The sequence below is a fragment of the Hyaena hyaena genome, unplaced genomic scaffold, assembly GCF_003009895.1.
Source record: "Hyaena hyaena isolate Hyena2069 unplaced genomic scaffold, ASM300989v1 scaffold_1138, whole genome shotgun sequence".
Classification (NCBI taxonomy): Eukaryota; Metazoa; Chordata; class Mammalia; order Carnivora; family Hyaenidae; genus Hyaena; species Hyaena hyaena.
In genome coordinates, this window is record NW_024081772.1 from 88,078 (window position 1) to 160,166 (window position 72,089).

The window sequence follows — 72,089 nt, forward strand, 5'->3', positions numbered from 1 at the left end:
GTCCTTCAAAATCCTTAATTCCTTAAATGAGAAAATAGATTACTTCCTTTAAATAACAATTATTTTTTCTTATCCTTGACAGAGAAATTGAAGTTCAAGGAGATCAGTAAATTGCATAGAACTTTCCAGCCTAAATTGTTATTTGGCCCTAAGAAGCCATGTTTTATTTTACTCTATTACCAGATGCCTCCTAAAATGTTACCTGACCCTTCTCTTCCCAAGTAGAAGGACTCAGCCTCCTCTAATTGTCCACATGGAACCTATGTACCTTCTTTAACTGACTGAACTTCTTCTTTGTTAGAGTTTTTCCAATTCCTTTACAGAATTAGTAAAACATATAGTTAACACCTATATACACATAGTCTACTGAGGTCAGTGGCATCTGTTTACAAAGAGCAAAACCCACATTACTAACCTTGCACAGCATCGACAACAAAGAGATTGGCGTTTATCAAGCCCTTTGTGATGTGACTGACGATTCTAGGACCTCCTAGAAGATTTAAGAAAGACTCAGCGTTTGGTGCTTCCACAAATTCTGACATGTGAGGGGATTCACAGGCTCCAAACCAATTCTGAAACTCCATGATACCAATTCAATTTCTTAAAATGTGAATATTCTCAAGTTTTCTTCTTTTTTCTTTACAGTGAAAGTTTTAGGAAGTTTATATGAATTAATAAAAATCCCGGGCTCTATGAAGCCAATCTAGCTTTGAACATGCTTTTATTGATCTTTCAGGTAAATCTACTGTGAATGTTATGAGCCAAGCCCAGATCACCAACTTCAAACAGAATTGGAGTTACCTGTAGAGAGTTATGCTGGCAGACAGGCTTTTACTAAAGCCAGCAGAGCAGAGGTGAGGATAAGGGGGGGAAGAAAAGTTGCTTAATTAACATTTTAGATGTGTTGTAGGTTGAGTGATTTAAGGCACCTTATTAAATTCTCCCTGATGCATCCTGGAGGATATCATTTTTCTTCTTTTTCTATTTTACAGATATAATCAATTTGTTTCTAATATCTAAACACATTAGCAAAGGGAAGATTTTTAATAAGCCGGGCTTCTTTTTAGAGTCGTTCTAATCATTTATCTTGCTTGAAGATACAAATTTTACTATAGCCAATGCAATGGAAAAATATTTTCTCCCTTCTCACTTCTTGGAAACAGCATTTCTCAACCACGAAAGGAAGTATTTTCATTTCCTATTTTGCATATGGATAAAAGGAACAATAGCATGATTACCCATCCCTCTCATCTCCTAAATTCATACCCATACCCACATGGTACATGTTTCCATATATCAGAATGGATTCAACTCAGGAGTCTTGGGACTCTAGAGGCATAACCCTGTCATGTGGCCTTTTTCCTCTGCCTCCACCTAATTTTGAATCTGCACCCATCAAATAAGCCATGAAGTTCCTTTTAAGTTCCATGTGAAGAAAACTTGGGCAACAATGCCGGGTCACAACATCCCAGTGAATATCTCAGTCCAGAGATATATGTCAGCATGGTTAAGCACAGGGCCTTAAATCCAGAGTGTCTGGACAGGGAACCTATCTCCACCACACACTGCTGTATCACTTGGGCAATTGCCTTTATCCTCTGTGTCTCAGTTTCCTCACCCTGTAAAATGCAGATCGTAATAGTAACAATTTCATAGTTGCTTTGTTTTTCCCTTGGAAGAAAAATATCAGCCACAGCCATGTCCTTAAGAGAAAACCTGCTTATTAACTCTGCAGCTAAACATTTGTGCCTGCCAACTCATCCAAATGAATGGCCTGGAAGATTTCTGCTATCTCATTACAAGCTAAATTCTAACCGTTCAATATGAAAATAGGCAGACCATCAATAAAATTCATATTTTCCAAAGATTTAAATATTATCATAGCAAGTCTTGTTGCCTCTACTTTTACTGTCTCCATATTATTATAGATCATATCCTATACCTTGTATCACTTCTGCTGTAGTTATTTTCATGTTTCTCTAAGAGATAAAAATTCTGCTCAAAATGGAAGCTGTATTCACAAAAGCATGATAATACCTAAAAAAAAAAAATACCTTATCTTCAAATATCCTGTGAATGCTCAAAAGTTGCATCATATTATAAATGTTTTTTAATCACTTGTTGGTTTGAATCGTGATCCAAGTAAGGCCCACATATGGCAATTTCATATTAATCTATTAAGCCTCCTTTAATCTGTAACTCTCTTTTTCTATCTCATTTATATCCTATTTGTTGACAAAATTAGATACTCTTTCTGTATATTTTTCTACAATCTGGATTTTTCTGAGGGGATCCCTGTGAAGCTTTTCTTGTTTTTGTTTTTAAATACATTCCCCTGATTTCTATATTTCTTGTGAATTTTTAGTTGGACCTAAACAATTAATTAGACTTAGGAATGCTATCTTTGCCAAAGGTATTCCCTAGTAGGTGGTATGTTGCTCAGTTGGGGGTTTGTTCCAACCAGTTGTCTCTCTTCTTATGATGTTAGCAACCATTAATATGCAATGCACAGATCCATTAATTCATTAAGAGTTACAAAATGTTGATATTTTAATTTTATTTCTTCATTTATTAGGTAATAAACATCTATAAGAGAAATGTCTCCACATCTACCATTTACTTGTCAAGCAGTAGAGTTGTATGTATATAAAAAGCAAAATAAATGCTCTATTCTACCTTTTGTTTATCACCTTTCAAATTACTCCATCCTTTAGTGATGACTGTTTCTTTTTTAATATATACTAAGAACTCATAGATTTAAACATATTTGACGTATTTAAATCTATCTATGTTATTACCCTTATTGATACTCAAATTGTCTCATGTTTGGTCAGAGGAAACCTTTCAAGTTGTCTCTAGAGTCTTTTTACACAAGCCTAGTAGCCTTTGACAGTTCCCTTTGGTATCTGCTGCAATAAAACATCAAAGATCATCTTCTACATTTCTACTCCAGACCTAGAATCACCCATAACTCCAAAGAGTTCTTGTTCCTCTCAGTAGGAAAGAGTATATCTGACAGAATACTCTACCATATTTCCTCTCCCTTTCCCTATATGTGTCACATGTCTGTATGTGTATACATGTTAAAATGTGTATGTGTGTGTATATATGCATTCTTAATGCATAAATTTTTATGCTTTTATAGTATATACCCTGTGTGTGTGTGTGTATATATATATATATATATATATATACACACATATATATGTATACATATATATGTAAGTTTGAAAGTTGTATCTTTGAAAGTTGAAAAATCACGGATGGCACTTTATCTTTAAGTATTTTAGCACACATCTCCTAAAAATAAGAACCAAAAGTATAATGCCTTTATGACATAAGAAAATTAACAGTTTTTCTACAACATTTAATATTTAGTCCGTATTTTAATTTCTCTAATTCTCCAAATTTTAATGTTTATTAAACATTTCTTTTGACCAGAACCAGGATCCAGTCTAGGCTTGCACACTAAATTTTATTATATCTGTTTAGTTTCTTATAATCTACAATAGCCTCACTCTTTTTGGTTTGTTGGTTTTCATGCTATTAATTATTTCAAGAGCACATGACAGTTCTCCTATAGAATGTTCCACCTTTTGAATCTTGGAATTGCTTAATCATGGCATTCCATTTCTTTCAAATATTGACTCTTCAAAAAAATTCTCACCTTGAGCGATTTCAGTTAGCCATCTACCTAAAACCTTTCCTGGAGCATTATTGATTTTCTTCTGTGTAGAAAGTACATTTGAATTACAGGAATGTTGTACTTTACTGACATAGTATTATTTTCTCTTTTTATGAGGCGCAGGATGTTCTAAAATCTATAATTCCTGAATACAAAATGGATTATCATAAGAAACTTCATGGGAAAAAGAATATTCTACTTGACCATTTAGACAAGAGTTTACCCTTGTGAATGTCTACTCCTTATCTGACTATAATCAGTGACAAAATTCTTGGTAGATATTAAATAGAAGGAGGTACAGTAGAAGTTACAATCCCAGTGACCAGACCCTCCTCTATTATCAAACTGTCTCTCATATTTTAATGTATATAATGATTCTTTTTCATTAAATATGCTTTCCTTACTTCCATAATCTCAGGAAACTCTCCCTAGTGGGTCTCTGAGCTTCATTCCCTCCTTATATTATGAAAAAGAGAAAGGACTTGATTTTAGTTGATTCTAAGTTTAGTAAGGTCACATGTTTTTATTTTTTCAAGATCACTTAAACATGTTTTCCCAATCATTCCTAATAAGAATTACTCAAGAAGCTTCTTAAACTTACAGATTACTGGCATCCACCTCAAGGGAGGGACCCAGAAAGGAATATTTTGAACAACTTTCTTAGGGGATACCTATTGGGAAGTCTGGGAAGCATGTGCCTTGTGTGTATCTGTTAAGGGCAAACAAATCTCTGACATAAGGGATCTAATCCCAAGTTCCAAAACCACACTGCCTGAGTTCACAGTTCAACTACACTCCTTACCAGCAGAGACAATAAATGAGTTAGTCTCTGGGCCTCTGTTTCTGATTCCATATAATGACGAAATGAATAGTGTCTATATGATACATGAAAATCAAGCATGATAGTCATTTTAAGTACATAGTGTAACAATCTCAATAAACATTCATCATTAATTATTATTAATAAAATTTCATTATAGGTATATGAGAGCCAAAAGTTAAACTTCTTAATGCATGAATTTTTTGTGCTTTAATAATATATGCCCTAAAGAAACTTGGATCTGAGGAAAACTCTTTTTCTCCTAATTAAGATTTTTAAACAGTTTAGCCTCCTTTTTCTCTCTTAGATGAAGACATGGAGAGGGCCACTCAGGATCGAGTTGCCAAACTCTTCCTATGAGAAGACTCAACTATAGTTTTGCTTGGGTTTGGCATTTGTAACATTAGTTATAATTTGCCTCAAGAGCTACATCCCTTTCTAAAATGGCACACTGTTTGCCCAGGTGACTGGTCACATTTTGATGGTATTTCACCCCTTTAAAAATATATACCCCATGATAGAGAAAATCATCTCTAAAGATACCAAGATCAAGATCTGCCACAGAAACAGTGAGGATCTACTGAAGACCTTAGGGAAAAAAGAGTTGGCTCCCATGAGCCACTGCTCCAAAAGTAGGGAAACTTCAAGGACACCATAAAAGTACACAGTGATTACAGTGTTATCAACTAGGACATGGCAATAGCAAAAGGTCATTTTATTGTTCTGTCAGAACTGTTATAGTTCATCCTCCCCATTTAATTTGTGTATTTTAGATCAGAAAGAAAGGATATTGTTATCTCTTGCCTTCATCATAATGTGACTGTTACAAACTGTTTCACCTACAATCAGATGAATAGAGAAATTTTTTAAAATCTTAAATTTTTTCACAGATCTCTTGGAATTTAGCCTCAGAGGCCTCAAAGTACACATGAATTACCAGGGGGTCTTGTTAAAATGTAAATTCCTATCTTGTTGGTCTGGAGTAGAGCCTTCTTGTGCTGTTCTGGGGCTAACACTTGAAAACCAAGACCTTTAAAGAGTGGTTATCTTTCCATGATGGACAGATTGTGGATAAACAAAACCAAGTTTGACCCTTGACAATTGCTTCACTTCTGCCAAGAATATGAGCCCATCTGGGGGAAGAATGTAGCCAATTTTATTTTTCTTTGTTTTTTAGGGGTAATAGTCTACTGAGAATGCACAATCTAAAAATAAGCACCAGGAAATCTCTACTCCTGGCATAGGTCTAGAGCATCTTACTGCTTATTTCAAATCATGAATGGAAAGAAACATGAGAGATAAGCATTCAGACTTTGCCCACAGGTGGACATGGGATCCATTTGTACTCTCACACAGTGTAGAACTTGAAACCCTGAGCTGAGACACAGAAATAAAACCCATTCAGAACTGGGCAATGTCATGGGGCTTGGGCAAGCTAAAGGAACTTGAATAATTACATAAATGATTATGTATAATCAGAGCAATCTAAAAGGAACTTTAAACTGTTTGAACAGCTAAGAGAAGGAATAAAATCCAGAAAGTCTGTAATTAAGAAGAAAGACTGGGGTGCCTGGGTGGCTCAGTCAGTTAAATGTCCAACTTCAGCTCAGGTCATGATCTTGCCCTCTGTGAGTTTGAGTCCCACATCAGGTTCTGTGCTGACAGCTCAGAGCCTGGAGTCTGCTTCAGATTCTGTAACTCACTCTCTCTCTGCCCTCCTCTCACCCCCACCCTCTCTCTCTCTGTCTCCCAAAAATGAATAAACGTTTTAAAACTTTTTTAAAAAATGAAAAAAGACTGATATTTGAGAATCAAATAACAACTCAAGAAATGAAAAAGTGCAGTAGCAATGAAAAGGTAGCATTTTGTTTTTGTAAATAGAAGTCTTTCGAGTAGCTTTACATTTGATGAGAATGATCCATATATAGGAAGAGACTAGTTATGCAGCAGACAGAAAAAGCTAGCATGCAGAATCCTTGAGTGTATAAAAGCAGATGGATTGCAGAACAAAGAGGAAAAACCTATCATTGAGAGGAAAAGCTTTCCTAATGTAATAGGAGAGAGGAATGAGGAAATGTGAGGACACACGAAGTTTGTGGATTCTGTGGTAGAAAATAAAGGGGTTCCCATTGAATGGCTTCCTTTTTCCCAGGAAGTGTTGCATGCAGTTTGTGATAAGAATGAACAGAAGAGATGTGTGGTGACCAAGGAGACCAAGGAAGGAATAAAATTGTATGCGCAGCAAGTATAAAATACAATGTTATAGGTAAATAGCATGAAAAACAACAGGAAATTGTTGAATGCTCCTGTGAGGTTTTTGAAAATAAATTAATATAAAATGAATGTTATCAGCCCAAATGTATGAGTCTCTCTACAAGTTTTCTGTTTTCTTGAGGCCCAAAGAAGGTGAATGTTTGGTTCAATTCAGGTTGGAATTCACTGGTAAGCACCAATGAAGGGCAAATTAAAATTACAGGTGAAAAAAACGTTCAAGATACTGAATATCATGAGGAAACAACGTTGCAGCTAGACAAAGAAACAAGTAAAGAGAAGAAGGTGTGAAAAGAAGAGTGGTGGGACTGGTGGATCCATGAGGTTATAGGATATTGGCAGCAGTGGACAATAAATCAAAATGGCTGGAAAGATAAAAAGAGGTAGCAGAAAGTAGAGGGATTGAAATCCATGTTCAGAGATGGGATGCTTCTGGTGCCAACAAAGTCCAATCTCAGCAGCCCAGGCCAGTGGATAGGATTGTTCAGCCTCTTGGATGTTGAAGCCAATGAGGATGATCAGGAACTAGAAGAGATGAATGAGCCAAGAACACAAATGAAATGAATGACTAAGGAGTTATTAGATGACACCACTTAGGAAGACAAGGTCATTACCAAACTATTATTAATTATACCTCAAAATTTTAAAAAAGTATCAAAGGAGTAGAAATGGGCAAAGAAGGAAGAAGAAGCAAGTAGTAAGGATGGTGTTTTTGCAAACTCTTAGCCTTCTGATGTACTTAGGATGTGAAAGAAAAACCAATCTCTATGTGAGAGGATGGCAAGGAAACAGAATCTTCAGAAGAAAGGCAGGTTGGAGTTAAGGCAAGGAGAAGGGAATGTCCCATGCAATTCATGATGAAGTGGATTTTTTTGTTTTTAAATCACATCTCAGGAAATCCAGAAGGCAAAGTGGAAATGATTAGTAGGAAGATATAAGGAGCATTGTGTGAATAGGAGTCAGTTAAGACATTAAGAATACTTGAGAATAATGCTGTTCCAGGTGTGAAACATTAGTCAATGAATTGTAAGGTAGTGGGGCATAGGTAGAAAGAAATGAAGGGCCAGGGTGTCTAGGGCAGTATGGGACATTCAAGAACCTCTAAAAAACAGATACCTGAGTAAAAGGTAAGGATGTATTTCAATATTTTAAAAACAAGCACTATGTTACTGGGTACATATACTTTTACATATTGATTTATTTTATTGTATTGGAGTTGTTCCTTTTTTAAAAATTTCTGAATAAATGGAATGAAATCCAAACTATTTAAGAATTTCCTAAAACTCACACAACATTAAGGACCAACAGCATCAATGCCAGAGTTACTGTTATTAGCCAGAAAGACCAATTCTAATAGCAAATAACAGCCTGACTCCTCATACCTCAGTAGTTAGAAGCAGATTCCTCCTGAGCTAAAATGGTGGGAAGGGAAAAAATAGTAGGAGGGGATTGTTATACAATCTAAGTCACCATGTTGAACAAACATTGATTCCTTTTATGAGGGCTGCTTCACTTCTCATTGGCTGTCCCAAAGAAGCCATATCATGTAGGTCAGGGATTCTGATACTTTACAGACAGGAAAGTTCCAGAAATTTTTAAGGATAAATTCTTAAATACCTATGAGTAAGTAGAGCGGAACCAATTTTTTAATCTACAGTTTCACTGTCTTAGTCAAAACAGGATTATTAAGTGGTTATTTTAAATTCATTTTTATTAACAACTTTAAGTATAACAACTTTAAAACTGGAAGAAGTCCTTCTTTTCTACTAATAAAAGTAAGTTTTGACAAAAGAAAAGAGTAAGCTTGCCATATATTAACTATATTTATCACTGGGTGATATATTGTTTTGTTTTCTTTGTATCTTTTGTATGCTCAAATTTTCTATAATACACATGACTTACCACAAAAAATCAAGAAAAAGTTCATTATTAAAAGGAAGAGAAGATGATTCTCATTTTCCCTCTTTACAGACTTGTTTATTTCTATCTTTAAGCCCACATGCAGGGATTAAATCTATGTTCTCTTCAGCGCCTAGTACATGTTGGAATCTAATTAAATTTTAGCTCATTTAAAAAACAAAAACAAAAACTGTGGTCTTTAATGATCTCTTTTCTTTGCTACGAATGAAGTAATTAGTCTTCTATAGAGATGCATAGGTAAAACAAACAAATATCTATTCAAATGTCCTATGACATGAAATGATTACAACAAAAATTTGATTAAGTATCATTTTAACCCACTCTCATGTACCAAAGATATAAAATATTGATCTTTCCTTTATCGGTACTGCTCAGTAAAATCCTGTTAAGACTTCTGATTTACTTTACTACATTAAATTATGATCCTTGCTGATGGAGGGGGTTGGGTGGCATAGGTGTGTGTTGCTCACATATTTCATTCTCAGAAATGCACCAAATGATCACAATTTTTAAAACCTCTTCAGCAGATAGAGGGCATGGTTTTTGTTTTGTGATACGAGAAAGTCCCTAGGGAAAAATGTTCTTAAGAGAATGCTTTTGGCAAAATATTAACATAGAACACTTCATTTTAAGACAAATTGTGTTTTGAACATCTTTCAAAAAACTTTTAAAGTAGTATTTTAAATAAAACAAAGCCATTTTTACCTTTTGCAGGTTATTTAATAGTTTTGTAGTGCAGTTTCTTTAGCAATAAAATGGGAATAAAAAGATGGTCTTACCTACTATTCAGGTATCCATGAAGGAGAGTTATGACAATAAAAAATAGATACCAAAGCTCTTTGGAAAAAAAAAAGTTTTTATCATTATCATCATTTATAAAACTGAAAGGAAACTTTTCCAGTCCCCAATTTTAGATGAAAAAACTGAGATGCTAAGAGTTGAAATGACTTGCTTAATTTCAGATGACTCTAGGCAATTCTAGGCCAACTTTTAAAAGAGCTAATGGGGACGCCTGGGTGGCTAGTCAGTTAAGTGCCAGACTTTTGGTTTCCACTTAGGTCATGATCTCACAGTTTGTGGGTTCAAGCCCCATGTCAGGCTTTGTGCTAATGGTGTGGAGTCTGGTGAGGATTCCCTCTCCTCCTCTCTGCCCCTCTCCTGTTCATGTATTCTCTCTCTCTCAAAATAAATAAATGAACTTAAAAAAATTTTTTTAAAGAACTAGTGAAAACCAAAGCTCTTTTTAAAATAAAATCATTTTGAGTGCCTGGATGGCTCAGCCAGTTGAGTGTTCAACTCTTGATTTTGGCACAGCTCATGATCCCAGGGCCATGGGATCAAGCCCCGTGTGGGGCTCAGTGCTGAGCCTGGTGCCCGATTAAGATTCTCTTATTCTCTCATTCTCTCATTTTCTCTCTCTCTCTCTCTCTCCTCTTTCTCTCTCTTTCTGCCCCTCTCCCCTGCTTACATGCGCTCTCTCTCTCTCTCTCCCCTCTTTCTCTCTCTTTCTGCCCCTCTCCCCTGTTTACATGCTCTCTCTCTCTCTCAAAATAAAAATGAAATAAAACTTAAAAATAAGTAAATAAATAATAAAATTCAACTCATTTTTGAAATATACTAAGGGGTTGTGCTAATATACATTCATGTGCTCAGACTTTAAACATCGATTCAAAAGCTGTGGGATGATAACTTCATAATAATAATGGAAAGTTATCTTTTATTAGAATTCTATAGCAGCAAATGGATAAATCAAATATGAAAAATCAATACAGATATTTTTAATATGTAAGGACCAGAAAATGTGTTTTCCATTCAATGTTTCTTAATAAGGCATCTCTTAATGAAAGAAATGAGAGTATGATAAAAATGTAATGATACTTTGAAATATAATATTATATACTATTACATTCAAACATATATTCAGGTATAATAGGATGAGAAACTAGGCAGATAGAAAGTCTAAGGGGAAAAAGGCTGAATGAAAAAGAAAATCCATTCACGGCACAATTTTTGCTTTTGTAGTCAACATTAAGAAACAGATAGGAGTAAACATTGTTGGACTGTCAAATCAGACTCAAGGAACAGAGAGATCTTACCTAGTATGCATTAGTGTCAATTAAAAGAATATAGATAACTAGAAGATACAGAGGTGCACAGAGAAGTCTAGAGCTACCCCAAAATTTTCCCAGTTCCTTCCCTACAATGTTAGGACATATCCTGGCCCAGATTTAACATACAAGATCTCAGAGTAATGCATCACTTACATAAAGGGAGCCCTTTCCATTATAAAATGCCTCCTTCTTATATTCTCATCATGACACAGCCAACATTAACGTTTTCCAACAAGCCGTGGTTCATATATCTATAAATTCTAACTTTTCCTTTAGAATGGGTTACTTTCCCCTTTCTCTTCTCTGACCCCCTCCACTGTTTCCTTCTCCATCATTGTATCCCCAAAGTAGGAAGGATAGCATCTGAACCCAATGCTAACCTATTTCCTCTGCACTAGTCATAATAATATAAACAATATTCATTGACTTTTCAACTTTTAGAAAGAACCTATAGCAAATTATAAGATACTTAATTTTGCTTTATGAATACAACTTAACATTGTCAACCTTGACATATACGAATAAAGAGGACAAGTGTTCAGGTTAGAATGGTAGATGAAAGCTGAAAGAAATGTTTAGAAGTGCTACTATCTTCACCTTCAAAGTAGAGAACCAAGGAATACTGCCTATAATTTACCAAATAAGAAATGAAGATGTAAGCATATTACTTAAAACTACAAAGACAATGAGTAAAGGAACTAAACTTTTAATATGATTATACTGAGTGAAAGGTATGCCATTACTGTTAAGTGAGCTAAGACTCAACAGATGTCTCAAATTAATAAACTAAAGCTCATAGACACAATGGCGCTTTGCAATACAGATATACCTGTAGGGGGACATAGTTAAAAGAATTGAAATGGTGTCCACTTTTCTGAAGGCCACTGTGGAGCAGGAAACTTATGCTTTTTCCTGTAAGTCCACCCTACATGACTTTTTGTAACCATGTGTGAGAATTATTTTTGTACTACTTTGATAACTTTTTTAATTACTAAAATAAAGACACAAATGTTCCAGTCTGGTTGACATTGGGGTCTACACTGGTGCTAAAGCTTTAAAAAGGAGCTGTGCTTGACTAAGGCTAGTTCCAAAATCACAGGTGCGGTCAGGAAAATATGCCCCAAGACAAGGGGAACATCAAGGTTAGAAGCTAAGACTGTAGAGCCCCACCATCCCTTCTGACACTGACTCCTCCTGGATCAGAAATGACTGTTGTCACACAATGTTCACTTTCCAATCCATTAAGAAGAGTGCTATTCAGCTTCTTAAAGGAACATGCCTCTCAGCTACAGAGATTTCCCAACACCCCTTGCCTCTAGGTGCGGCCCTGTGATTTTGTGCTGTTAGGAAGGTATGAACAGAATTAATGTCTGTCCCTTCCAGGTTGTGTCGTCTAAGGAAATGAACTTCCTTTGACTTCTCTGTCTTCCTTTTGCATGAACTGGATCCAGGGATGAAAGCCATGTTTTGAGAATAACAAAGGCTCTACCGGGCTTAGGCTACCTAACTCTATTCTGTTAGGTGAAAGAGAAATACACTTCTAAATTGTTTAACATAAGCTACTGTATTTTTGTTCCTCCCTGATAGCTGCTTAGATTCTATACTAACTAATGCCTCTCACCTTCACTGCTGGCCTTATATTTCATTCAGTTTGTGTGGGTTTTTCTTTCCTGAATTACTCCGTCTAGTGTCAAGTTCTAGTTGCCTATTGACAGACCCACATACATTTCTATCAGTAGCCACAGATTTACTTGTTTCAAATACATATATTGTTATGTAGGTTTCCAATTCCATTTTGGTCAAATATTTCCCCTGATTTGCATTACTTATGTTAAAAGCATCATGCCTTTGATAAATCGCTTTTTTTTATTTGAAACTGAATGCACTTTAAAACTTGTTCTGATGAAAAAAGCTTCAAAATTTAATGCTTTTTCAAACAGAATTGCATGGCCAACCCATGTAATGTATAAAGTAGCCCTTGTTCTTACCTGATTTCCTTCATTTTTCCAGTTCAATCAGCTAGAAAATAAATTATTAGAATCTTAGTTTCCTAATAGAGTACATGGACCTCAATTTGGAGTTTCCATTAAGTATCTAATTTGTCACTTCCCCTTGACCTTTAATATTGGTATTCTGGCTTCTCTGACTACACCTGCGGTGAGCTACCACTTGATGTACATTCATTCTTACCTCAATTTGATTGAGACAAGCTTCTAATCCATTTTTGAACTGCAGTTGTTGTCCTTGGTTACAGAAATGTCAGCTATTAACTGAGTTTTCTTTTGTAGTTTATCTAGTTTTATTATAGATTAAATAAAACTAGAGAATTTCTAAATCTTGAGACTTCTCTTAAATATACAGATCTAACATCCTTTGTGAGACTTGTAGCATTTGCCAAGTTATCTATTACAATACTTTTCATTGAGGGGCGCCTGGGTAGCTCCGTCGGTTAAGCACCTGACTTCGGCTCAGGTCATGATCTCAACATTTGTGAGTTCAATCCCCATGTTTGGCTCTGTCCTGACAGCTCAGACCCTGGAGCCTGCTTTGGATTCTGTGTCTCCCTCTACTGCTTTCTCTCCCTCTCTCTTGGTGTCACCTCTACTGCTTGTGTGCTCTCTCTTTCTCTCTCTCAGAAATAATGAATGAATAAACTTTAAAAATATATATATCAAAAAATAAAATACTTTTAATTGAAAGTATTTCAATGAGTATGAAATACTCATACTAATATAAGAGTGGGTATTTATTACCAACTCATATAACAAAAATATTGACAGTTCCAGGGTTGATTCAGTGACTTTGTATGTCATCAAATACCCAGGATCTCCTATCCACCTGCTCTGCTACACTCAAGAAGCTGATGATCTCTCCTCTTGGTTGCAGAATGGATGCTGCTGTTCTCAGTATTACGTCTTCATACAAATTATGTACAAAATCAATAAGGAAAAACAGGGGTTCCCATTCATATATCTTACCTTTTTCCCTTCATCAAGGAGGAATATTCTTCCAGAAAACTCCAGCGCAACTTCCTTCATGTGTCATAGACCAGTTCTAGCTCATGTGGTCTTTCTTAGCTGGGAGGAAATTCAGAAAGTCAGTATCTGGTATTTTCCAGCTCTCTCCCTAGTTGTGTTTGGCCGATGGGAGAAGACAGAGAAGAGTGGTTGTGCAGTAGGTAAACATCAGTGTAAGCTACTATATACTAAAAGAATAAATGTTGCAAAAAGAAAATTCAGGACGGTTCCAAAGAACAAAAGCTTTCTTAGGAACCTCTTTCCAACTTGTCTTGGGACCCTTGCTATATGAATTAAAGAAATGGATTTTTTTCTCACTAATAAAATTGTAAAGCAGAACATATAGTTTCATTGTATTATTTTCTTTAACCAATTAGAGAAAATTAATAGATTAATCTGAATGCATGGCTTCTATTTTTGATAATATTTGATTATAAATTTCATACATATAGGTCAAGAAAATGATTATTTAGGAGATGTTAAAGATTAGAACTATATTATTTTGGGTTTGTTGTGTTTTTTTTTTTTTTTTGCTATGCACCATAACTCCTCTAGTACTCAAAATTCTATTAAAATGCAATTTGCTATATGTAGTTTTTAGAATCCCATGAGTCTTTGTTAAAGAAATTAATCACCAATTCCATGCAAATCCAAAGGCAATAAATCGCAGTGTTACAGAAGCATAGCACTTGTTTTCCTCCCTTGCTAACACATTCTAAGTTGAAACAATAGCACAAAGTTTTTTTCAGACACTAGTATAATGAGTACAAAGGAAAACAACTAGCTGAAGGAGAAAACATTTGTCAGGTCCTCTATCTGCAAATGCCAACCCAGGACAGTGTCTAATTACAAAACGTCTGTTACGTTTCCTTACGTTAGTACCTACTTTGTAGTTACAAAGGGATATAAAATAAAGGGGGAAGTGACACATAAAAAAGAATTATGAAAAGAAATTCTAGCTCATAAAGTGTTATGTCCATCATCTGGAACTTAATGCTCTAAGGAAAAGCTGCTGTCAGACTCCAGCGTTAACCAGATTACAGGGAGGGTAAAGTTTAAGAACGCAGACTGGAGAAAATGCAGCCTTCTCCCTTACTGCAGTGGCAGGAGCCGGAATGGCCGCTCCTGAGAACGACATGTCCACAAGAAAACAGCACGAGCAAACCATCCCAACAGCAGCTGGTAGGCAGCAGGACTTGAATTCCTGATAGACCACAAAAAGCTACTGATCCTTGCGGAAAATGCTCAGACGTATTCTAATTCAACTCACCGAGTGTAAATTTTAAGCATTTTTTTTTCCTCTGAGTAGCAAGAACAGATGAACTCTCAAGAAATAAAGATCTCATTTTCATGGAAATCATCTCCCAAGAACGAGAGAAAAAAATAAAGAAAATGTATGAGGTAGACTTGGGATTTCTGTAAAAGACAACAGGTGTCAGGGTTTTCCATAAGGACTTAACTATTCCTCGAGGTCTATTTTAATGACTTTCGAACCGTTGATATAGTTTATCTTCCCTTTGGAGTAAACGGCATTCCGGTAACCAAGAGCAATATAATCAGCTTAGAAAAAAACAAAGTTTAGCAACACAACTACCCAAACATGCAAGACTATGCCACACCTAAGGTTAACATGTCAACAGGACTTGTGGACACTGGGTAAGGACAAAGGTGAAACTGGCCTGTGGTTCCTAGTAACGGGCCTGACATTTTTTTCTAAATACTCTTGTGATACAACCATACTACTGATCAGATAATAAAAATGTAATAAAACTTCAGAGGGCGTCAATCTATGACTCATCAGAAGCACTGGAGAGCTCTTCAAAATGTACACACTAGGACCCCAACCCCAGGATTATTGATTCAGAAGGTCTGAGTGCAGCCCCAGGCAACTGTATTTAAAATGCTGCAAGGGGATCTGCTGGGCACCAAAGGTTGCAAATCACTGAAATACCACTAACTTAACACAGAGCTGCCAGAAGTATTTATATTCTGATCTCAAATACAGGATTGATAAGAAAGTTTGATATAAAACAGTAGACATTCATGAGGCTTTTAATTTAGAATCTTATTGTGCTGTCTCTTCCAGCCCCCAGCTCCATTAATCTGCAAGCTTCACAGAGACAGACATTACATTCACCTTTGCAATCCCAATAACAGATCTGGTTGCTGGTACATGTTAAGCATTCTGCAAATGTTTGTGGAACAAATAATGAATCTTGCATGCAATGAATTCCCATACATTCTTCTGAGCATTTCAAGGAAATGACTGAGATATGAATTTGAGGTACCAAATATTCAACCCCTCATTTTTATTGAAAAAGAGAGGCAACAAAAATAGAAGCTTTAACACTAGAACAATGACAATATTTAAACATTTTATGATCACAAATTTGGGTGCAACTTAATGAAGGGACCCCATAAAGAATGTTTCCAGGGGCTCCAGGGTGGCTCAGGCAGTTAAGTGTCTGACTTTAGCTCAGGTCATGATCTCACGGTTTGTGAGTTTGAGCCCTGCATCTGGCTCTGTGGTGACACCTAGCTCAGAGCCTGGACCCTGCTTCAGGTTCTGTATCTCCCTCTCTCTCTCTCTGCCCCTCCTCAGCACCCTCCCTTCCCTTTCTCTCTCTCTCAAAAAAATAAACATTTAAAAATTTTTTTAAATGTTTCCAGATGAGGAAGCCCTCAGTGCACTGTCCACAACGATAAATACATTACATATATATATATATATTTTTTTTAATTTACATCCAAGTTAGTTAGCATATAGTGCAACAATGATTTCAGGAGTAGATTCCTTAATGCCCTTACTCATTTAGCCCATCCTCCCTCCCATACCCCTCTAGTAACCCTCTGTTTTTTCTCTATTTAAGAGTCTCTTATGTTTTGTCCCCCTCCCTGTTTTTATATTATTTTTCCTTCCCTTCTCTTATGTTTATCTGTTTTGTATCTTAAAGAGCTCATCTGAGTAAAGTCATATGATATGTGTCTTTCCCTGACTGACTAATTTCACTTAGCATAATACCCTCTAGTTTCACCCATGTAGTTGCAAATGGCAAAATTTCATTCTTTTTGATTGCCGATGCATATATTTAGATATACTCTGTTAGGGTGAAGCATTTGTAGCTTAGAATGGTGGATGTATTCATTGTGTCTTGTTACAGTGATGAGAATCACTTTTGCCTTCTAGAACCAGGAAGATATGTAAGCACAGCTTTGGAGGCTTCCTAAAACCTTCTGGGCCTGTTTCTTCTCACACTCCCTTTAGCTATGTACCTCTATAGATTTGGTAGACTTCCTGAAGAATTTGCTAGGATATATAGTAGCTTGAATATTTTTGTGCATCTCAACAAACTAGATCTATGCACATCATCAGCTACATTCATCTCCTTGAGACTCTAGTGAATTTTACAGGCTCTGCGATGGGGGACAAAATGAACTTACAAGAAAAAGCTGTTCAATTCTAGAAGTTCACGGTCATCCTGAAGTCCGTTCACAAATCTTCTAAGGATTCTCAAAACCATGGTGAGAAATCATGCAAACACATGAGTAAAACATGGCAACCTACCTATGACAAATGCTACATTAAACACAGACACATATTTTAAATACATATACACAAGTCATTGCCACCCTTTTTTTCTAAATCATCTCTCTCCACTTGCTCAAAACAAAAGCCAATTTCCACAGTTAAAACTTCAGACTCTCTCCTCATCCATATTTTTTGACTTCCTTCCTTCCCACGTGACCTAAAATAAGGAGAAGCTTGGTGCCTCATTCACCAGGTTGCCAACCCATCTATATTAATTTACTAATGCATCCAACACAACTGCCCAAAGACTTGGTCATACGGTGTTAACTAATCACAGAGACCACTCTTAGGATTGCAGTCCACAATATGAACATTTCCCAGCATCCTAGAGAGCACTAGGCTACTCATTGCATAGACAAACTGAGAAAGAAAAAAAAAATGGTCTTCTGGGATTGCATTTTCTTTGATCTGCAATTCCATTTTCAATATTTGTGCTTGTGTGATGGATGATAATTTACTTTTTAACATCAGCACACAATTGTTAAGGTATTGAATGGCACCTCAGCTTTACAGGTATCCTTTCTCTGTCAGAGGGTAATTGTATGAGCCAAGCAGTTAGTGGAGAATCACATGGGGGCTGCACCAATCACATGGAAGGAAGGTATCCTTCCTCTGGGGGCTGGGCTTAGAGACAAATCCCCAAAGTGCACTCAGAGATGTCATGAAAATAGCCTCTTCCTTTGGACTTGATAGGGTCTGTGGAAAAAAGTCTCTTTGGAACTTTTTAACAATGTGGCAGATAAAAGGCACTGAAAAAGCGGATACCACCATTTAAGCTCAGTGTGAGCCCATTAAACTCATCCAGTTTATGAGGTTCATTCCTGCAGTGACTAAAAAATAAAATATGCATTTTTTAGGAGGATAATAAACTTTTTCAGGTTCCCAGGGCAACATTTATTGCACTGGAACAGTCATTTTACAAAATGGCACTTTAATGGCCCCAAAAGTTTCACACACAGGAAAAAACTTTTACGTATTCTCCCTATGGAAGATAAAACACCACATCAATGAAAATCTCTAGACAAATTCTAATGTCTGTAAATGTGACCAAAAGTTAGGGCTTATTACAAATTGCTTTATGAGACAGTTAAGTGAAGTTTAATTAGCCATTACTAACTTTACTATGATATACGTTAACATCATACACACACACACACACACACACAGATTCTCAAATATTTCTGAATACTACAAATGTATTAAAAAGGTATTTTTCGCTGGTGAACCATTAAGGACTGGACCTGTCGTTTGAGGACCTGCATTCTAGCTGTTGTGACAACTGACCGAACGTCTGGCACCACACTCTCACTAAGGATTTCACTGATGAGGCGGTGGTTTCTCTGGAAACGGGCGGTAGCTGTATGCTTCATTGAAAAGCCATCATCATAATCATCTGGATCTTCAGCAGGCTGAATGCTCATGTAAGGTTCTCCTTTCTCCATGCGAGACTGTCTCTGTAGACTTTCTTCCTCTAAAGCAGCTTCTGCACGACTTTTTGCATTTATGTAAGCAAGGTATGCAGGAGAATTATGATAGGCCTTCATAGATTCATTGTACTCTATCTTTTCTGCTTCGTATTCGTTTAAATATTCTTGTTTTTCTTCATCAGTGAGATCTCGCCACATGCCACCAATAATCTTGCCAATCTCCCACAACTTTAGGATGTGGAAAAAATTGCCGCCGAAATTGCACAGGCAGAGGAACAGGCTCGCAAAAGGCAGGAGGAAAGAGAGAAAGAGGCAGCGGAGCAAGCCGAACGCAGTCAGAGCAGCATGGTTCCTGAGGAAGAGCAAGCTGCCAGTAAGGCTGAGGACAAGAAGGACGACGAGAGCATCCCGATGGAGACAGAGGAGACACACCTCGAGGAAGCGACGGAGAGCCAACAGAATGGTGAGGAAGGCACATCTACTCCTGAGGATAAGGAGAGCGGGCAAGAGGGGGTGGACAGTATGGCTGAGGAAGGGACCAGTGATAGTAACACTGGCTCAGAGAGCAACAGTGCAACCGTGGAGGAAGCACCAACAGACCCCACACCAGAAGACGAGAAGAAAGAATAAATGTTGCCTTGTTTTATGTGTTCTAAATACTTTTTTAAATGAAAAAAAAAATGTTTTTTGAGTTTAAAAAAAAAAAAAGGTATTTTTAAAAATTTTATATACTTTTTTAAATTTACATCCAAGTTAATTAGCATATAGTGCAACAATGATTTCAGGAGTAGATTCCTTAATGCCCTCCCCCATTTAACCCCTCCCCCTCCCACAGCCCCTCCAGCAACCCGGCTTGTTCTCTATATTTAAGAGTCTCTTATGTTTTGTCCCCCTCTCTGTTTTCATATTATTTTTGCTTCCCTTCCCTTATGTTCATCTGTTCTGTATCTTAAAGGCCTCATAGGAGTGAAGTCGTAGGTATGTGTCTTTCTCTGACTAATTTCGCTTAGCGTAATACCCTCTAGTTCCATCCATGTAGTTGCAAATGGCAAGATTTCATTCTTAAAAAGTATATTTTTAAATACAGAGAGCTAATAAAGAATAGAAACCAGCATTTTATTTTGACCACTATTCATTCATTTTTAAATAAGCCTAGTTCATTTTAGAATATATGGAAAAGTTTCATTTTTTAATGACTTCAAACCATCCTATAATATGGGTGTTGCATAGCATATTTAACTAGTTTACTCCCACTAATAGATCAGTAGATTATTTTTAGTATCTGGCTACTACAAACAATATTACATGAAGTTTTCTTAGTTTTCTTGATTATCCTTGAATGTGCACTTATAAACATAAGTACAGGTACACCCATAAGATAAATTCTCAGATGTGGAACTGTTAGGTCAAGTGATTTTAATCTTGATTTTAAGGTCTATTTTGAAATTGCTCTTGAGATATGATACAGCAATTTATACCTCCAGCAATAATTCATGAGAGTACCTATTTCTTCACTCCTTACATTAAGTGTATTATCAAACATTTTAGGCTCTATCAGTATATCAAGTGAAAAAATAATAGTTTGACTAAGCTCTAATTACTCTTTCTCTCATTAAATATGGTCTTGAGTGCCTTTTGCTTTATATATATATATATATATATTTTAATTGACTTGGAGAGCTTTATATATTAAGGCAGAGCTTTCAAATATGTTGCCACTTTCCTCTGCTTTGCAATTGGTTTTTAACTTTTTTCATTCATTTTTTTAACAGGAAGAAGTTATTGTTTCTGCATTTTAATTTAAATTCTTTTTTATAAGGCCTCTGGGTTTTTGGTCTTGCCTAGAAAAGTATTTTCATTTAAGATGAATATTAAAACCAAAACAAAACAAAAAAAAAAGACCTCTCCTGTATTTCTGAAGGTGAGGATGTCTTTACATCTATATAAACAGTGTCTTTATAGCAAAATGTTTAATTTACTTTAATCATGACTATTCTGTGAGTACTCCTCACAGAGATGGTAGAGGGTTGGTAAAAACAAACAATAACTTTTTAACAAAATCTTCACAAGACTGAGTCCAGTTAAAATTTCACAGTGGAACAACAGATTCATTGTTCCAAGACTCAATGACAAATATGTTCATTTCCCATTATTGATGGGAAGTCTTTGGAGATGTTTTAATCAAGAAATATTGTAAGAGCTCAAGTTTTACATCTAAATCCACAGAAATGAATATTCTTTCTGGAGTTTTAGTAACAAACTCATTCTCTAATCACCAACTGAATGATAAAGGCACATTCAAGTATCTGAATTAACTCATTCAACAAAGTTTTATTGAGCAGCTACTGTGTACCAGGCTTCTTGCCAGGCACCTGGGATATAGAAATTAATAAAAAGAGTAAGATTCTTACCATCATAGAATCAGGAATAAGAGTACTAATGAAAATGTCTGTTCATTAACTGGAGCTCTGAGGGTCACTTCTATGAAGAAACATGAAGGTAAGATCATTATACTTTCAAGTAATTCAAAATATAATTTCTCTTCTCCAAGGTTCATATCCCTAAACTTCAAAATTCCTCATAGATTTCTTTATAGGCCACATCTGTGATGGACCTTAGAGCATCCATAGATTCAAAGTACATAACATATTTTGAGAAGAGCAAGTCTTTTTAGGTGTTTCCTAACTCAAGATTTTGAGAACTGTTCAGAACAGTTGGAAGCTGGTAACCAGCATTTTACTCCTGTTTTTACAATATTAAAACAATTTGCATGTGAAACAACAATAAGAAATAAATGTGCGGTAATGCTCTCAGCACAGAGCTGGACACACAGAACTACTCCGTCCATACACAGAGACTACTGAGTTGCGCACAGGAAATAAAGCCATATTTCGCATTCAATCTCCAGACAGAATTCTTTGATCAAGTGACCCACGTCTCTAGAGAACAGCTTCTTACAGCCCTACTTGCGCACTGGTGTAGATTTGCAAATTAACTGGAAAGACCATTAGAAAACATTTCTGTTTAAAGTGCTAAATGGGCTGCAACTTTCAAAACTACCCAGCCTGCCAAATTGTGATTTAAAGTGAAATTGGCATGAGCAGACATTTCCACATCAGCCTGTAGCACATCTGGTCCAGACCAAACAAACAGAAGATTTATTCTGTCAGGGAGATCATTTAGCATTCCTTTTCATGCTTCAGAAGGAGCCTGTACCTGTCACTCACCAAAGCGCTCGGCTTTTGGTGGCTAGGCTCTGTTGCTCTCCCGGACTAGCCTTGATCTAACACTTCTAAGGAGGCTCATGTGCACCGCTCCACCTGGGAGCCCAGTACCCATGCCAAGTTCATTTCCATAGTCTTATAGAAACCTCCTGGAGGATTTCAAACATCTGCTCATAAGTAAAGAAACATTGTCTTGAGCTCTAACAATAATATAAAGGGCAACTGAACCTTCTTTTGCAAATAAAGCAGAGCTGATAAATGATCTTATTTCACAGGACTGGGGGCAAGTTTCTTTGTGTCTTTCTGAATTCAAATCCTTAAAATGAATGTCGTCAATCATGGGAAAAATTTAATGTATCCAGAGTTTTAACATTAGCTTAAGAGTTATAGAGTCAGGACTATAAAATAGAACCAAAAGCAAACAAAAAACCAACATTAGTTGGCTGACCCTAAATGAACATATTTATAAAAGCTGTGTCATTATTCCTAAAATGTACTGTTATTCTCTCTCTGTCTCTCTGGCTATAGCCTCAGAGCCAAGACTAACACTCTTGCTGTGTGAGCCCCATGGCCACTTTTTTTTTCTGGAATGTTAATCTGCCTCTGTTGGGAATCAGCAGTCCCAGGAGGATCCCTTCCTGGCTTGTCTCATCAGAAATACTATTCTTTCTTTCCCACTCCTGGAGTACTTTGAATACTCAGAAGGAATAGATGTACCACCACTGAGATTCCCCTGATTTCCTTATGATTCTAGCTTATGTGAATATGAAAGATTTCGTTTCAACCTAAACAAAAACTGGAAAAGGAAGTGGCAAATATTTTGCTGGTGTACATGCTCTTTCTGATTTCTAGTTAAAATGTACCTCTGTTTCCTCTTTTGAGAAATTCATGAGTTAGGCAAAATGTCTTCCAATGTCCTTCTAGTTGTAACATAATTATTATGAATTCCTTGAGGTTCTTTTGTCCCTGAGGAATTCACTTAACTCATAAACACCATTATGTTGCTTTCATACTGACATGTGAATCCAGGTCTAGGCCAACATAGGGGAAGTTTATCATATAAGCACAGAAGAGGTGTTTGCCTTACCTAAAATATAACAGAAGTAACTATTTTTAAAACTCTGGAGGCTTCCAAAGCAATTTTAAAAGTACACATCAGAGAGAGCACTTCCTCTATACAAATATTTTCATCCTGTTGGTTTGTTACAGTAGCAAGATAGTATGAAGAGTGAATTACACCTATACTTGCTTCACGTTTGTCCCTCCTATTGAGTCATTAATAAACATGACCCCATAAGTACTGCATTGTTAATACTTAGCTTGGTCTATGGAGCTCAGAAAATGCTCTTCTCAAATTCACACAGAACATTCTTAAATAGGTTACATTCTATACACTGCATTTGCCAATGAAAAATGTATTATCAATACCAAAATCCAACTTCTTCAGAAGAAAACAACAAAATCAGTGTTCTGTAACAACAAAACTAGTTCTGACCAGTCTTGAAATATATTCTGTTATAGAAATGCTAGTAATTTCTCAGTATATCTGAACATTTTATCCACTTGGAAATTGTTAAGTGTGTGTGTGGGGGGGAGAGATATGATATTCAGTACCTATATAATTCACTTTGGTTAGATGATTTATGTTCTTATTTTTATATTCTTATTTAAAGATATGAAATTAACATTAAAGTGTTGGTACACTTTCACCACAGTAAGTTACCATAATATCACATAGGGAACAAAGGTTTTATCTTTCCATGGAAAACCTGGAAATAAGAGATAACACTTATGATTAAAAATAGCTATTATCATACAGTTATTATCATATCCATCTAAAGGGACCTGGCTTATGCATAAAAGGAATTAGAAAATTACTTCATATTTCCAGTTTATATTTTTTAAAGGTTGCATTTAGAGACAAAGAAAGGAAGCTCAAAGTAGACAAGAAGTAACTTCATTTTAATAGGACATTGGACTGGTTAAAAGGTTGAAGAGAAAAAAATAAATCTACTTATAACATGTAAAATTCCATTCATGTATAAATCACAGGTGACTAATAAACCGTGGTTCAATGAGATCATTCAAAGTCTTTTGAATGTTGGCACTGTCTAACCAGATACCACTAATCAATCACATCACTAGCTAAGAAACAAAGAGCCAAGGAAAAGTAACCATGAGCTATTTATATAGCAGAAAAGAGTAGCAGAGACAAAGTTGGTCAGAATATGTAGAAGAAACCATACTTTAATATAATTTCAATTTCATGGAATAGGAACTCTCAGAATGGGGTATTTTGGAACTTGTAAGAAAATACTTACAGGCTTATTGTATTATTTTGAGTTTAGAGTTCTAATTTTTTAACACATTCCATTTGCATCTAGTTATCAAATCATTGATCCTCATTTTTCATAAATCTCATATTTACAAATGTGCCTACTTGCTAAAATTTATTTGTAACCCCAAAATCAATCAGTTCTCAAAGCTGCTTTCATGGTCATTTGCAAACATGGCACAGTGACAACAAAATTTTGAATCTTCTTACTCACGCAGCCTGCTTTCTTGTTTTAGCACTCAGACTGCAAGCAGGTGTCCTGTTCAGAGTATATTTACTGCAACATTTTTTTTTTTTTGCATTTTTGTGCTTGTTGGGAGATTTCACTGTTTAAAATGGCCCTCAACCCAAGCACTGAAAAGTTGTCTCGTGTTCCTAAGCACAAGGAGACTGTGATACTCCCCATAGATAAAACATATGTATTAGAGGAGCTTAATTCAGACATGAGTATAGTACTGTTGGCCACACTCCGTGTTAATAAACCAATAATAGATATTACATAAAATTTCTCTAAGTGGAAACACATAAAAATACAGTTAGGTATTGATTAGTTCACCAAAATGTGAGCAGAGGCTCACAGGAACCTAATCCTGTTATTTCCCCTAGGAGCAATGGTTCAGTATTTTTGTTAATTCAGTGTTTGTGGTGACTGCATAGAACATAATTATTGCTAATAATGAGATTATGTATATAGATATACATATATGTACATATACATGCATATTTCTGTGTGTGTGTGTGTGTGTATGTGTGTGTAGGTTTTGCCTTTAAAATAAAACAAAATCCAGAAGTTATCACAATTGAAAACCTCTTCAAACGTCTACTAACTGAGAAAATATTGTAGCGGAAAAGCAAAAATAACATTGGGTTTTGATCGTGCGTAATATTTTTAGCCATTGAAATTTCCATAAGGAGTTTTAGCACATGCAGTTAATTTGCATGAGAGGCAGCTGGAGCATATTGGCTCTTTCAAAGCCACTATGATTTATCAGCTCAATAATGCATGAGCTTAGACAAAGTTATACAACCGTCTGTATTTTTAACAAGGTGATGGAGTAAGAAATTTGCTAAAACAGCCATTCCAGACCCAGGTGACCAAAAGGAGGTTAGATCATTTACACAAACTGGAACACAATTTTCAGTTCTGTTCTATTTTGGGTCTCAGAGTTGTTTTTTTTTTTTTTTTTTCAAACAAAATATTTTGTTTGGAAAAAGTGCCAGACTGACAGACAGACAGTCTGAGACACTGAAGTGAAGGATTTGTATATGCTATTAGTATAATATGGAAAGTGTCTATTAAAATCTCCACTAAAGGGAGCTCTGGAATTAGATTCATCTTGTATAGGCAGCATCTGAGGAAAAATAAACAATTTATTTGTTTGTCCAGTGAAATGTATGATGCTTATTAATTAAACCTTAAATCTCACTTGGCAAAAATACTTATTGGAAATGTCTTCTTTTTAGAGTCAGGATTATGTCTCATGTTAAGGTTTGAGGTCTGTGTTGCCAAACACCACTAAGAAGCTATTGTTATAGTAGAGGCATTCATTAGAAAACCTCCCATGGTCACTCTGAGGTCAATGGCAGCAGTGTGAAAAATCTAGAGGAAATTATTAATTCAAAATGTAAATGAAAAATTAATTGATAGGACAATATATAATGACCATTGGTATAAAAGAGAGAGACAAGGGAAGCCTGGGTGGCTCAGTCGCTTAAGTGTCTAACTTCAGCTCAGGTCATGATCTCACGGTTCATGGTTCGAACCCCGTGTCGGGTTTTATGCTGACAGCCAGCTCAGAGCCTGGAACCTGCTTCAGATTCTGTGTCTCCCTCTCTCTCTGACCCTCCCCTGCTCACTCTGTCTCTTTCTCTCTCTCAAAAATAAACAAACATTAAGAGAGAGAGATGAACTATTTGAAAATTCCAAGTTGTTACACCTACGTGACTAGAATAGCTGTATTTGTTTTAGAGCCAGTATAAAACTTTGAATTTATCCATTAGAACTCATTTTAGGCACTCATATCTGGGCTATAAACTTTAGGGGTACCTGGGTAGCTCAGGTCATGATCTTACAGTTTGTGGGTTCAAGCCCTGCGTCGGGCTCTGTGCTGACAGCTCAGAACCTAGAGCCTCCTTCAGATTCAGTGTCTCCCTCTCTCTCTGACCCTCCTCTGCTCTCTCTCTCTCTCTCTCTCAGAAATAAATAAAACATTAAATTTTTTTTTTTTACATTGCAACCATAAGACTAACTGGAGAAAACTTCAAGAAGGAGCTCCACTGTCAGAGCTTAGAGTTAGTAAGGCATATACATTACAACCTTGTAACTATAACCCTTTATTTTATGGATGGGAAACCTCAGACTCAAAGCTGTAAGCTGAATCAGTGCAGGAATGAAAATAGGAACAAGTCTTCTATGTCATACATCTCAAAACTGAATGAACTCTTTAAGTGATCAACCAGTCTCTAGACCAGCAGCTCTCAAACTTTTCTGTGCATCACAGTCACCTTGGAGTGCTTATTAAAACATGGAATGTTGGCTCCACCCCCAGACTTTCTCATTCCATAGGCCTGAGATAGAACCAGAGAATTATTTTTGACAAGTTCCCTGGTGATGCCAATGCTGCTGGCCTGGGGAACATACTCTGAGAACATACTCTGCTCTATAGAGCTTGTAGTCTAATAAATCTTCCCAGTCCAACAAATTCCCTCTGGACTCTGCCCTGAAATGCCTGGGTACAATGCTCCATAAAGAACATTTGATCTGAGATACTGGCATACTAGGGGCCTATAATCACTCTAGACCAATTCTATCTATTCAGAAACCAGAGTGTACTTCACTAGACAGGTATGATATGGCTATGCTGAAATCTTGCTAAGAGCACTAGATCATTTGCTTCGCATCCCAATGTGAAAACTTCTTGGCCTTTGAGCAAACTGGATCATTAGGATTTGTCTGAATGCAAATGAAGGTGACATCATGTAGCTGTCTTTTGTTCTCCCCAAATTGAAATATTATAACAACTATATCTAAAGTCTAGGTACAGAATTTAACGAACAGATACATATACAGAAAGCATCATCTATAGAAAATAGATAAGGGGGTGTAAAATAGGGGCAACTAAACTCTATTGGACTAGAAAACCTCAATACAAAGCAACTGTATAACCACTAGGTACGAAGCACTGCATTGGCACAGAGGTAAGATGCTGAGAAAGGCCTAGCCCTACTCTCAAAAAACTTACAGTAATTGACATCTGAAGGATATTAAATGGACGCTGGACATAATGTTATGCATATTACATATATGTATGTATATGTACACACACATTACATTGGGCAAATTTAAACAAGTCTTTCAGAACGAATATTGAAAGACCTTTTTAACAAATCAACATTTCCAGAAAGAAACAACAGTGACCAATGTAATGTGCTGTAATCATGACAAATTACAATCGTAGACATCACGCAGTACCAAATGAGGATCAGTATCTTTGCATAAAACTCAACAAAAATAGATTAGAATCTATTGTAGACTTTATTGACTGTTTTCAACATTCTAGTTATTATCTACTTGTATAACTACATCATCAGAAACTTGATTTGGCCATTAATGCTTAGAACTATACAATTGTCTGTTTGTAGATCCTAAACTTCACAGTTAATAATCAAACCGAATCAGTAACCCTTACATTTTACTTTTTTTAAATTTATTTGAGAAATTGAGAGACAGGGAGAGAAAGTGGGAGAGAGGGCAATAGAGTGGGGGAGAGGGGGAGAATGGGAGAGGGAGAGAGAGTGGGGGAGAGGGAGGGAGAGTAGGGGAGAGGGAGAGAGAGTAGGGGAGAGGAACAGAGGGAGAGAGACAAAGAGGGAGAATCCCAAGCAAGCTCCACAACACAGGCTTTGATCCCAGGACCCTGGGATCAAGGCCTGAGCTGAAATCACAAGTCCAATGCTAACCGACTGAGCCACTAAGGAGCCCCCTTTATTTTCCCTAAAAAATTTTATGGAATCATATAAAAAGCATATAGACTCTAATTTTTAATACACTCTTTAACAATTAAGTTGAAACACAATGATCCAATTGGTTAAAATGACATCAAAGAACCTGACATCGTATGCCTCCCATTTAATAGAACTGCAGTGTGAGTGCAATGGTGTCTCCTGACATACATACATGGATCTGTCGATACTATAGAAGCAGACATAATTTCTTCCTGAGGTTGGAATCTGCCAGGGCCTTCTCTGTCTGTCATGTGGAAGAACTGTGATGTTGAATATATTTGTAAGAGCAAGAAAGCAATTCAGCATATACAGCAAAAAAAAAAAAAAAAAAAAAAAATTGCAAGCCAACTGTCAAAAGGAAAAACATGCCTTACGCACCAGTCACTAAAGGACCTATCAGTGTAACAGAAACGGTATCATCTATGAATGACAACAGTTTTAAATGTAGGATAAAATGGGACTTTGTACAAATGTACTGTAAGGAATTCTCTGAGTGCCAAAAAGAAAAAGAAAAAAAAAAAGCAAATTGAAAGGAAGGAAGGGACTATCTTGAGAATGGTTGCTTGTCTCAACAGAGATCTTGATGAATACTTCAGCACTCACTTCTCCAAAAATAACTCCCTAATCTTCAGGTCTGTGCTGTCCTTTTTCCAGGGCTAGTCCTATATCTTCAACTAAATTTCACTGAAATTTTTACCCTCATATTTTTGCCTCAAACTCAAAGCAAAAGTATTCCTGTTGCCATGACTTATAAGCATAAGTAAGCCTGAGTCACCTGGTTTGAAACACAGCGGCAGATAAATGACAATGGACATCTCTTACCATGTATTGTTTCCTTTTCCAATAGTGTGCAAAGAGAATTCTTGACCGCTGTGCAATACTGTCTGAGTTCCTTGACTTGGTATTCAGAGGCTCCTCTCATGATCTAATACCAGCATACCTTCCTCCCACTTCCACATATTCTATGGAAAATTTGTGCTCTGGCCAAAATACCTTTTCACTGTCTTCTTAATTCCATGAACATTCTCTTGTTTATGGCATGACCCCTTGCCCAGAATGTCAACTTCACCCTTTTCTGAGAATTTCCTTGTTCAATAACATAAAACCCTGAAGGTAAAACAAAAGAAATCAAGATGAAAAACTCCTAGTGACTGAAGTCATGAAAAGCTCATTGGTGACTTTTGCCAGACCCATTTCAGTAGTATTTCGGAACGTAGAGCTAGAAGGTAGGTTGAGAGGTGTGTTGAAGACTGAAAAGTAAATACGGCAGGTACAGCTCAAAAACATGATGAGGGACAGGAGGGATTAAAAGGGGGTAGCAAGTAGACAAGAGCAGAGATTGCAGAAAGATATCTTTTCTTTTTGAAAATTGAAAACAATTGAGCATATTTAACTCAAAAGAGGGAATACACAAGAAACTGGAGACACAGGAAAAAGATCACAGATGGACAAAACACTTGAAAAGGTGGGAATGGATTAGAAGTAGAACATTTGTGAGGAGGTCAGTCTCAGGAATATACACTTTTTCCATTATTTCAGAAGATGGAGACTAGATAAATATAACTACCAGGGGCAGCAGGGGTGGGGGAGGGCAGACGGAGAAATGGGAGATACTGTTTAAAGGAATATGCTTGCAACCAGTAGATAAATATGTTCTAGAGACCTAATACACAGTACAGTGATTATAGATAACAAAACTATATTATAAACATCAAACTTGCTAAAAGATTAGATCTTAACTGTTCTCAACACTAGAAGAAATACTAATTACGTGATGGGATAGAAGTGCTAGCTAATGCAACAATGGCAATCAGATTGCAATATAAATCTATCACATCAATATGTTTTACACCTTAAACATATACAGTGTTGTATGTCAAATATAACTCTAAAAAAATAATTAATTACTGGAAGTGGAGGACATTAAGAAACTCCCCCACCCTGTTATTTTTACTGTTGTTGTTGCGGTTTTTGGTGGTAGTGGTGGTGGTGTGGTTTTGCTTGTTTAGCAATGTGGAGAGTGACAAGAAAGCAGAGGGATAGGTGTCCTTCGGAGAACAGAGAAGATTTCAAAATTCAGTTGTGCAAAATTAGTGAGGCAGTGCTTCAATAACCTATAGAAAACTTCTCAGTCAGTAACAAGGACCCAACAGATACTGGAGACCACAGATTTATATGTGATGGTTATTCTCCAGCAATACTCAGAAAACTTAGCACTCTATCCAGACAGGGAAGCTGGAGAAGTGGTCAGTAGGATCCATGTAGGAATCGATTTTTGGAATGATAAAAGAGAATGCAGTTGAGAAATTTGGTGAGCACTAGAAGCAATGGATCCTAAGCCAAAAATAAAATAATACCAGACTGTAGAGAGTTGATCAAACAAATGAAAGCTAAGATATTAACCACATAAAATATCAGGTATGATGAGACAAAGGAATTGAGACAGCTTGAAATAAATGGCATGTGGTCAGAGAATTGGAAGTCTATATTACTTTTTTGGAAATAAAAGAGTTCTAAGTCCAGAAAAGGTCCAGTTGTTGAGTTATTATTGCCAAATCCTATTCTGTCCTCACTCTTTAAGAAGGACTCACTATTTGATTGTTGTTTCTCTGAAAACTTCTTCCTAATACATCTGGCCCCTTATAGAATATGGAATGAGATAGGTATTTGCCACATTCTTTCCACTGTGGATGCCTCCTTGGAAATCTGGGGGTGGGGGTGGGGAATCTCCTTCCTCCACAAAGCATGGGCCTCACACATAGTCAAGAGAAGAAACTGATTATTGGTTTCCAGTCCTCACAGACCATTAATTTTTTTTAATGTCTCAAAACCTGCTCTCCTGAGGCTTTTCTTTAAGTACAGCACCTCCTTTGTCTCTTCACTGAGTCACTAATTGTCACTCTCCAATTTCACTGACAACTCTGCTTCCTAATTTATTCTACACTAAAATTGAAAATCTGGATCACATCCTAAAAGTGTTTAGTGTGCATATGATGCTTCTACCTACATACTAGATAGATCCTCAGTTACTCGTAAGAATACCAAATCCTGTGGGTCAAACAAAGGTGAATTTATTAAACTTACTGTAGCATGGGGAAACACTGCTTTGGTAGAGCCATAACTGTATCCAAAATGAAGGAAGAAATTAAATGCCTTTTGTAAAATTTGGGGATCTGGGGTCAACTGATTGAAGATGGGTCTTTCAAGAGGTCACTAGTTTGAACTGGACAAAGTTTGTGACATAATAGGCAAGAGTCTTGAAGCAAGTCATGACGAGCTGATTGTTGTCCTCATAGATGTGCTGTTAGTCCAGGTGAGAAATCTATTCTGTTTAGATAGCTACTTTCCTGATAAGCACAATGTCTGCCTAGATAAACTGGTATACAGAGAATATCCTGAAGCAAAAAGTGAAGTTATTTATTGGTATGCAGTCTGAACTTTCTGGCTAAAAATTTTTAAGCGCAAGCAGTTATGTTGACACAGAGGATCTCGGTTTTCAGAGATGACCAAGAGGGGAAAAGATCCTGCTTGAATGATTTCCTCAGGACAAAATCATTCCTTGTAAGGAGTAAGAAATTGTAGCATCAGATCTAACAAATTATTTAGATCTTGAACATGAGTTTGTAATTTGATTTCAACTAACGTCAGTTCTCTAGAAATTAAAGCGCAACAGATGTGATATAATTCTTCTAAATGACCCACGACCATCAGCTCTTAGTTATTCTTCTAGACAAACATCTCCCCTATGGAAGGAAAGCATTTCCAAGGTGAAGTTCTCTTAAGAGCTCTTCTTCCTGTCCATCACAACTCCCTGTCTACTTGGACTCTGCAGCTCTAATGCAGAAAGATTCCTCAGCAAATTGGCCTTCCTTCTTTTGATTCTTCTACTTCTTCTTCTTCTTCTTCTTTTTTTTTTTTTGAAAGTTGACATGAATCATTTCTCTAACGATCCCTTCCCTGGAGCCATTTTTCTTACTCTTTCTTTTCTCCTTCCTCAATTGGTATGAGATATTTGCCTCCTCCTTTACACTCAACAGCCACATTTTAAAAAGTATTTCATCATCTTGGCTTTCATAATGGAAATGTTAAATTTTCCACAGAGGACGTGCCCTGGAGGGGAGTTTTGCTCACACCTTAGAATGGATGTCAGTTAATATTTAGACACAATTAATTAACGGTAAACCCTAAGGCAAACTTTGCTGTTAGGAAAATCAGACCATATCCCCAATTGAATGAAGGGCTGCTTCCCTGACCAAGTCACCAGATGTTCTATTATCAGCAAAGACTGACATCACATGGTTGGTGGATGGGGACATAGATTAATTAAGAATATTTAAAATATATGGCTGAAATAGTATCAGACTTTCTTAAGTTGCCAAAGTTCCCCTAGCTCTTGAATTTTTCTTCTACCACATTTCTCCTCCTTTCTACCACATCCCAGATTTCAGTTCAAGATTTCTAAAAAGCCCTTTGACTCACAGTGAGGTCTTCTCAGACCTTTTTCACATAATTCAGCCTACACTGATTTGAAGTTTTTATTGCCACCACATCCACTGAGAATTATTTAAGATCCTCATGTTCATATTTTCACCTCAGTATGTAAACAAGACTAGATATGGTTGAATATGATTGAAAGGTTTATCCTGACATGGTAAATATCATGAAAATATACATGAGACAGAACATACTATTCACAAGGTAGTAAATACTAGAATTTACCCAATCTAAGAATGTGTAATTCTTCCTCATTTTAGAGTAAATCCATGAAATGTGCTTACCTTCTAAGAACTTCATTCAATATTTTTTGAATGCCTCTTGTGTATACTAACAACTTTGCAGGAATAACAAATAAATTCAGAAAGGATCCACTGGCAGGAAAATATCCAGTGTGTTGGGAAGGAAACACACTTCTTCCCCATCCAGATATAAATGGAGCCCACATCTAGCCTAATCCATACTTTTCTTTCATTCATGTCCAGCTTGAAAAGACAAACCGGGCATGCAGAGCTACTCCCCTTTCTAGTCACTTTACCTTTTAAGGTTTGGGATGTGCTGGAAGTTCATTCTCATATTGTACCAAACTTAGCAGTGTTGGCACATGCAGGATTTACTTTTTCTAAGATGTTTCTTACTAAGAAGTAATTGTCTAGTTTTTGAGTTCGGTATCAGGGACCCCATCTGCTACTGGCCATTTTGAGCTTTATCAAAATAAATGTATTACAGATGCCACTCACCTTATTGTTTGATCTTAATTGATTCATAATTCAGGTGGGAAGAGGGGTACAATTTAATTGATCAACATTTAGACCTCAATAAAGTGGGGAAATAACTATGATAAAGATTAAAGTTTCAAAGAATTTAAGAGAAACATAGAAAGGAAAGCAAGTAACTAACTGGAACACCAACAGTTGCAGAAAGAGAAAATCATGGAAGATTTCTTTAGATTGTAAACTCAAGGACAACAGGGGTCTTGTCTATTTGGGCTCATACTCTCTTCCCAGAATATAGCCATAGAGAATGAATTCATGAGAAAGGTCAAGCCTTCCATGATCAGGATTAGGATTATGAGATAGACAAGAGAGACACAGAATCTCTAGGCAAAGGAGGAAAAACTGATAAGTGGGCAGGGATAAGAAATATACATTGCTCTAAGATCAAATATACCAAAATGTTCACTTAATCAAAGTTGCCATCAAAATGAAAGCATAAAGTCTCTTTAATACAGAGAATGTACTTACCTTGTTATAGTATTTTTTTTTTCTCACAGCAGCCTTGGACATCTTTTTTATTTACACATTTAAGTAAAATAACTGTGATAAAGAATAAGACTATCTCTATACTGTAGAATAAGAAGTCAAAGATCTATTTATTCTGATTTTTTATGATACATTCTGAATACGGCTGAAATCCCTAAACAGACTTCCTGCCACTCAACCAATCGTTTTAATGAACTATGAACTTTCAATGTACAATATTTATATTGATAGAACCACTAAGAGGTATGATTATTAGCAGGTTTCATGCCAAATTTTACAGCTGTTTTATTAAGGATGCAGTCATACTTTATTTTATTGTACTTTACTGTACTTCACAGATACTGGGGTTTTCTTGTTGTTGTTGTTTTTACTACAAATTGAAGGTTTATGGCAATCCTGCCTCCAGCAAGTCTATCAGCACCATTTTTCTAACAGCATTTGTTCACTTTGTGTCTCTGTGTCACATTTCAGTAACTCTTGTAGTATTTCAAACTTCATTATTATATTTGTTACAGTGATCTTTGACCAATGATAACAACTCGCTGAAAGCTAAGATGATGGCTAGCATCTTTTAACAATATTTTTAAATTAAGGCATGCACTTTTTTTTTTTGAGACCTAACGCTATTGCATGCTATTTTCTTTTTAAGGAAGTAAAGGAGGATAGGGACTGTGAGGTATTGGACTGTATTGAAGTTATTTTATGTTTATTTGCTTTTGAGAGAGAGAGAGAGAGCGTGAGTGGGGGAGGGGCCAAGAGAGAGGGAAACAGAGAATCAGACGCAGTGCTTGAACACATGAACCACGGGATCATGACCTGAGCCAAAGTCAGACACTGAGCCACCCAGATGCCCCAAACATAATGCTACTGCACACTTTAACAGACAACAGTAGGGTGTAAACATAACTTTTACATGCACTCAGAAACCCAAACAATGCATGTGACTCACTTCATTGTAATATTTTCTCTCCAAGGGTGGTCTGGAACCAAACACGCAGAATTTTTAAGATATGCTTGCATTGGGTATACTAATTTACAATTCTTACCAGAGGCACTTCCTCATCTGTCTTCATTTCAAAATGTGGTGGCTATCTGTCCTGCCCTAATTCCTCTTAATTTCACAGTCAGCAAACCACTCAGCTGGGGAACTGCCCACTGAAAATCTTAACAAGTTGGGGTACAGTATGGCACCCCCTGAGATAACAGCAAGCCCTGTTTTGTTCTATAGAGTTACAGGCAACAAGGCTTTGAAATTAGGATCAACAAAAACTTTGTTTGTTGCCCTTTTTTAAAAAAAATTGTTTTTTGTTTTATCTGTGTATATGTTTTTAAAGAATAAGAAATGAACTTTCTGAAGAACAAAGGAAGCAGCAACTCCAGATGTATTTTAAGCCTAAGGAAAGTTAGAAGCCAGAAGAGAATATGAGTGGCAGGACATATACAGTCGACCTTTAAAGGTTTGATTTCTGTTTTAAGTTCTGCAAACGCCCCCGGCTTTCCCCCACATAAAATAAAAAAACCTGACTTATGTTCAAATGTGGCCTTCGCCCTTCACCCTAACACCAAACACCATGAGGAAAAAAAATTAGGGTGGGAAGGCAACACGTCTATAAAGATATGAATATCCATCCCCCGTACCAGCTGAATCAAAGATGAATCTCTGAGATTTGAGCTTGGTGGAGAATCACGATGTAGTGTGATGATTCTTAAGCATGGGGGGCACACTCAGAAAGTGCTTTGTGGCAGAGCTGGTGAAGAACGTGCCGCCCCATCTCTTCTTCTGACCATCCTTCCCGAATTACCTACCAAGAGACGTCATTTGACCCTGGACGCGAGTCCCCGCAAGGCAAAATCACGTTGATCTGTGATCTTTGTTTCATCTGAAGTTTACGTCCTCGGATCATTAACGCTATGGCTATGTCCACAGCACAATAGTAAGCAATGCAGAATGGAAGAAGTTATATGATGAATTGATACCCTCCCCCCGCAAAAAAAAAAAAAAAAAAAAAAAAAAAACCCAACCAAACAAACAAAAACAACAACAAAAAAACCCTCCATGAGACAAGTCTACTTTAGCCTAAAATATTTAGAAAATGAAGAAAAATTGACCTTACTGTTAGCTGAAAAATATACATAACTGATTCAATTTTCTATTTTACTTTGGAATAGACTGAGTTTTATTCTCTACTCACTTAGAATTTAGTTCATTACTAATAAAGACCATTAAAAGGGTTGCTTAGAACTATTTCTGCCAAGTTCAGTATTATATTTTTGCTAATGGTCATTGCAGCAAGAACAGTTTAAGAAAGCAGGAATGAGTGTGGATTCTCACTTACAATTCATAATCCTGATATAGAATACTTTGAAGCCTATTAAAATTATGAACTGCAGACAGTCCCATGGGTTTGTATGCTTAATAGTTATATTTTTTTAATCAAGGAGAAAGACAACACATAGGGAAAAAGATAGTAAGAGCCTGTATAGACAATGCACAAATCAAGTAACACAAATGGCCCATAAACATGCAAACTCACTAGTAAGGTTTAAAATATTAAATTAAAATGAGATACAGTAGCACAATACATCAGATTGGCAGAGATGAAAAATAAAGGCTTCTCCAACTTTCCCATGTAGCTTGCAATTCAAGTGAAAATACGGGGTGCCTAGGCGGCTTAGTTGGTTAAGCGTCCAACTTTGGCTCAGGTCATGATCTCATGGCTGGTGGGTTTGAGACCCAAATCAGGCTCTGTGCTGACTATGAGCCTGGGGCCTACTTCAGATTCTTTGTTTCCCTGTCTCTCTGCCCCTCCCCGACTGTGCTCTCTCTCTCAAAAATAAATAAACATTAAAAATATTTTAAAAATAAAATTGAAAGCCAATCACCAAGCTACAGCAGATGTTTCAACAATGTGTGCATCCTTTGTCCCTGCAATAGCACTTCCAAGGTTTATTCTCAATGAAATATGAAAGATTGATACAAGCTTCCATCCATAGCTTCAGGGGTATTATCTTATTTCTTTATGGTATTGCAAAACTTGGAAATAAACATTATATCCAAAATAAGAATTGGTTAAATACTTGTGTTAAACTCACATAATAAAGCACCAGGCAGCCCTGAAAAATAATGCATCTAAGTTTTAGGTAAAAATAAATTTAATAATATAGAAAAAAGATAGTTATGACACAACGTATTGGAACACAAAGCCATTTTACAAACGAATGCATAGAAGTAATCTCTGCTGTATTTTTTGAAAGGGTATATATCACTAAAATGTTAACCAAAGGGGTTGCTTTGGTTGTAGAATTTTACGTATTTTTAGCTTTTGACAACTAAAATGCACGTAATATAATTTCTTCCTAATTTACATTGAACAATTCACAAGGAAGTTAAGATACACAGGTCATCTACAGCAAGGAGAAGAGAACTAAAATCGTGAGTCCCATATCATTAAGTAAAGAAAGATTATTTGGTTAAAAGCTATATGAACATAACTCCAAATAACTTAAGAAAAGCACAAAATGAAGGCATTCTCTGTTGGCTGCCTATTTTGGTCTTCAAGACACAATTTACAAAATTCTACACTTCTTATTGGAATGGTTTAGTCAAAATATGACTGAAAGGGAGTTCAGCCTAATTGTTCAGGAACAAGAGCTCAAGTCTCCTCACATGAGTACTGGATTTTAATGCCACCCTACACTGGATAGTTCTTTAGTGATTGTTTCTAAACATTAATGAAATTCCATTTACTTTCCTAAGTAAAAGATGTCATATAAATTCATAAAGATGATAATGACATGCTGTTATAAAAGAAAAACATGTTTTTATTTACAATTCTCTTTCCCAGTGGTATTTTCTGTACGCTAAACAGAAGTGGAAGTTTTGCCTGAATTATCAGGATATTGCCACACTTCTGGTCTTTGTTTTGCTAGGAAATATCTAACATATGGGGCTTGCCCAAGGTTGTTTAAAAATGAAGGAAATGCCATGAGGGGAATACAGACATTCTGACTAATTCAAATGCACCTCTCATTATTCATTCATTCATTCATTCATCCATCCATGCCAACCCAGTTGAGTTTGTACAATCCATTTCTCCCCTACTGGGATCTTCTCTTCTTCCTCTGACTGCATTTCACACGTCTGCTTCAATACAGATAGCTGTCTTCTACTCTCTTCCTTTCACAAAGTTGACATGCCTTAAAGGAAACAATCCATAAAACTAATAGGCAACTGACAGATTGGGAAAAGATAGTTGCAAATGACATATCAGATAAAGGGCTAGTATCCAAAATCTATAAGGAACTCACCAAACTCCACACTCAAAAAACAAACAGTCCAGTGAAGAAATGGGCAGATGACATGAACAGACATTTCTCCAAAGAGGACATCCAAATAACCAACAGACACATGGAACGATGCTCAGCATCCCTCATCATCAGGGAAATACACATCAAAATCACACTGAGATACCACCTCATGCCGGTCAGAGTGGCTAAAATGAACAAATCAGAGGACTCTAGATGCTGGTGAGGATGTGGAGAAACGGGAACCCTCCTCCATTGTTGGTGGGAATGTAAACTGGTGCAACCCCTCAGGAAAACAGTGTGGAGGTTCCTCAAAAAATTAACAACAGAAATCCCCTATGACCCAGCAATAGCACTGCTAAGAATTTACCCAAGGGATACAGGAGTGCTAATGCATAGGGGCACATGGACCCCAATGTTCATAGCAGCACTTTCAACAATAGTCAAATTATGTAAAGAGTCTAAGTGTCCATCAACGGATGAATGGATCAAGAAGACGTGGTTACCTATACAATGGAATACTACATGGCAATGAGAAAGAATGAAATCTGGCCATGTGTAGCAACCTGGATGGAAATTGACGGTGTTATGCTGAGCGAAAGTCAGGCAGAGAAGGAGAGCTACCATATGTTTGCACATATAGGAGGATTAGGAGGAAATTAACGGAGGACCATGGGGGAGAAGAATGGGAAAAATAGTGGGGGAGAGGGAAGGAAGCAAACCATTAGAGACTCTTGAATACTGAGAACAAACTGAGGGCTGATGGGGGGGAGGGAAAGGGGAGTGATGGGCATGGAGAAGGACACTTGGGATGAGCACTGGGTGTTATATGGAAACCAACTTGACAATAAACTATTAAAAAAAAAAGTTCACATGCCTTTAATTTCATAAGATCTTTAGCCTTTCAATAAATAGATTTTAAATCATACACTAACTCCCTATAGTTGACAATGGTCACCTGAAATGATTTGTTGAGAAGAATTCTGAAGAAAAAGGCAAAAGGATTCTGACTATATCCCAATTAACTTGGAAAACCCCCATGACTGCTTAGTGTTGGCCATTCACTAAATTGAGGGGAGGGATAGAGATAATTAGTTTTCACTTTCAAGGAGTGCATTTCTAGCTTGATCTTTCACTCCCTGTCTCTTCCTTACTATTGTGGACACAGCTACCCTGCAATAAGCTTGCCCCATCAGTGTCCTGGACCTGAAACAATCACCTATGTGGAAGCTTGGTGAGAGCTGTCATGGAGCCCCAGATTCTTCTTCCTGATTAAGAGAAACCTTTTGCCTCTTCTGGGTACTCAACCCAGTACAACTCAGTACAATCCATTACAACCCAATACAACTCAATACAGGTGAATGGAGAGGGAGGCAAGATGGCAGAGAAGTAGGGAGCCCTGTATATTTTACTTGCCCCCATCTCTCAAACAGAGAAGACATGAAGCCATAGGACACTGAACCATGGGACTCTGGGAGGAAAAGAGACAGAGTCCATTGAGAGGACAACCTCATAGGTGTGGGAGTGTGGACTGGGGAAGATAAGGACAAGCCGGGACCTGGACACACAGAGGGAGGGGAAGGAATCCCCTTCGTGGGGAGCCGCGGAGAGTCGAGGGGAAGAGAAAAAGTGGCTGAAGCTGCTCATAGAACTGTCCCTGGAGAAGAGAAAATCTAGGGCACTTGGGTGACTCAGTTGGTTAAGTGTCCGACTTTGGCTCAGGTCATGATCTCACAGTTCGTGGGTTCGAGCCCCTTGTTGGGCTTTGTGCTGACAGCTCAGAACATGGAGTCTGCTACAGATTCTGTGTCTTTCTCTGTCTCTGACACTCACCTGCTCATGCTGTCTCTCTCTCTCTCTCTCTCAGAAATAAATAAAACATTAAAAATTTAAAAAAAAAAAAAAGAAGAAGAAGAAAAAGAAGAAGAGAAAAACCTCGGCTCCAGACAGAGAGTGATCTTATTTCTAGCTGTGGTGCTAACTCTGGGCTCGATGCCCCAGTCCCAGGTGGCGTCAGGAGAAACTGCTCCACTGCTCTCCTGGCTTGATCCCTGGCTGGGAAGCAGCTGGGCCTGCAGGATTATATTTCAGGCAGTATCAATAAAGTGCGTGGACTAAGACCTGGAAACAAGATGGGGCTTGGGGCATAGAACATGGCCCACCTTGGCTATGCCTGAGGCACAGGGAGATCAGACCCGAAAGAGTGATTTGCAATGCTTGGTTCAAGAAGGGACTGAGGAGTGGCCATTTTTCTCCCCACAACCACCTAGGCGGGACCTCAGGGAGCAGCCGAGGGACACGGTGGAGGCTAAGACCTGCCTACACCGGCGCCCATCCCCACCGGAGAGCTGCTTTTTTTTTTTTTTTTTTCTTTACCAGAGCCCAGGGAAAGACCAACATGGATGCACTGCCATGATTAATTCTAGATCAATTCTTTCTATTCAGATATATTTTCCTTTGTCTCATTTGTATCCCTCCCCTCTGCTGGACTGGGCACTCTGGTCATTGGTTTGCTTAAGCAGTCACATTTAATCCATTCTCTAGATGTATATTCTACACCTCCACTGCTACCTTTCTATCTCTCTCTCTCTGGAGTAATCAGACTATATAGTTTCTCTGAGTAAAATTATCTTCATTTCTTTCTCCTCACCTCCTACCATATTCTCCTCTTTCTCTCTCTGAATTAAACCTCTTAGTCTTTCTGCCTGGTCATTGTCCAATTTTACTTTCTCCCCACTCCTGTCGTTTCTCTCTTTGTATATGCTCTTCCATCAGTACTGCATACACCTGGCTCTTTATTTGTAGCTAGGAATTCTGGTTTTATACTTTTAGACTGTCCTTTGTCCTTTGGGTTTTTTCTTCTTTTTTTTTCTTTTTCTTTTTCCCTCTCAGTTTGCTTGTTTGTTGGATTTGTCTATGCGTTTGCGTGCCTTTGTTCCCTGTGTGTTCGTCTGTCTGTTTTCTTTCCCAGAGCTACCTCAAGAAATAAGCCAAAGTAAACCTGGTGGAGAGTCCCAAATACCACTACAAGTAGGCAATAAAATAACCAAAGCCTCAACAAGAGAGACCAAGAGACACCATTCAAAGAACACGACCTAAATGGACAGGCCATGGGCAGTCAAAGAGCCTTCTTTAACACAACAGTACTCACAGGTGCAGAGTGTATAACAAGCTTTTAAAACTAACAAGAGACAGAAAGCTAGCCAAAATGATGAAACGGAAGAACTTTCCTCCAAAGAAATTCCAGGAAGAAATGACAGCTAAAGAACTGCTCAAAACAGATATAAGCAACATAACTGAACAAGAATTTAGAATAATAGTCATAAAATTAATCGCTGGGCTAGAAAAAGGCATGGAAGACATCAGAGAAGCTATTGTTACAAAGACTACAGAGCTTAAAAATAGTTGTGATGAATTTAAAAAACGCTATAAATGAGGTGCATAATAAAATGGAGCTGTCCAATGCATGGACTGAAGAGGCAGAGTGGAGAATCGGTGAATTAGAAGACACAATTATAGAAAAAGAGGCAGCCGAGAAAAAGAGAGATAAACTGACCCAGAAACACGAAAAGAAAATTCGAAAACTGAGTGATACAGTCAAACAAAACAATAGCCGTATCATTGGAATTCCCCAGAAGAGGAAGAGAGAGGGAAAGGCTCCGAAGGATTACTTGAACAAATTATAGCTGAGAACTTCCCCAATCTGGGGAGGGAAACAGACGTTGAAATCCAAAAGGCACAGAGAACTCCCCTCAGACATAACTTTAATCGGTCTTCTGCACAACATATCTTAGTGAACCTGGCAAAATATAAGGACAAAGAGAGAATTCTGAAAGCAGCTAGGGATAAAAGGGCCCTAACATACAAAGGGAGACCTATCAGAGTAGTTACAGACCTATCTAATAAAACTTGGCAGGCCAGAAAAGAATGGCAGGAAATCTTCAATGTGATGAACAGGAAAAATATGCAAGTAAGAATCCTCTATCCAGCAAGCCTGTCATTCAAAATAGAAGGAGAGATAAAAGTCTTCCCAAATAAACAAAAATTGAAAGAATTCGTCACCACTAAACCAGCCCTACAAGAAATCCTGAGGGGGACTCTATGAGGGAAATGTTACAAGGAACACAAGATACCAGAAACACCACTACAGCATGAATCCTACAGGGAACACAATGACTCTAAACCCATATTTTTCAATAATAACACTGAATGTAAATGGACTAAATGCTCCAATCAAAAGACATAGGGTATCAGAATAGTTAAAAAAGCAAAATCCATCTATTTGCTGTTTGTGAGAGACTCATTTTAGACCTGAGGACACCTTCAGATTGAAAGTAAAGGGATGGAGAAATATCTATCATGCTACTGGAAGTCAAAAGAAAGCTGGAGTAACTATACTTATATCAGACAAACTGGACTTTAAAGTAAAGACCGTAATGAGAGATGAAGAATGGCATTATATAATAATTACAGGGTCTATCAATCAGGAAAAGCTAACATTTATAAATGTCTATGCACTGAATATGGGAGTATCCAAATACATAAAATAATTAATCACAAACAGAAACAATCTTATGATAAGAATGTGCTAATAGCAGGGGACTTTAATACTCCACTTACAGCAATGGATAGATCAACTAGACAGAAAATCACTAAAGAAACAATGGATTTGAATTACACATTGGACCAGAAGGATTTGACAGATATATTTAGAACTCTATATCCTAAGGCTATGGAATTCACTTTCACCTCAAGTGTGCATGGCACATTCTCCAACATAGATCATACACGGGGACACCCAGGTGGCCAACGACACATGAAACGATGCTCGGCGTCCCTCATCATCAGAGAAATACAAATCAAAACCACACTGAGATACCACCTCATACCTCTCAGAGTTTCAAAAATGAACAAATCCAGAGGCTGGATTTAGATGCTGGCAAGGATGTGGAGAAACAGGCACCCTCCTACACTGTTGGTGGGAATGTAAACTGGTGCAATCCCTCTGGAAAACAATGTGGAGATTCCTCAAAAATTAAGAATAGAACTCCCCTATGACCCAGCAATAGCACTGCTAGGAATTTACCCAAGGGATACATGAGTGCTGATGCATAGGGGCACATGTACCCCAGTGTTCATAGCAGCACTGTCAACAATAGCAAAATCATGGAGAGAGCCTAAATGTCCATCAACTGACCAATGGATCAAGAAGATGTGATTTATCAATACAATGGAATACTACATGGCAATGAGAAAGAATGAAATCTGGCCATTTTGTAGAAACATGGATGGAACATGAGGGTGTTATGCTGAACAAAATGGGTCAGGCAGAGAAAGACAGATACCATATGTTTTCACTTATAGGTGGATTAGGAGAAACTTGACAGAGGACCATGGGGGAGGAGAAGGGAAAAAATAGTTGGGGAGAGGGAGGGAGGCAAACCATGAGAGACTCTTGAATACTGAGAATGGGCTGAGGGTTGATGGGGGTGAGGGAGAGGGGATGGGGGGGTGATGGGCTTGGAGGAGGGCACTTGTGGGGATGAGCACTGGGTGTTGTATGGAAACCAACTTGACAATAAACTACAAAAGAAAAAAAAATACAGATGAATGTCCTTGTATTGCATAAGCCTCAGGTAGTAAAGAATCCAGCCAGCCCAACCAGTCCATCTGCCTCCAGAGGAAGAGAACTGGGTCTTTGCCATTAGCATCAGAGTGCTGTGTACAGTCCACTAGACTGAGTGGCTATCAGAGAGACCTATTAACCATACTACAGACACTGATCTTGCTGCATTTCAGCTTTCTGTGAGTAGCATACTCTTCTGACCAGTGCTTTGTGTGTTGAGTTCTCGACAGGGACTCTGAAGCCTACATGAGGGTTTAGGTAGAGGTCTGTGGGTTCCTACTACTAATGCTTCGCTTTGTTCTTATATTTGCTCTGTTCCAGTGGTGCGGAGTCCTCACTTAGGGTTGGTACTTGGGTCTTCTGGCTCAGCACCTACCATAAGTAATTATCAATCTTTCTTTTTTTTAAATCTATCATAAAACCCATCCTGACATCTTTCAAAATGACAAAATCACCCCTTCCTAATATTCTACCACATTTCAGTTGTCTCCTTAAGTCTTAATACCTCCATTCCATCACATATGGAGCATTTACTAAGTGCCCAAGTCAGTGCTGGAACTCCAAGAATACTCACTGGGACCTCAACTGGACAGTGAAGAGCATATAGCCAACCACACTCCACTCCAACACTCATTTTACTCCCTTTACTCAGATTTATATAGAAATTGATGCCTTTCAAGAGCGCCTAGGAGGCTCAATCAGTTAAGCATCCAACTTAGGCTCAGGTCAAGATCTTAAGGTTTGTGAGTTCGAGCCCCACATCTGGCTCTTTGCCCAGAGCTTGGAGCCTGCTTCAGATTCTGTGTCTCCCTCTCTCTCTGCCCCTCTCCAGCTCATGTTCTGTCTCTCTCTCAAAAATAAACAAACATCAAAAATTTTTTTAAAAAGTGATGCCCTTCAGGCTAATTGTATCTCTAGTTCATATTGAGGAAAATAATGCTTCCTAAACGTTTAATGGCTAATGAATGACATTGTGTCCTATATTTTCTCTCTTCCTTTTTCTTTTTACCTTCCCCTCCCTGCCCCTCTCACTACATTTGAAATGTAGCTTATATAATAATATCAGGCAGAAAGTCCACCCCAGGAAGCTAACTAAACTCCTGTCTGAAAGTACTTGAATACAAATAAACACAAAACAGGAGTTAAATGCCACTGAAGACTGTTAACCATCTGAACAGAGTAAGATTTTAAGCAATTGCATAATATTGCCTCCAGCAACAAACCTTACCTAATCATATGAGTCTACACTACTTCAGTGCAAATACAAACATTGCAAGACAAAGCCACATTCAGCCTTGAACTGAAAGTAGCAAGATGTGTGCTGAAAAATACTCATCTAATGTAAAAGAAACAAGCTAAAAGCAGGAAGTTACATGAGGAAGCTATCTACCCAAAGGTTTCTTGGCAAATAAAACAAAACAGGGCTAATGTGCTGCAAACAATTAATTCTATTCCCCACAAAGGAAAAAAAAGCCTGATTTTTGCATTTACCATTAGGGAAAAATTTTAAATATTGAAAAAAATGTTAGGTATAAGTGTTAGTGTGCGTTAGGCTCTTAGAACAATGCCTTGTACATGGTGAGCACCATATGAGTTTGCTATTTTTATTATTATAGTATCCTTCTTATTATTTCAGAAGCCCTCCATCAACTGGACCCAAATCTATGTAGGTCAGAAATCAATTTTTTGCTGTGACACAGAGCATCTTATTTTGTGTCTCCAGATCTCATTTATACTACTCCTTGAAGATGCCTAGATAAAAAAGGAATATGAAAGAAAATCCACATTTATTGGACTGTAGTATCTACCAAGTGCACTGAGTTAAAAGTTTTCCTTTTGTTTATGTTGTTAATTCTTGGGAGAGTCTGGCAAGATAATCCTCCATTTTACAAATGATGAAACTGAGCTCCAGAGAGTAAATTGTCTAGGATTCCACAAATGCTGGACTGTAAATCTGAAGCTCCAACTAGACCCTGTTAGTTCAAAAGCCTGCACCTTGCTGTTGCTCTCTGATGCTGCTCAAATTTGGGGATTTCATAAGGCATTTCCACAAAATGATTGTCCCAAGGAACAAAACCAGGATTCCAGTGTGGGACTATCTCCTGCTAGTATTTTAAAATCTTCACCTGTATACTATTTTCTCTTATAAAGAGGAGATAATAAATGTGGTAAATTCGGGGGAATTTTTCAAAATTCTATAAATGCAAGGAATTATTTCTTTTGTTGAAATGAGTATGAAGTAGGTAGGCATCTCTACACTCTATTTAATCCACAGTCTGCTTCTTGCTTCATATATAAAGCCTCTGGGGGTCCAAGTAGTGGGGAAGGCTCCTGTTACCACATTCAATAGTGAGTCCTGTCTGCTTTTTTTTTTGGCTATCCTTTCAGCTACCAATTTATCAAACTTCACAGGTTTGCATATAATCTGAATACCAAATGGATCCAAAGAATCTGGACATTTCATCATGAAAACAAACATAAGAGTGGGAGAAGAGGAGAAAGGGGAGAAGCTGTTATGTAGACTGAAAGAATTTGAATAGAATCTTAATAACAAGGCTAAAATAACAAAAATAATAGCAAAATGCCAATTTGGAGGACAAGTACTTGTACAGTTAAAACTTCTCTTTCCAAAACAAATGGCAGTGTTCTGGGGCCCCTAGATGGCTCAGTAGGTTGAGCATCTGACTCTTGATTTCAGCCCAGGTCATGATCCCAGGGTCATGGGATTGAGCCCTGCATCAGGCTCCACAATAAATGTGGAGCCTGCTTAAGATTCTCTCTGTGTCCCTCTGAAACTATCCCCTGCTAGTGCTCTCTCTAAAATAAGATTTTAACAAACAAAAAAGAAACCAAATAGACTGTCTTCCTCAAATATTTCCATTGTGTCTTTTTCACATTGAGAAGGACCCAGCATCACTTCTTGGTATTCCTGACAAAAATACATGTTCTGAATCTAATCGTTAGGAAATACTAAACAAATCCAAAATGAAAGGTAATCTCTACTCTTCCAAAATATTGAGTAATGGTCTGTACTCTTCTAAAATATTAATGTTGTAAAAGACAAGAGAGATTATCTTTTCTGATGAAAGACAAACTGCCTCCCCACCTCATCTCAGCCAACAAACAAGATTCTAAAGAAGTAATATGGACACTGCTGGGTTCTGGAACTGAAATTTTTCTTTTGCTATAAAGACACTGGGGCATGAAATTTGAATGTTCTTTATAGATCAGATAATAATTCTACATTCATGTTAATTTCTTGATCTGACTACTATGCTGTGGTATGTCAGAAGACATAAAATACACTAAACCATTTGGAAGTAAAAGGACACTGATTCTTCAACTTACTCTCAAATTTTTCAGGCATGTGCACACACATGCAAGTGTGCACATACACACACACACACACACACACACAGAGGGAGAGAGAAAGAGATACACCCAAAAAGGAGGAAATAAATAGAGATAAAGAACAAAACAAAAATGGGGCACTGGGTAGTTCAGGTGAAGTGTCTGACTCTTGATTTTGGCTCAAGTCATGATCTCAGGATTGTGAGATTGATCCTTGCATTGGTCTCCAGGCATGGAAGCACTCTCTGCACCCTCAACCCCCACTCATTCTCTCTCTCTCTCAAGAAAAAAAAAGAACAGGACAGAAAATGAGAAATTAAATATGATAAAATATTAGCCATATTTAGAGACTCTATGCATGGAAAGTCTTTGTACTACTTTTACATATTTTCTGTATATCTGATAATTTTTCAAAATAAAAGTTAGAGGAAAAAGGGGAAAAAAATCCCTCATGCATGAGACTCCTATCTTCTAACCAAGATTAAGCTTTTCTCCCCTCCCTACAGCACCCAGCCCTCAACCACTCATATGAAGTGTTCTTAATAACTTACTGGCTGGCACAGAGAAGGATCTAAGTGCACACAACTTAACCCAAAATTGAAGCCTACAGACTAGATTCCACTAGTAAACATGCTTTATTTGTCCCCCCCAATGTTCTGACATCTGAAATTTTCAGTAGATAACAAATCTGGAGATTTGTTTCACTTGGAAAAAAAAATTCACACTCAAGGGCTTCTCTTTAAAGATCAGATAATCAAGCAGCTTCTCTTTAAAGATCAGAAAATCAAGCAACATTGGGCTCACATGAACTGAGAGCAGCTTTCCTCTTTAGCTCATATGGGTGCCATTTCTCCACAGACCTTACCACTTGTTAATTTCTCCCAGACTAAGATCTGGTGTGAATGGCTGTTGATTCCACTCTTGCACAATTATCTGCCTATCTTTGTCTAAAGTGACCAATAGAAGAGAGACTGATTGCACTTAGATCTCAGTGTTACCTATAGGGCCCCTGTGGGCATTTGAGTTTGAGACTCTTGACTTACCCCATTGTGAGGGTCCAGACTTGGTTTTAAGAGCAGCAAGATACTTTGGCTCCAGCTAAGCCCCTTCTCGTCGCTGAGAACTAAAATTAATTCCCTGTTTGAACAAGCTTGAGGGAACCTTCAATACGTCAATATCTACCAGTGATGGAGCAGATGCTGACAAGGAAAACACTATAGGAAAGAATCATTAGATAGATTTCTCTTTTCTTATTTTCTCAGACAGAGCCAAGAGTCAAATAATAAGGTAATGGGAATCAAGGCCTGGCAAGAAGTGGAAAGATGGAAGAGGTTTATCACCTGGAATCCATGCAAACTGTGGATCCTAATGGTTTCTGTAATTAGCATCTAACTTCTGTGGGTAAAAGAGAGAAAACAAGTTTCAGAACAATCTCCCTTCCCCAATAATAGCAAACTGTGTAGCAGTTCACTGTATGCCAGACTCTATTTCTTTTAATGGTACATGTAGTCTTTACAACAACGCTGTGAGGTGGGTTACTATCATCATCCCATTTTATAGACAAGGAAACTGAGACAGAAAACCATTAATTCACCCATCGTCACACAGGTAATTAATGAAGTCAAGATTCTATTCCCAGAGACGACTCTCTTAATAACTACACTTCTTTAGTAAAAATGACTCTGATTAACTATTTGCAATGAATTCTGAAGTGATGTTGTTAAGGTTCAGAGACCAAAAGATTTCATGCCCACCACTACTAAAGCTTTTAATGAACTTGCATACTACCGGATGAGGAGAAACAGAATCATCACTTTCTGTTAAGAACTTAAACCATGACCTAAATGTGTGACAGTTGGTTTTAAGTAACTCTGGGATGAGAAGGAGACATTTGACTGACCGTTGAGGCTCCTCGGAGTACATCTAGGATGGTGTGTCCTAAATTTGGCTTGGGGCCCTTTGTGTGGTTCTCTGAGGCCCAGTCTTCCAAAGTAGCCCTCTGGCCATATTTCTGCAGGTTATAGCTAGGTCTTTCCATCTGAATCTGCTCTCAGAAATGACAAACAGTTGACTACAGATGCTTTGCAGAATTAGAAGCAATGACCTAGCTAGCAGCTTGGACACACAGATGGCCTTATAGACATTTAACAATCTTCACTCCAACAGGTACCCAGAACAGGCTCACCATGTACCATTTGCTCTGCAGGAAGCAGCTGTTCAGCAAAAAATATACGTGCTCTTGCTTCCTTAGGAATCTCTCTCCTTTCACAGAGCAGTGCTCACAGAGCAAAAGGTCAGGAAATTAAAAGACTGTGCAGGGCCTCAGAAGCTCAACCCGCTTTACTCGTGCCTCCTTCCTCTGAAACTCTACCCTCTGGATTCCCAAGGTCTGTTTTATTTCATGCCTTTTTGCCACTTTCCTGATTTCCTTCAGTGTATTGGGCCGACTTCACGGTCACCAGGTGTCCTCTGTCCTCCCATCAACGGACACTTAAATAGGCAGATGGTGCAAATGGCCTGGCAGTAATGTGATGCCTGAGCAGGTGGACTGAGAAAGGGACAGAAAGCAGCTTCAAGAAAAAGGACAGATTGGCTTGGTGTTTGTACTGCTTAGAATCAGTAAGTGCAGAGAGAGGTGAGGTGCAACTCTTTTTTTAATGTCAAAGTAAGATCATTTTGTTTAAGAAGAAGAAATGGATGTAAGAATACAGGGTTCTCATGCTTCTATGTGGGAGAAACAATTGGTACAACTTACAAAAAGAGCTTCCTGAGATTTTCAAGGTCTTGTTGGTCAAGACAACTTGTCTTTGAATTTGGCTGGGTAGGAACACCTTTCTCTTAGTTTGTTTATTCATCCCATAAAGCACTCTATGTCAAGGGCTATATTTGGGCTTGTAGGACAGTCCCAGCCATCCCTGTGCTCAAAATAATAGTGTTTCAACTAGAAGGAAGCCACAAGAGCCTTAAACCCAGGACTTCTTGAACTGCAGCATTTATAGTAATCACCTGGGATCTATTTCAAATGTGCATTCTGGTTCCGTAGGTCTACAGTGAGACCTGAGAGTCTAGGTTCTAACAAGCTTCCAGGTATGCTAATGTTGCTTGCTGGTCCATAGACCACACCTTGAGTAGGGAGGTCTAATCTATTCTGCTGTAGTACAGCTGAGCACAGGAAGCTCCAACTGTTAGAGATGTGTCCAGGATCACAAAGCCAGTTAGTTCACAAAGCCAGTTAGTGACAAAGCTAGGCTTGCGAACTCAGGCTGGACTTCATTCCACAATGATACATGGCTTCAGCAGTTAGGGGGGAAACGGTGCTTTGGTTCTTAAGTGGCCTTCCTCTCATAAAAATGAATTGATAATAACTATACTCACCATCTGTTGTCAGGGTTAGTGAGGTAAAATCATTTAGGCTTTTCGAACAAAAGATTATCTTTACCAATTATCCTTTGTAGACTGAATCCAAACCACAGAAATCCTGACAATCTTCCTATTGCCAGATGCTCAATCTATCTGCAAATTTTCATTGAAGCACAACTTGTTTGCAAAATGTAAAATTAGAAGTGACAGACAGATCTATTTTTATAAATCTTAGCCTGTCTATTTTGAGGCTCTGCATTTTAAAAGAAGAATTGAGGCCAGCTGTTGAACTTGACTGAAATAGCTAATGATCCTACTCTATTTCCTTCTAATTTATAAGATACAGCCATTTTCCCTCAGTATTAAAAATATGCACTGTGATATAGGGCACCTAGGCAATCATTTCAGTCCTATGGGGGACATGTTTTAGCCTGGTGTTTGTTAGATTAAGGCTGAGAAAGCGGTTGTGGTTGGGTAATTCATGATTTCCTAGAAACAGAGTACTGGCTTAAATTTACTTACCATGTGACTTTAAATAAGACACTGTGCTGTCTAGACTTAAGTATTTTCATGTGTTAAAAAGAGATAAAATGGCTTATTTCCTTGCTCACCCAACTATTAAATTTGAATGTCTTGTAGTTAAAAATAATGCCTTGTACTTAAATAAAAACAAGCATCACACAGGAAATTTAGACTTAAAAGAGAGCCTTAACCATATATGGGACTTTACTTCAATTTGTGTGGGATCAATCTCTCAAACAACTGAAATTCACTAAGCTGTTCCTACATGCAAGGTAATGCAATCAAAAAAGGGGTCTTAATGTTTCATGGGCCTTGGTCTCCAACTAAAACAAGTTCCAGAGCATTCTTACTTAAGATATAATTAGAATTACAAGGAAATGATGAAAAACTAAGATTTCCAAATCCTACCAAGTCATTTATAATGCCAGTAGACATAAAATTTCCAATGGAATTCGATGAGAAAAAGGTGGACAATGAGAATGAAGTTCCAATACCCACCATTCATGGTCTATTAACAGAATTGGAGGGCACTCAAACAGAAATCTGCCTCATCTTCCTGGTTTTTTGTCACAGTCAGGAATCAGACATTCTTCTGAAGCTAGATGGCCTTAATTTGTATAATGGCTTTTCTTTTGTTTATTTGTTTAAACTCTGCTAATTGATTGCTTCAAACTACCTCTTCTCTTTAGGTCATTGATTCCATTCTTTAGCCAATATAGGTCTTTTTATTTTTATTGTTTTGTTTTAAGTCTAATTATTTATTTTCAAAGAGAGAGCACGCAAGCAGGAGAGGGGCAGAGAGAGAGAAAAACCCAAGGAGGCTCCACACGATCAATGTAAAGCCTGATTCAGGGCTTAAACTCAGGAACCATAAGATCATGACCTGAGCCAAAATCAAGAGTTAGATGCTTTACCAAATGAACCACCCAGGTGCCCCCAACATAGGCCTTTTTAACAGGAACCCACTTCATCTCCTCCTCACCTTTCCCAAAGCTCCTTGACCTGACCTTCAAATAGGTATGTAAAACCTACAGGTAAACTGCAGTTTTCCAGTCAAAAAGCCTTGTTTCCTTCCAGCCTTCCATGATAAAAATAGGTAGCAAAATTGGGAGAAGACTAACAAAAAGCAGATTAAATGTGCACATCAATTTAAAATGTTCAAATGTGTCTCAAGACAAAATATGGCATATCGAATTCTTACAGTAACCCATGTGAAAGGCAAAAGTTCTTCCTCCCATCCTAGAGATGATGTAACATCTAATGCACAACTGGCCTAAGGTCTCATAGTCTGAACCTAAGCTTTGTCCAAATGTGCTGATCTTCCTGCTGGTTCACATTCTAAGTCCCTTGTTTTCCTCTCCTTCCTGCATTCTTCCTTGTTCTCCTTCTCTTCCTTCTTATCTTCTTAATTATCTTCCTAAGACTGAGATTTTTTGATTCACCTTAACATATTTCCTGGCAGGTCCCAGCCCCAAGGTTTAGATGAGACTAAGGTTCTTTCTAGCTTTAGCATCAGCAATCGCTGAGACTGTTGAGAGCAGGGGATTTATTTAAAGATATTTTAGGCTTCAAGATGACTCTCAAAAATAAGTGGTCAGAGTTGACCCTGGGGAGAAAGAGGGATAGCTAACTGCATTATTTTCTTTCCTGTATTTTTTACTATCAAATTGTACTCAAAATTCTTTGCTGTGTCTGGATATATTTTTAAAAAGCCTCAGTCTTTTCTTGTCCATGTAAAGAACTTCAATCCAACTTTTCTCTCTTTTTCTTAGCTTCTTTATAGTTGCAGAATTACAAAGCACATCATCTAGTGAAGGCCTGACTGGTCTTACTCATTATCATGGCAAGTCTTCCCCCATCCTAGTTAGCAGAGTACCTGAATATAGTAAGTGATCAATTAATATTGTTTAAAGAATTGACAATTATTATATAATACAAGAAGATTAGAGTTCATATAAAATAGAGTTCAGTATTCAGTATACAGTATCTGTATACAGTAATTCAGTACCAAGTTTATCATTTGGGTGTAAAGTAGTGGTTCCTATAACTAGGGGTGTTTTTGTACACATGCACACACACACACACACACACACACACACACACATCAAGGACATTTGGCAATGTTAGGAGACATTTTACTTTTCACAACTAGGGGAAAGTTGTTATTGGCATCTAATGAGTAGAGGCCAGAGATGCTTCTAAACATCCTAAGAACAGCCCCACCACACATAGAGCAAAAACAAACCAAAAACAACAACAAAAAACACTATTCAGTACAAAAAAAACTAACAATGCAATATTGAGGAACCCTAATATAAAGATATTTAAGTAAAAGGACCCTCGAAAGACTTCAATTATCTTGACTTCAATCCTAAAAATGTGTGTCCTCTGCTTAGTGTTCAAGCACACTGCACTGAGCCCAGAGCTACTGACTGATGCTCTCCAGATAGCACAGGTTCCCTCTTATGCCCCCAATCATCTCACAATCACAATGTGACAGATGCAACAGATTGTGTTATGAGCCCATGAGATAAGGTACCTGCCAGACCTGCCACATCTTCTGAGGCAGTGTAGTGCATTCAGAAGAGTGCATTCTATGACAGAGCTGGGATGGAATCCCCATGCTATCACTTTTTTAGCTGAACAGACTTGAGTCAATCACTGAAAGTTTCTGAGCTACAGTTTTGATAAAATAGGGATAACTCCAAGATTGCTAAAAAAGAAAATTATAAAGTGTCTGGACATAGTACATATTTGAAAACAAAAAATAAGAAAGCTAGTACCATTTCCTCTGACTCTGATTTTAAAACTTCATTGTTTTAGACTCATTGGCACTTGTATTCACGCCACAGTAAGGACTAGCTCTCTAAAAATGTATATAGATTTGGTCTAACCCACTGTACTTCATTTTATTATTATCCAAAGTACTTACTATCCCCCCTCAAGAGAGGATTATATATCCCACCTCACTGACATCATTGGAAATCAAGTGGTTTGTAAGTGGAAGGGATGAAAACCACTCCCAAGGTTCTGCCATGTTGTATCCTCTCTGTCACAAAGATAGGCCATGTCCCAGAGAAAGTCGTTCCTTCCACTTAAGATGTGTAATGAAGTCAATAGGGAGCTATAGTGAATCCAGAAGACATGCACTGAGAGTAAGAAATAAGCCTTTGCTAAGTATCTAAGGTTTAGGGTTGTTTTTACCATGTTAATTTGGCTAGGTTGAATGAAACTGCCACCATTTGCTCAACCAGAAGTATAAAACTCCCTTCTAGCCTAGGAAATCTGGCACCATGTAGGTGATAGTTTACTGAAACACTAAACGCTAAAAAGGACAGGGTATAAAGTCTTCTCAGCCTAGAGTCAATTGTAAGCTCCATGAATTGGGATAGAAACAATGCCTTGGTACCGAAAGCATTGACAATTAAAGTCAGAATCAGAACTTGGCATGTGAACTTGCCCTTCATTTTTTTGCTCAAAAATTTGGTCTTTTTGCCTTCTCCAAATTTACCTGGCCCTTGACAAGTCCTGGTTTATCTTAAATGGACCTCACTTTATGGAGTAATTCAGAAAGTTGTCAGTAACCAAAATCAATTTATTACACATAACCACATGTGCATAATGTATATTCTTTCAAATACCTGTTAGTACATAATTCTCTCAACAACCTGATTATTAGGTTTTCCTCCAAACTTCACCTATTTCTAGAAGAGTTGTAATTGCTTAACAGCTTCTTCCAAGGACTCATGATTGGCTCTCAGGAAATGTCACTACGTGGTGAGAAAGTCCACAACATGGTGAGGAAAAAAAAAATAAGTTTGTAGATGCCCTTTTCCCCTACTCTATTGAAAAAAAAAAAGAAAGAAAGAAAAAATCATTTTCCTCTCTGCCAACTGATTATGCAGCCACGTTGTTTGAAAGCTTGCATAATTTACATTAGCATGCTTAAGATCTCAGGTGACTATGCCTTTGAGGCCAGCATGCTAACCCCAGTGGGCCGATTTGATATTCTTCCCAATATCTGACCCTTTTTTCCTTGTTAATTACAGGCAGACTTCCCTGGTCTGGCCCTGGATCTGCACCTGTTTCCCATCTTTGAGCAGCTGCTAATTAGGTTGAAAATGGTGGGGCTGGGCAGTGCAGGCCACACATGCCTCATCAGGCTATTGATCAGGCTGGCATACCACACGGGCAGTAATGGAGGCTGTACAACCCAATTCCAAAATAAAAGCCATTCCTGGAGTTGTATGTTTGAGTCTGAGCATACTCCAGGCTCTACACCAAATATAAAACATGTGAAAAGAAGAGACCTTTAGTTTCAAAATTAAATTTTTCTTTGAAATGCCAAGTATGACCCTAAATACTATTTACTTCTCATTCGACTCTTTTAATTTGGAGGAAGGAAAAAACCTCTTTTAGGGACAAGATATGTATATTTATATGGAAATAATTTAAAAGATATATGAACACGAATTATAGTTTGAAAAAATCCTTATTCTACATTCCCATTTGGCCTTGTGCATAACAAACACAGTTATATAGAGTTTCGCACTTCATCCTGACTTATGGTTTGGGTAGCTATGAGCATGTAAAACACTGATTATCAAAGGGACATTACAGCTATCTAGGGGTAGTTTTAGAAATGGGGAAGGGTGTTGTGGGGTTGTCATAATGATTAAGGGGTGCTACTGGCAGTTAGTGAGTAGATACAATGTGTTCACACAATGATAATTTGTCCAACATCTTTTACAAATCACAAATAATGGACCAGGTTAAAATCACATTACAAATATCTGTATCTAAAACCTAATTCTATTTCATATATAAATATAAAATTTTTGTAACTTTAATATATTGAATTTTAATATCTTAAATTTTCCAAGAATGCAAGTCCAGGGAAGATTAGGCTTCATTTAGTTTGAAATTTTCCTACAGTTATTCAGTGTTTTGAAAAGCACATCACTATTCTGATATTTCCGCTACCAATAAATCACATCATTACTTTTCTCTGTTTGTAGCTTTTGTATCTGTGATTCTATGTACAGCTATAGCACCTTACTACCTTGCTGTATCATCTAGTGTAGTTGAGCCTAAGCCTTTACATACTGAAAAATATATACATTATTTTTATATAATATTCCTTGGATAGCACAGTTAGATGATTATATTAATTTATATTATCTATAATTTTCATTCAAGAACAGTAAAGAGAAGTTTCAAAACACTTATCATCAGGGACGCCTGGGTGGCTCAGTCGGTTTAGCGTCCAACTTAGGCTCAGGTCATGATCTCACAGTTCGTGGGTTTGAGCCCCCGATTGGGCTCTGTGCTGACAGCTAGCTTAGAGCCTGGAGCCTGTTTCAGATTCTGTATCTCCCTCTCTCTCTGAGCCTCCCCTGCTCACACTGTCTCTCTCTCTCTGTCTCTCAGAAATAAATAAAAACATTTTTAAAAAATTTTAAAAATAAAAATAACAAAATAACAAAAAAAAAAACCATTTATCATGAAAAGGGGAGGTTGGGTCTGTTAGAGCAAGAGTCTCTGTCATCAGGTAATAGGCCTGGGTACAGTTTCCAGATGAAACATGCTTTTGCCATTGACTTTATATCTTTGTTGACTGGTATATAATAGATAGCCAATGCTTTGTTTCTTAAAATTCTGTTTTTTACTTTTCCTCCTGACATTACCACACATTCTACTTTTGTCTATGACCCAAGCACATTGCCCAGCAGAACTGCCCCAACATAGCCACCCAATGGTCTAAATGCAGAGAAGCCTCTGATACCCCAGAAATGAGTCATAGTGTCCTTCTAACTTGGGGTAAACCTCATGCTCACTTTACGTAAACATTTTAGAGGCCCATAAGATGCAATACTCATCTAATGTGCTATAAAGATCTATTACTCTTGACCTTTCCTGAGTTCTCCTGTCGTATGACTCTAAAAGATTAGTTCTTCACTTTGTTCTCTCATGCAATAAAGAGACTTGACATTCAACTTTTTTTGCTCCAGTTCCTATATCTTAACAGTTGGGAAAATGGTGAAATTAGACACAGGAAATTTTCTAAAGCACAGTACATCAGCTTTCAAGGGGCTTTGGTTATATACTCAAGGACACATATTGACTCTTTCTCCCTCTTATAAACTGAATTATACATTAATTCAATTACATTTCCTATAAAAGCTCTCCCATTAATAACCTCAATTACAGTATTAAAATGGTATCTCTAATAATTCTTTCACATTCAGAATCTTGGATGATCTGATAATTATGGACATGGTTTGAATTAGTACATAAACAACCTAGAGTTATTAAAGACAAAAGATACTAAAGGTGCCATGGCACTCTCATGAAGTACCAATAGAAGTCTGGTTCTTAACTGAATTTGTTAACATATTAGGACACACAGGAAAATGCAGCTCAACATTGTCACAAAGATCCAGCTTATCTGCTCTGCCTTCTGAATGGGAGCCTCCCCTTTGGTTCTATGTAGTGATTTCCCTAGAGTCACCTCACATCATGCCCTTACGAGAGGACTTTCTTTCCAAAGGACCCCATCTAATGCTTGGATTATGTGCCCAAGCCTGAACTGACTGATCATTGTGTACTCAGAGAGATGGGTTCTGCTGATTGCCTTATTCCAGTCAGAATACATCCTTAGAGGAAGATGTGGTTTATTACCATTTAATCTCACTGTTGAGAGTATAAGAAAGAGAGGTTTCCCAAGAGGAAATTTTTACCAAATGAAGGTTGTATGGATGCTGACTGGCAAAACCAGCAGATGTTCATTGTGAAGACCTTCCCCTAATTAGATTGATGATTGTTGTTTCATGTTTTAATAAAACCTTGAAAACATCAAAAAAGTATGTAACTCACTCTACAAAAACAAAAACACATTTCTACATTTCAAATAAAAACAAGCTCTAATTCTTTTTGCGGTTTAAGTGCATTTCAAATTCAATGCATTTCTCCATGTTTGAGTTCTTAGGAGAAGATAAATAATGGTGATTTACGATATTTTTAATCAGCTTTGTGTACCATAGTCCACATTTTTGCCTATTTTTAAAATTTCTCTATGAAATCAAATTGTATTATTTCAGAATATCTCTTCTTTAGAATTTGCATGAAAATTCTTGTTTCAGAGCCACATTTGGAAAAAGTTGTTCTTTATAAAATGGAATAGTTAAAAATTTGCATACCCTAAATATTAGCAAATAATTTGAAAAATTCATACTCATAAACATATAAAGACCTATTGCTTATCTTTTTCTATAGGGAAGAGTGGGTTTTGCAAATCTGTGGTTAAATCTCTTTTCATTATTGCTTTTCTAGTTCTACTTGAATTTACAATAGGCACAGAAAATATAGTTATAAATACTTGCAATTTCTTCCAGTGGTCTTTGCTTCGTGCCATCTTCTTCACTGTCTTTAACTTCTTACTCTCTGGAAGACACAGCCCCAGGTCTTGTCTCTCTGATCAGGGAAACAGCCCTATGCCTAGCAACTCACACCACACATAGGGAAGAGGTTTATGGGGAAGAAGTATCATGTAACTTCATAACTTTGGAGTCCCTGATGCAGCCTGCTTAAATCACCTGTTAGGCAAGCTAATGGTGCCACTATCTACTTGGTCACCTATGACAGGAACCGTGTGAGTTTCCTGGGTGCCCTCTACTTCCTCATCCTAGATATATGTTCAGTCTTTAAGTCTGGTTACTTAACTTTATGTCTCTTAAATCTCCATTTCTGCTACCACACCTTGGGACAAGAGCCTCCTACCTAGTTCTCCTGCAGACAGGCTTCAATTCTAACATTACCACTATAAAATACCTTCCATTTTGTCTAGAGTTAAAGCTGTAAAATACAAATTTGAGTATAATAGTCCACCATATTAATCCCTTCCAGAGCATGACAAAACTAGAGGGTAAAGCTCAACAGCTCCTAACCATCTTCCTGTCCCACCAGGACTGATTCCTTTTTCTTTCCAAGGAGAAAAGCATTTTAAATTGTAGCATTTTAGAACTACACACAGTTCCTCCCAGAAAACCACTATCCATCATACCTTTCGATCTTTGTTGTTTCTTTCCTCTGCAGTGTCCTCAACCTTACCATCTTACTTCTCCTTCATTATGCGAATCAAGGTGACCAAATGGGAACAGCTTTTCTTGACTCCTCCAGGCAGATTCCAGAATTTTTTCTTTGTATGTTTTCATGCTGCACCAGTTATGAGACTGCGTTGTATTTCTTACTTTGTTTATCTATTTTTAAATTAAACTATATACGTGGAGGCAAATCCTGTCTCTCTTTCTTTCTTCTTGCCTAATGCATTTTCAGAAAACACCACCGCATGTGCAATGCAAACACTTAATAAAAACTGCTGGATGGAGCAATGGATGGAAAGATGGATAGTGCACCAAGTACATATTCTTCTACCTAGCTTGCTCTGTAAGTCATCCCCATAAGGTGGCCTCCTCTCAACTACCTCATCTTGTTTTTACCTTTCACTGTTGCGTACAACCTCTATAGAGTCAGGAAGGCTGAAGTTTACCTTATTATTAATTCATGTTATGCTACTTCATGTTACTTAGCTTTATGTTATAGCTTATGGTGGCCTTTCAGCCTACAACAGTGCCCACCGTCCCTAACAGTACTCCCACATTCAAGCCCCAAACTAAGTGCTACCTCCTGCATAAAGTCATCCACCAGCCACCAAATCCTCCGCAGTGGTTGTCTTTTAGAAGTGAGCAACTCCAAAAGAATAAGTCAGTGATATCAATAAGTAAATCACATACATAAGAAACTTCTTAGGTCAATATTTCTTTTTACTTCTCTCTGGTGCAGGTTAGTTTATTTCCATAATATTGTGTTTCTTCTCGAATACCGCATAACCTTCTGCATGGCTCTTCTGCATGTATCTGTTGTACCATAATGACCATTTTATATGTCTAATCTTTTTCCCTCCTGTATGAACCTAAATTGGGAGCCCCCAGAAATCAGAAACTATGCTTCTTTATATTGTCAGGGTGCTACGCAGTACCTAATGCATAGTAAATTGTTAATGAATGTATGCACTCACCACTCTTTATACAGTGACATGGTCTGTTAAGCAGGGACTATTTTGCTAGTTTGTCCTTGTAGCATTAATATCTAGCATAGAACCTGCCATACATTGAGTTGAATGGATTAATTATTGAATGAATGGAAAAATTACTTATATATCAATAAGTGGTTAGTCTAACTGTTTCCCATGTTTCTGTGGTCTTTGAACCTATCACATTCAATCAGAATGGTAAAACTACCTTAATACTAGTATTCATACCAACAGCTTCTACACACATATACACATAGAGAGAGAGATGGTACATGAAATGGTGAGCACAGACAGGATGATTCTAGAAGAGTAGCAAAGCTGGGTCATGCACACATTTCACTACTGCAAATTCAACTTTGCATGCTTTGCAAAACAGAAAGAAAGAGATCACAATTTATGAAGTACAGCAACTCCACCTGCCATTCCAAAAGAAATATACCCTCCTTTAGTCTCCATCCCCATATTCCTGTCCTATGATAGATATCTTGCCTTGTTAAAAAGGAAGCTCATCTTATGTTATGTATGTTTCATACAGCATGGCCCTTAAGGGCAAACCACTACTTCGTCTGAACTTCAGTAGGAACTGGAGTTTCAATGTTGGAGGAAAAGATAATATATGCTATATTGGTTTCCAGTGTGACATCTTCTTAGGAGATTTTCACAGGTAACTAAGAAGCAGTTTTTGTCTGAATGCTTCAGAATATGTTATTCCATTGAGTAGAGTAAGAAGCACAGGGCTCCACGGACAGAATTATGAAATGCGAACTAAAAAAGAGAAGCCATTGGAGACTGGAAAAATAGCCAGAGGATTATGAGGAGAATCAATGTCAGTGTCATAAAAGCTAAAAAGTGGAGAATTTTAAGGAAAAAAAGTGATTAATGACTTTCAAATTCAGCAGAGTTCTAATGAAGATATTAAGATCATCAAATCTTATTCAAAGCAAAGTTTTGATTAGCCTTGTTAATGGTAGTATAAGTAAAACCACAGAGTATTTTTTTCATCAATAATGGGAATATGAGACATATATATATATAATACATATATGAAACAAAGCATTTCCATAAATATCCTACTTTGACAATTAATAAGTATAGAACAATTTCTGTCTGGAAAAAAAGAACTTGTTTTGAATTCCTCAAGGGAGGAGTGAGATCAGCCCAGATAGACATAAGACAGTTTTAGGGATATATGGAAAGCAATAGACATGAGACGAGTCAAGAACTGGGAAGTAAAATTATAGCGAAAAACAGCAACTCCCCCAACACAAAACCAGGTAATGAGAAAATTTATGTAGAGTTCATGGTGAAAGGTAACCTAGAACACAGGGAGTAGGAAGTAAAAATGTCTTTTAAAAAATTCTGCATAGTCATGCCTGGAACCTAAAAATGAGTTCAGAATGCTAAAAAGTTAAGTCCCTGATCAGACCAGGAGGCAACATCCTTATAAAGAATTTTCCAAACAATTTGAAGTCACTCTTGGATATACTGGACTCACAGGAACAAAGGAAATAATAAGAAGAGAAAACAGCAACAACAATAGTGAAGGAGAAAGTTGAACTCAAACAGTGTTGCTTTCTCATCCTTGGTCTTGCAGAAATTGGTGCTGAAGTTGAAAGTGCCCTGAAGGCTGCTTTAACTTACCTGACCAGTCCTCACCCCAGGGATCGCCTCAGGTCCTGCTGACCTAGGCAACTGTTTGAGGGTCAACCTTCCATGCAACTCAAAGGTTCTTGAAGAAACCCTCCTGTGTATTCAAGTGGACAGCATTGTTTTCCTCCCTCTCAGCTCGCTTTTCTCTCACAGTTGTTTGTTCTTTAATGGCCATGACTCTAGGTTTGTGCTACTGGCAAAGGTAGGTCCTCCAGAGGGTGAATTAAGACACGGCTGTGGTATTCCGTCCTTCCCTCCTGAAGCACTGACATGTGCCTCACTGTTTGTCATTTTCATGGTGATACTCTGCCAGGCTCTAGCATTTTAGGCTGTCAAATTGACCCTATATATTCATTGAAATCAGAATTCCAATTAATAGGACATTGGTTATTTTTCTAAGAGTCAGAACTATTGAGGATGTTGGAGTAAGTTTGATGGGTTAGCAGGGATGTAGAATGGAAGGGAAATGGGGAAAAAAGAGGATTTGGAAAAGAGCATTTGCATGGCAGAATCTATTTCAGAAACCCCAATCCCTGAAATGCAGACTTACTCTCATCCGTGTTTCCACAATACTAAGCACTGTGACCTGAATTACTTTTTGATATATATTAGAGGAGGAGGCAACACATATATGCCTAATATAGTAAGAGACACTCTTGGGGGAGTCTATTTTTGTATTTGTGTAATAATACAAAAAAAATGATACAGGGTCCACAAAATCTTTAAAATGTCAACATTATATAAAACGTAAAATCCATGATGTGATCCGCGTCAGTTTAGCTGGAAAAACAATACAGCCCACTAGAACAGCTGGGGTTCATTTCTTGCATGCATCAGTTATGCTGGTTCTGTTCTGAGGAAACAACAGGTAAGTGCCCTCAGCCTCTGCAGCATGGCCCCTCTGCCAGAGCTCAGGGGCCACCTGATCTGGTGGTCCCCTTAGGGAGGGAGGAGGGAGCAAGGCGGGGCGGGGGGGGGGCTGAGGGGCAGTCTTGTGCGCTGTTAGCTGGCCCATAGTGCCTGTGTCCTCGAGGACAGCAAATTCTGTGTTTATTAGAACATCACCACTGGTGCACCAATGGCACATGCATCTTCGGTGGGACTTGGAATTCCCAAGAATGGCCTTCGTGAAATGCTGGCAATAATTTCTTTATATTCCATCTCTTAGTTCTCCATGGGAACATCAAGAAACCATGAACAACTTTAGTAATGCAGTTTGACCTCCATTTCCTCCATGAAGGCCTTACAGCCAAGGACATCCTGGACCAAAAAGATTAATGAAGTTTCACCTTCTGATGATAAGGATGCCTTCTATGTGTTGGACCTGGGAGACATTCCAAAGAAACATCCGAGATGCTTAAAAGCTCTTCCTTGGATCACCCGGTTTTATACAGTCAAATGCAATGATAATAGAAGCATAGTGAAGACACTCGCTGCCATTGGGACAGGATTTGACTGAGCCAGCAAGACTGAAATATAATTGGTACAGAGTCTCTGGGTGCCTCCAGAGAGGGTTATCTATGCAAATCTAAGCAAGTGTCTCAGATTAAGTACACTGTCAATAATGGAGTCCAGGTGATGACTTTTGATAGTGAAGTCGAACTGAGGAAAGTTGCCAGGGCACATCCAAAGGCAACATTAGTTTTGCAGATTGCCACTGATGATTCCAAAGCAGTCTGTTGCCTCAGTGTTCAATCTGGTGCCACACTCCAAACCAGCAGCCTCCTTTTGGGGCAAAAGAGCTCCACATTGATGTCACTGGTGTCAGCTTCCATTTGGAAGTGGCTGTACTGATCCTGAGACCTTTTATGCAGACCATCTCTGATACCCAATATGTCTTTGACATGGGAGCTGAGGTTTGTTTCAACATGTTTCTGTTTGATATTGGTGGTGGCTTTCCTGGATCTGAAGATGTACAGCTTAAAATTGAAGAGATCACCAGTGTTATCAACCCAGCAAGGGACAAGTATTTTCCGTCAGGCTCTGGAGTGAGAATCATAGCTGAGCCCAGCAGATATTATGTTGCATCAGCTTTCATGCTCATGTTAATATCACTGCCAAAAACTCATCTTAAAGGAACAGGTGTGCTCTGATGATGAATAGAGTGAACAAATCTCTATGTATTACATGAACGATAGGGTATATGGATCATTTAATTGCATTCTTTATGATCATGAACACGTGTAGTCCCTCATACAGAGAGATCCAAACCAAATGAGAAGTATTATTGAACCAGTGTATGAGGAGTGACATGTGACAGCCTTGATGGCATTGCTGAGCACTGTCACTTATCCAAGATGCATGTAGGCAATAGAATGCTCTTTGAAAGCATAGGTGCTTACACTGTTGCTGCTGCTTCTTACTTTCAGTGCATCCCAGAGGCCGACTATCTATGTGATGTTGATGCCAACATGGCAACTGACGCCACTATAACTTCCTGCTAGAAGTACAAGAGCAGGACATCAGCACTCTGCCTGTGCCTTGTGCTTGGGAGAGAGGGATGAGATGTTCCCCTGCTGCCTGTGCTTTAGCTAGCACTAATGAGTATGTGCCACTCCTGTAGCTGTTAGATGAGAATTTAGCTTCAATTATGGGATTTGGGGGGGACCATTTAACTTAATTACTGCTAGTTTTGCAACATCTTTGTAAGTACGGTTGGCATGGATGCAGCAATACAGGAGACCAAGAGATGATGTCACTTATGTGTGTTCCTATGGAAACCATGTGGATATATTTGTTTTATCTGGATTTTTACTCACTTGTCAAACACGTTACTAAAGAGTGACTCTCGGCTGCTGAGCAAGCATTTGTAGCTTATACATTGGCAGAATGGACCAAAAGCTTAGTGTTTTGACCTGCTTTAAAAATAAAGTATCTTGGGGAGCCTGGGTGGCTCAGTTGGTTAAGTGTCTGACTCGATTTCAGTTCAGGTCACGATCTCATAGATTGTCAGCCCAGAGCCTGCTTAGGATTCTCTCTCTCCCTTTCTCTCTGCTCCTCCCCCACTCACTTTCACTCTTTCTCTCATGAATAAATGAATATTTTTAAAAAATAAATAAAGTGTCTTGAAATTTTAAAAATCTTAAAATAACATAAATATATTCATGTACTCTTGCCTCTAAGTGTGAGATAATTACAAACTATCACTTATGCTAAAAAAGAAATCAAGCAAAAATATATTTACACATGAGTGAAGACATATTGAGGTCTTTCATGACACACCAAATGACCACATCCCCCAATGTGTCTGGGACAGCCTCAATTTACCCTTGCTCCCCAGCATAATTATACATAGAACTCCTTCCATTCTCTAATGTGTTGTAGTTTAGACAATAAATTACATTTGTGTCCTATAAAATAAGGCTTGTTTAAATGATTGGAGACATCAAAACTTCCCAAATAAAAGTACAATTTTGGCCCATTATCTTTACTTTTATGTAGTTTCCATGAATACTTAAAATTCAATAAGATCTAACTTTATTCTCTATCAGTTTAAACCCTTATGAAGTTTTTATAGATTTAAATTATAGCCATTTCACTTTTAATGAATGGAAAAGACTACCAGTCAATGTGGAGAAATTGGGACATTTGTACATGATGGTGGGGATAAAAGAAAAATGGCACTGTTTTGGAAAATAGTCTGGCAATTCCTCCAGTAATTAAACAAATTTACCACATGATTTAGCAATCCCATACCTAGGCATCTAGCCAAAAGAAATAAAAACATTTCTACAGAAAGAAAAAAAGTAGCAGCATTATTCATAATTGCCAAAAGAAAATAATTTATCAACTGATAAGCAGATAAGCAGAATGTGGTATATACATACAATGGCATATTATTCAGACATAAGAAGGAACAAAGTACTGATAACATGGTGAAACATAGATAACCTTAAAGACATTATACTTTAGTCTTTTATTTATTGTTATGCTTTGAGTCTTAGTTCTGAGACTAGTCTCAGAAGAGGTGTTCTATCATTCCATTCACATGAAATATCTAGAAAGGGCAAACCTATAGAAAAGAATGAAGATTATTAGCTATTCAGTGGTGGGGATGTGATGGGGAGTTTGGGGTTTCCATTTGAGGTAATTATTTCATTTTTTTTCTTTATTTTCTATTTTTATTCTATTTCTATTTTCTTGTATTTCAATATTTTTCTGAAGTTGTACAGGTTGCACATATCTGTGAATATGATAAAAGGCACTGAATGCTACACTTTAAATGGGGGAGTTGTATACTACATAAATGATATATCAATAAAGCTGTTAAAAAGAAAAAGAATAAAAAATACTCTACCATACAGAATGGCAACCACTCATCACTAATAATAACAACCAATATTTAGGTAGAATTCACTCCTTGGCAGACACTGTGTCTACTGTTTTACATGCCTTATATCCATGAACCTTCACAAAAGACCTATGATATTTATTCTGGAATTATACCCATTTTGAATACAAAATGTTCATTTTATTTTTTTTAATGTTTATTTATTTTTGAGAGAGAGAGACAGAGCATGAGTGGGCAAGGGGCAGAGAGAGGGAGACACAGAATCTGTGCTGTCAGCACAGAGCCCGACATGGGCCTCAAACCCATGAACCACAAGATCATGACCGGAGCCAAAGTCAGATGCTTCACCAACTGAGCCACCCAGGTACCCCACAATATAAAATGTTAAACAAATTGCCCATGGTCACAAGAGTACTGCAAGATGACAGTGAGTTTCCAAGCCTTCATAGACTTAGCTTCAAAGTCTAAGCTTTTAGCCATACTCCTAACTGCCAACCATTCAAGCAATCTAATTGATGCACAGTGTGAGTAGCTTATCAGATCCAGTTCTCTCTGGACAGAGAAACATTCCAACTTGAGAGAAGTGGAGAACAGTTGGAGATGCATAACTCCCAAGGTATGCTTTAGATTCATCCTGCTTACCTACAGCCAGCCTTGTGATTAAACCTTATGATGCACTGAACTTTGCCTCAGCTTGCAGCCTGCCTTTCAGCACTAAGTACAGGGAAATCATGTTTCCTCATGTCAGAGAGAACTTAGGGCAGCAATGAGTTCAAAACCCAAACTGAGCTCTTGGACTTACTTCTCTGCTGATATGGTCCTTCCATTGCCAATTTCATCATCTTGCTTTTCTTGTTTGAGCTCCCTCTCATTTTCTCTTCTGCTGGACACCTGTTTGGGTTACATAGAAAACATTACAGTTCAGATCTTCACTCTTGGCCTGGTCTTTGTATCAAGGATATATACACATATTTGGACATATTTAGGGTATTTATTTGAAACAGGTTTAAGAAAATGAATTAATACCTTTGGTCAACTTAATGAAAATTAACAATGAAGCAAAAGGTAAAGTAAATAGATGACAAAATGGGTGGGACCTTTCCTTAAATGACTTGAAAGAAACTTAATCAAGACCTTTATATTTACATACTATTAAAAGCAGGCTCTTGGTTGTTTTCGGAACAATAATGTATGCACATGATATAAATTAAATCATGCAGGACAGATGGTTTTTCAACAGTTAAAGCATCACTGATAAGTCAGAGTGTGTAAATAAGAATCTGAAAAAGCAATGTCACCTAACTCTGCCTGTCAGACTATTTCATCACAGACCTCAACCCCTTTTGGAATTATTTCCCATGTAAGATTCAATAAACGACAGGCTCAGGAACAAATGAAGAATCCAATAACTATTCTTCTACCAGGAATCATTAATCAGCCAGAACACCCTGGTATACACTTTCCATGAAGAACGTTTGTGTATGAGTAGAAAAGAAAGTAAAGAGAAATAGAATCTTCTGATTCATTTCCTGAATACTTTTTCATTGAATAGCCATATAAGGGCTTTTAAGATCCAAAAGATCTAATAATACTTTGAATCTAGCAGGACTGTTCAACTAGGCAAAAGGTGCTTCCTTCTCCACGGAAAACTGATTAGCAGTTTCTTAAAATGTTAAACATAAATTTACCATACAACCCAATAACTCCACTCCTAGGTATCTAGTAAAGAGAAACTAATACATTCGTGTGCATAAATACTTGTATTCCAATTGTCACAGCTACATCATTTATAATAGCCAAAAAGCTGTAAACAACCTAAATGCTCATCCACTGGTGAATGGATAAACAGAATTGGTATATCCATACAGTGGAATATTGTCCATCCAGGAGAAAGGAATGAAGAACTTAGGCATCTTCCAATATGGATGAATCTTGAAAACATGATGTTAAATGAAATAAACCAGTTACAAAAATACAATGTATTGTGCGATTCACTTACATAAAATGTCCAGAAAAGACAAAATCTGCAAAGACAGAAAACAGGTTAGTGGCTGCCTAGGACTAGAGGCAAGAATAGGGAATAACAATAAGGAGCCATTATTTTGTTTTGTTTTGTTTTGTTTGTTTTTTAGGGGGATAGAAATGCTCTAATATTAGACTGTGGCTATGAGTGTACAACTCTATAAATTTATTAAAAATCACTGAATTATACATATAAAAGAAGTAAATTCTATGGTATATAAATAATACTCCAATAAAGCTGCTAAAAAATCAGTCATTATAGCCTATCCCATTAAGACAATATGAGAAAAAATCAATATATTCAGAGAAAGTAGATGACAAAATTCAGTATCAAAGGAATGATTTTAAAATTATCTTTCAAAATTTGTCTCCCTAAGAGCCAGATTCCATGCAACCAAAAGATGGTACATCAATTATGATAGAATAAGTTATTCTCTGCCACCAGAACACCCCAAAATTTCAGCGGCCTTACACAGCAAAAATTTATTTCTCTCTCAGATTAAATGGCCAACAGATGTCATCAATGGGGATTGGGAGATAGGGGAGGACTATATTCATCTTATTGCTCAAAAGCCAACTTTGAAGGAAGAGTCATCTTAATACATGTTTCCAACATTTCCAGAGAAGTATAAGGAAACATGGGACATCGTGCCCTGACTCCTATCGCATCTTCTTGGAAGTGAAACACATCACTTCTTCTCACATCTCATTTCCCAGAGTAAAGCACATGAGCACAGTCAAAATATTCTGGAGGAATGCAAAGCTACCATATATTCAGAAGGTGGAAAAAGAATGTATTTATAAACAGCCCTCATAATTACTATGATGTGATTAACCTGAATCTTTCCATTAAATTATCTACATCTGAGTGGAGTGCCAGCTAGCTCAGAACTCACTAACAAAGAACATGGTAGGTTAATAAAAGTAGATATGTTGAGTTGGGGGACACATGATCAGTACTTATATTTAACAAGTTGATACTTCAACAGAAAATCTGGAAACCATAGTTAAGCTCTAGGTATTAAAGATTTAAAGCAATATTTTAAGATAGACTTGCATCTTAGGACTTAAAAGTTATGCTTCAGTAGTTGTTAAGCCTTTAATGGAAAAAATTTCTACAATATTAATAGACAGGATATTGCTAGAGTAATAGTGTGCCTTTACCCAGGCTAAGACCTGGTCAGATAAAAAATCAGGACTATAAAAATAGCAGTGGAGTCCAGAACTTGGTTGAAACATTAAACTCATTCAGTAAATGTTGAATTTTATTACACATTTTATTATATCACTTGAAAAGGTCATATGATTTTATACCTTTATTTTCTTAACTTTTTGATAATGGTGATCTACCTACCCCAAGAACTACCTATAAAAAAAAAAAAAGAAAAATATGTTTCTTTACTTTACCATACAGGGAAATAATTATGAATTTAAAAGACAAAGAAATTTAGGGGCACATGGGTAACTCAGTCAGTTAAGCATCCAGCTCTTGACTTTGGCTTAGGTCATGATCTCACGGTTCTTGAGTTGGAACCTCACATTGGGATCTGCACTGACAGTGGGGAACCTGCTTGGGATTCTATGTCTCCTCTCTTTGCTCATTCCCCACTCATTCTCTCTCTCTCTCTCTCTCTCTCTCTCCTCTTTCTCTCTCTCTCTATCTCTGTCTCTCTCAAAAATAAATAAACTTTAAAAAAAAGAAATTTCATACTAAGTATAAGTCAGAAAATAGAACAGCATTTTTCCCTATAACAATGATGAAATGTGGGGTGGAATATAAACTTTCTGAAGTAATAGGTAACATAAAATGAACACAGAGCACAAAGTGACATCAACCTGTCATATTCTTTGGGGCTTGATTGGCAATGGTTTATTCTGTTCGTTCATGTCAAACAGTAATTTAAACATAAGGTGATAGTTTGAAAATTATCAGTCAGTTCATCATAGATGCCTCCAGAACCCTCATTACTTTTTTGTGACCGATTAGTGGTTTGACAGGTTTTAATTCTGTTTCACACACCCTTTTCCCAAAGAACACAATGTATATTATTGTGGTGTCTTTACCTTAGAGTTCTTTAATGGCACCACATACATTCTGAAAGTTTCCCTTAGACATTTAAATTAGAGTATATTTAAGAGGGAAAAAAGGACAAGTGCGATTTTAAAGTCATTTGGCAAACTGATTCTGTCAAGAAAACTTAGTTTCATTCTGTTTGCTGCAACAGCTTTTTTTTTTTTTTTCATAACTCCACTCTTCTTGTTCTTGTAATACATTTGGGAGGCCTGTCAAGGCCCATCCACTCTCTAAATAGCTTTGCAGATTAAATTTTTAACTCTCTTCTCTTCATGCAGATGTATATTTCTGACAAAGTATTGCCCTGAGATGTCAGCTTCCATTTTTCTCACTGGAGAGAAGGCATATAGGTGCAAGCATAGATGCTCAGTTCTCAACTTCATAGGGAAACATATCCACATGTGAAGGCTCCTTTCCAAGACCATGCATCTGTCTCTGTGTTGTTCACCCTTTCAGATTTCCTGCTCTGACTTTATAAATCTCCCTTTCCTTCGAGGAGTCTGGAAGACAAATGTGTAAAGACTCAAGCAAGAAAATAAAATAGAATTGTATTTTTGTAAATTGATAACCCTAATAATAAACATATGCCAACGTGCTAAGGTAGTTCAAATGAATAGCATATTGACAAACCTGGGCTATATGGGACTGCCTTTCTTTTGCAGATGGTGCCTGAGATGGGTACTTCAAAGTACTGGGTACTTCATAAAATGAAAAATGAGTTTATAGGAGACAAAGAAAGAGAAAGTCATTTCAAGCAAAGGAAACAATAGAAGTAAAATTATGACTTTGTGGAAATAGCATGGTCTATACAAAGATCTTTAAGGAGCACCTGCATGGCCCTGTCAGATAAGAATCTGACTCTTGATTTCAGATCAGATCATGATCCCAGGGTCTTGGGATTCAGCTCCAGTTCGGGCTCCTTGCCGGGTATGGAAACTGCTTGGGATTCTCTTCCTCTCCCTCTGCCCCTCTCCCTTGCTTGTGCGCTTTCTCCCTCTCTCTCAAATAAAAACAATACTATATTGAATATTAGAAATGTGCTAAAAGTGGATTTCAGGGTACCCTCATCGCTAAAAAAAGGTAAGTACATGAGATGACACGTTAATTAGCTTGAATATAGTAATCACTTTCCTGTGTATATATAGATCAAATCATCACATTGTCTACCTTAAATATACACAATATTTTAATTAGTGGATTAATTACTTCCATGAAACTAGATGAGGAAAAATAAACGGTTAATAATAAATACATAAAATATGAATTCAAAAATGATATGGGCCAAAATATGTGGTTTGTATTTAGAAACTGTCATCTTAATAGAAGTATTTTATATGCTGTATGTTGCTATAATGTATAAGTTACGTGAAGACACAAGTAAAACATGACAAAAGAAATGGAAGATTCTACATTCTTGAAATTACAACAATGAAGCAGGGCAGAGAGGGAGCTGGAGTCTGACTTATTTGGTCAGTAATGTGACAAAAAATAGATTAAGAAAACAGCACTCCTGTGCCCGAGTTATGGAAATTCTTCCTGATGCTATGGTATAATGAAGAAAATTGCACCCAAATTAATTATGCAACTAAAACTCTTTCAGGGGCTCCTGGGTATCCCAGTCCATTAAGCATCCAACT

The 72,089-nt window shown here is 37.5% G+C and overlaps 1 protein-coding gene and 1 pseudogene across 1 annotated transcript; one reads left to right on the forward strand and one right to left on the reverse strand.

The window, feature by feature from the left end:
* Nucleotides 1-18,612: 18,612 nt before the first annotated feature.
* Nucleotides 18,613-36,064, reverse strand: LOC120224247 (SWI/SNF-related matrix-associated actin-dependent regulator of chromatin subfamily E member 1-like). Its single transcript, XM_039222487.1, has 2 exons — nucleotides 35,967-36,064; nucleotides 18,613-19,324 (listed from the first exon to the last, which is right to left on the reverse strand). Exons 1-2 carry the CDS (start codon nucleotides 36,062-36,064, stop codon nucleotides 18,613-18,615), a joined length of 810 nt encoding a protein of 269 aa, XP_039078418.1.
* A 27,194-nt stretch (nucleotides 36,065-63,258) lies between these two features.
* On the forward strand, nucleotides 63,259-64,628 carry LOC120224248 (annotated as a pseudogene).
* The last annotated feature ends 7,461 nt before the right edge of the window (nucleotides 64,629-72,089 follow it).

What these genes read in the sequence shown, in the direction of transcription:
- LOC120224247 (XM_039222487.1), bottom strand. Translation starts at nt 36,064, where the DNA reads ATGATCCGAGGACGTAAACTTCAGATGAAACAAAGATCACAGATCAAC. An exon ending in GGGTCAAATGACGTCTCTTG is followed by an intron (nt 19,325 to 35,966) that starts GTAGGTAATTCG and finishes CCTTATCCTCAG; the next exon opens with GAGTAGATGTGCCTTCCTCA.